Raw genomic sequence first — 72,089 nt, forward strand, 5'->3', positions numbered from 1 at the left:
GCAATATCTTCCTAATGCAATGTGTATTTTGATTCCTTGACTGTTACTTCCATGAGCATTGATCGTTGATTCACGCAAGATAAAATCCTGGACGTCCAGCTTTTCACCATTTATCAAGATACTAGCTATGGGTCCAGTTGTGAGGATTTTGGTCTTCTGTACATTGAGTTGTAATCCATCCTGAAGGCTGCATTCCTCCTGAAGGCTCCAGTCCTCCTCATGTTCAGCAAGCAAGGTGGTGTCATCTGCGTACCGCATGTTGTGAACAAGCCTCCTCCAAAGCTGATGCCTCACTCTTCTTCATATGATCCAGAGTCTTCGATGATTTGTACAGGATAGAGATTGAACAAGTATGGTGACAGGATACAACTCTTGATACGTTTCTTTCTTGATTTTAAACCATGTTCTATTCCTTTGCTCTGTTAATAAAACTGCCTCTCGATCCATGTTTTAGTTCCTCATGAGCACAATAGAATTCACATTTTTCTCATGCTTATCCACAGTTTATCATGGTGCACACAGTAAAATGCCTTTGTATAGTCAGCGAAACACAAGTAAACATCTTTCTGGTTTTCTCTGCTTTGAGCCAAGATCCATGTGATCTCAGCAATCACATCCCCTCTCTCAGGCTTTACAGCAGTCCTGTCACCATGATGACTCCTCTCCAAGAAATCATCACATTTCTAGTGCCCTCCGACCTGAGTAGCCCACCTGTTGGCAGTATCTCCGACAATGGACAATATTGTGCCTCCTTCGTTTAGGCTTTCCGTAGTTGAAAATGCCTTGAAGCTCTGCATAGGGTTTCCAGTGGCTTCTTTCTCTGAAGTGGGCAGCCCACTCCTTCCTGATTGTCTGTTGGGCCCGCTGAAACCTATTAACTTTGCACGCCCCTGCTGGCATCCAATATGCCAGTGACATAGCTTCTGACATTGACGCAACACACTAGCCACCACAGCATGAGAAGCTGACAGGCAGGTAGTGGGTTCGCACTCATAGCTCCCCTCTCTGTTGTGTTTCCGAGGCTGCAAATCGCTGGGCGAGCATAGAGCCTCATCTTGCTCCTGGGGAGCAGTTGGTTGGTTTGACTTGCCATACTTGTCAGTGCTCTCCGGATAGCACCACTAGAGACTTGTATTCCATTACGATCTTTTTATTTCCATTTGCTCAGTTGGGATGCCATCTATTTATTTTCTTATTTCTGCTATTTGCATTTTCTCCTTTTTGTTTATTAGATTGGATAGTGATTTGTCAATTTTATTAATTCTTATAAAAGAACCAGTTTCTTATTTTGTTATGTGTTCTATTGTTTTCTGTTTCATTTATTTATGCTTGACTCTTAATTATTTTCTTCTGGAGGATATAAATTCATTTTGGTTTTTCTAATTATTTGAGATGTTCAGTTAAATTGTGATTTAGGTCTTTCTTCTTGATGTATGTGTGTTTGCTATAAATTGCCATTTATAGCAAAAATTCAAAATGGCTGCACTGCATGAGGTCACTTGTTCCTTGTTAGTTTTTCCACTGTTTTCAACTAGTAACTTCTCCTAGTCCGTATGTGATTCACTTCTTTGCAGTTTATTTGGAAGCTTAAGTTTCCATCTGTACCTCTTTCCTTTGAATTCTCATTCGCCCTCTTGCCTGAAGTCCAAAATTTGATATTTTGAAGTGTGAGAGGAGGCAGAGAGGAGTGTAGATGAAGAGGTTCACATTGATGTTGTCTGTTCTTTTGATGTGATGCAGATGCCATCTCCGTATTGCCAGCCCTCTCTACCCCCACCGGCCCTAACAGAATATCAAGACACCACTTGCTCTTTGACACATGCTCCTTGCAGTTCCCTTTCCATGTGCTCCGATCTGCAGATTGCAGGTAAAGGAAATAGAAAAAAATAAATATGTTGGTAGGGTTACAGTCATTCCTCCTTTGGAGGCATGGTGGTAAAAGAGGAGAGTGTGAGGGTGGGAAACTATGTAAGAAGAGAGAGAGATTCAGTGTACTGTTAGAACACAGCAAGCACATCATCCATACCTTAACCACAGAGGCCGAGGACAAGAAGAAGCTAAGACACCTGAGGTTACACGTGACCAGATATAGTAGCCTCAGGCAGAGGGCAAATAAACAGCGTGTCAATGCAATTCATTTTCAAGATAATGTATTGGTTTTATGATTCATAAGTGCATAACTGGCATAATAAGCAAGATTAACACTAAATATATTAATTTTAGGTATTTAAATTAGAAAACAAGATGAGGAGAAATAGAATAAAAAATAGCAGTGGTAAGGAAAGAACAAACAGGAGGAATTTAGAAAGCATATTGTACTCCAAGTTACTTGGGGTTCAATTCTGGGTTAACAAAGTCCCAGAAGACAAGGTGGTGATAGAGAAGGAATACAACCTCTGAGGTCCTGCGTAGACACAAACAGAAGTCAACAACCTTATATTCCTACACTAGGGAGCAGGAAACTATGCCAGCCATTCTGTAGACTGTGGAAGTCCATAGAAGTTGTCAGAGTCCCTGGTGGGGCTTGATCACGTGCAATGTAGCCGAGAGGAATTACTGAAGCCTAAATGAATTTCAAACATGATAGACGAGGAAAGAACTAGGAGGCAAAGGACATTTATAGAGGTGTAAATACAGGCATGCACATATGTAAATATATTTATATACAACAATAGGGAAATGGATCTGTGTACATATATTTATGTGTTAAGTATTAAGGTGGCAGACGGACATTGGGCCCCTACTCAAGTACTTCCTCAACACAAGAACATTTTATTCTGATGACCTGGTGTTCTGTGATGCTCACCTTCCTGACACGATCACTGAAGACAAAATGAGTGCATAAGCAAATGTGGTGAAGAAAGCTATGGTGCCCGACTATCACAAGATATAGCATCTGGGGTCTTAAAGGCTTGACGATAAGTAAACGGCCATCTAGCTCAGAAGAAACAAAGCCCACATGGAAAAAGTACACCAGCCTGTGTGATTATGAGGTTTCAATGGGATCAGGCATCAGGCATCAGGCATCAAAGACCTAGAACAAAAAATCATATTGATGTGAATGAGGGGAAGGGCAGAGTGGAGACCCAAAGCCCATCTGTACACAACTGGACATACCCGCCCCACCCTCACAAATGGGTAACAAGGAAAAGACAAACCAGTCAGGGTGCAGTACAGCACTGATGAAATATACAACTTTCCTTTAGTTCTCTAATGCTTCCCTCCCCCTCCCCACTATCATGACCCCAATTCTACCTTACAAATCTGGCTAGATCAGAAGATGTACACTGGTACAGAAAAGAGCTCACAACACAGGGAATCCAGGACAGATAAACCCCTTAGGACCAATAATGAGAGCAGCAGTACTAGGAGGGTAAAGGGAAAGTGGGGAGAGAAAGGGAACACCGATCACAATAATCCACTTATAAGCCCCTCTGTCAACAGAAACGTGGGTGAAGGGAGACAGCAGTCAGTGTGAGACATGAAAAAAAATTATAAATGATCAAGGGATCATGAGGGAGGGAGGGCTGGGGGATAAGCTGATGTCACGGGCTCAAGTAGAAAGAAAATGTTTTAAGAATGATGATGGCAACAACTGTACAAATGTACTTGACACAATGGGTGTATCTATGTATTGTGATAAGGACTATATGAGCTCCCAATTAAATGATTAAAAAAAACAAAAAAAAAGTTGGCAGATTTCAAGCAGGGTTTTTGTTTGTGCTGATTTGTGGTGTAATGTAACTTTGAAAATCAAATCATAGCCGCTGAGTCAATTCTCAGACATACTGAGCACCTGTGGGCTTCTGAGACTAACTGTTGCTGGGGGTAGAAAGCCCAGTCTTTGCATGCGGAGCTGCTGCTGGTGGTTCGAATGGATGATTATTCAGACCACAGCCCAGAGCCTAATTACTGTAGCACCACAATCTCTAAAATACTGTCAACACTTTGAAAGGACAGGCCGTGCCTCACTTTGCTGCTTATTAATCACGTTTTACTATCCTTCAAAACCTAATTTTAACCTGTATAGAGTTACATTTATGGAATAATTTTCATTGTTAATAGAATGAAAACATGAATAAAAGAAAAAATGGGCAGACATAAAATATGGAAAAAGAAATAATATGTTTGCTGAGGAAGAATAGAAAGGGCTTCCTTTCGAGGGACTGACCCCAATCCCAACTACTATGTGGACACCTGCTCCTCCCATCAGAAGAAGTTATTTCAAAGGACGGCATTGAATCTGCAGCTCCAGGAGAGGGACATATCTGATGGGAGCACATGGAAGCAGATGAAGGGGGAGGAGGAGAGAGTGGAGCACATTCTGGCCCACCAGGCCCTGAAGCCAATGTTCCTGATTAAAGCAGCCAGTCCACAGAGAAGACCACATGGCCGGCCCCACTATGAGACATGATGCCCCTCACTGGCCCATAGCCCTACAGGGGACAACACCAGAGACACAGTGTAGGAAATGCATCCGATATGATCCCTCCACACCGAGGGAAAACACTAAGGGGGTGCAACAGAACAGCAAGGGAATGGAGCAGTGAGGTCCCCAGGGAATGCTGAAGGTGGACTTTGGGGCCAGGGGGTGGTACCCCAGCAGCCTGGGCTGGAAAACACTCCTAAAGGTCAGCAAACAGTCATTGAACTAACTACAAGCTTTTCTTTCTTGTTGTGTGTTTTTTTGTCATTGGTTTGTTTTGTTGTATATTGTTGCTGGGTTTGCTCTGTCTTGTTTTTGTGCATGTTATTACCTCCCCAGGTCTGTCTAAATAAGATAGGCTGGATGAACAATCTGGAGGAGAAAACAAAGGGACCGACAGTTCTGGGGGAACGTGGGAGAGGGAGAGGTGGGGGCAAGGTAGTGGTGCTAACAAACCCAGAGAAGAGGGAACAAGACATGATCCAAATCCATGGTGAGGAGAGTGTAGGAGGCCTGGTAGGGAGTGATCAAGGGCTATGTAACCAAGAGGAATTACTGAGACCCAAAGGAAGACTGAGCATGATAGTGGGACAAGAGGAAAGTAAAAGGAAATAGAGAAAAGAGCTAGGCATGTACATATGTAAATATATTTATATATGAGGATGGGGAAATAGATTTATGTGCATATATTTATAGGATTAGTATTAAGGTAGCAGAAGGACATTGGGCCTCCACTCAAGTACTCCTTCAATGCAAGAATGCAATAAATTGGCATTCTATGATGCTCACCTTCCTGAAACAACCACTGAAGACAAAGCAGGTGAATAAACAAATGTGATGAAGAAAGCTGTTGGTGCCCGGCTATCAAAAGATACAGCATCTGGGGTCTTAAAGGCTTGAAGGTAAACAAGTGATCATCTAGCTCAGAGGCAACAAAGCCCATATGGAAGAAGCACACCAACCTGCGTGATCACGAGGTGCTGAAGGGATCAGGTATCAGGCATCATCAGAACAAAATATCATATCATAGTGAATGAAGGGGGAATGCAGAGAGGAGATCCAAAGTCCATTTGTAGGCCACTGGACATCCCCTTACAGAAGGGTCTTAGGGAGGAGGGAGCCAATCAGGGTGCAGTGTAGCAATGATGAAACATACAACTTTCCTCTAGTTCCTAAATGCTACCTCCTCCCCCACTCTCATGATCCCAATTCTACCTTACAAATCTTGGTAGACCAGAGGATGTACACTGGTACAGATAGAAACTGGAAACACAGGGAATCCAGGACAGATGATCCCTTAAGGACAGTGGTGTGAGTGAAGATACTGGGAGAGTGGAGGGAGGGTGGGTGGGAAAGGGGGGACCAATTACAAGGATCTACATGTGACTTCCTCCCTGGGGGATGGACAACAGGAAGTGAGTGAAGGGAGACATCGGACAGTGCAAGATATGACAAAATAATAATTTATAAATTATCAAGGGTTCATGAGGGAAGGGGGAGTGGGAAGGGAGGGGAAAATGAGGAGCTTATGCCAGGGGCTTACCATATATACTCATGTATAAGCCGAGTTTTTCAGCACAAAAAATGTCCTGAAAAAATTGGGGTCAGTGGTACCCCAGCGAGGGGTAACATAAAGCGGGTGATTGTGTTTCTCTGCTGTTCATTCAAAGTCCCGCTGACACTGCAGGGCTTTAAATGATTGTTTACTCACATCTAACCACTCAGAGCTGTCCTATGACGTGGGTAGCTCCAATTCGCAGAAGCACCCGTAGTTATTCACTTACGCCGGCAGCTGAACTGGCAAGGATGTGTCTGTGGCTGCGCTCCGTCTCTCCCCTCTGGTCTCTGTGTTAATTCACATCCTGCATTTCCCACCCTAGGCTTATACTCGAGTCAATCATTTTTCTGGTTTCCCAGGTAATAATTAGGTACCTCAGCTTATACTTGGGTCAGTTTATATTCGAGTATATACGGTAGGTGGAGGGAAAATGTTTTGCGAATGATGAGGGCAATGAATGCACAAATGTGCTTTATACAATTGATGTATGTATGGATTGTGATAAGACTTGTATGTGCCCCTAATAAAACGATTAGCAAAAGAAGCAGAAAAGGCTTCCATTCTGCTGCATGACCCGTGAGATTGATGGAAGGATGTGTGTGCTAGTGAGGACTCGCTTTCCATTTGTCTGCATGATGGCAAAAGGTGGGTCACCTGGAACACTGACGGCTGTGATCCATCAGGCAAGCGGGTACACTGCCATTGCATGATTATTGCTCAATCCTCACTTGCAGAGATACGGAGAACCCCACACACCTGCATCTATATAGAAAGAATGCAAGAAATACAAAGCAAAGGGATTTTTTTCAGCATCTGACTTAAACAGAGAGAAGTCCCAGGGGGAAAGGAACTAGTTGTAAAGAGACTATTTTACCAAACATAACGCTTTTTCCTTACTCCTGTGTTCAGACAAAGTTCTTCCATAAATGATGATAGGATCTCTCACTGAGTGTGCCCCCTTTTCTCTGCAAAAGTGGTGCCTTGACTAGCAGAGAGAGCAATGGCTGAAAATGTATAAGAAATACAAAGTAAAGATATGACAAAATAACAATCTGTGGATTATCAAGGGCTCATGAGGGAGGGGACAGCGGGGAGGGAGGGGGAAAAAAAAGAGGACCTGATGCAGAGGGCTTAAGTGGAGAGCAAATGCTTTGAGAGTGATTAGGGCAAAGAATGTACGGATGTGCTTTATACAATTGATGTATGTATATGTATGGATTGTGATAAGAGTTGTATGAGTCCCTAATAAAATGTAAAAAAAGAAAAGAAAAAAAAGAAAACGATTAGGGAAAAGAATGTACAGATGTGCTTTATAAAATTGATGTATGCATATGCATGGATTGTGATAAGAGTTGTATGAGCCCCTAATAAAATGTTCTTTTTAAAAAAAACACCTGAGAAAAAGTGTTAAAAATGATAAGACTTTGGCAATTAAAGGGATCAGGTATTCAGTAAGAGGAAGGTTTACAAAAGGGCATCATCCCCAGAGAATCTGCTACAGATAACATGAACTATTTTTTGGCTTTTATATGATTTACAATCTTCGAAGAAAGCAAGAATGCACAGCTGATTAATGGAAGGTTCTACATCTCCTCTCCTTGAGTCTATTTTTGAGTTGTAAAAATCTGGAAGGTCCCAAAGGCTGTAGCTCTTTCGTGAGCAGCATAACCTCATCTTTCTCCTGAAGAGAGACTGGAGGGTTCAAATTGCTGAGCTTCAAGTTACAAGTTCAACGACTACTCAACAATGCCATCAGGGCTCCTTTGAGGTTGTGTCGTCATTCGAACAACAAGTCACATGGGGCATGCGTGTGAATATTAGAGAAACAGGTTTGGGGAAAAGTAACTTTTAAGCTACACATCGGTCTATTCATTCAAAGTGAGCAAAGCCTTTAAGAAAATGACATTTTGGGAGGTTAATGGGGTAGCATTAGTTTGTAGGGTACATTCAGTGCTAAAATGCCCTGAAAAGTGATCCAGGGTTTTTTGGAAATTGTTTCATTTTGACACCACTGAATCAGATACTCTGAGGATTGTCCCAGCAAGCTGCAGCTCAGATGATGATGACTGATGTGCCTGAAGTTTGAGAACCATCAATATCCTATGATACCAAAGAAATTGATTCAGCCTGTTCCCCCAAGTCCTTAGTTTACTGAAAAATGTTGTCTGATGATTTTTGACAGTTACTTCAGAAAAAATGGAGCCAATTCAAATAACTCTTAAAGAATAATTAAAAGCAAATAAAATAAGAAACACGACAGGTATGTAAATATAGCATTAGCACATATTCAAGATTTTATACCACTAGTAAGATGGTAGGGTTGAAGAACTGCCGATTTAAGTGCAATGACAAATCCAAGAGTGCTCCTCAGGGAGCACTCACGGGCTCAGCTCCTAACTGGAAGACCATTCTGAGGTGAATTGGATACGACTGCTGATAACGTCCTCAAACTCGACCACGGGAAAACCTATGGAGCACAGTTCTATTGAGACACACATGGTATCACCAGGAGTCACAGTCAACTCAGTAACGACCAGCTGGTTATCACTAAAATGGACAAGTTACAGTAAGATCACGATGCCCTACAAACCCATCGCACTAACTTCCCAAGAGCCCCATTTCCCTAAGAACTTGGTGCACATTAAAGCAATTAATATTGATGGTCAGCCAATAAGTTGCTTTTTCCCAAGACCTATATCTCTAAGATTTTATTGCTGTTGCCCTATAGCAATTTTACTGCCTTGTAGCAATAAAAAAAGCAACTCTGGGAATTATTTTTCCTGTGGTGCATAAGTCATTTGCATTTCTACCAGATACCAATCTACAAATTAACAATTTTCACAGTCCGGTCCCTTAATGAAAAGCACATGTAAAAAGTTAAATCAGGCAAAAAGCTGTATGCTTGACATGTTTACAAAAATCACACACACACACACACACACAGTGGCAGTTGAGGCTGTGTGCGAATAACTGCAAACCTCCTTGGTTGGGAGCTTTGGTGTTCTAGTTTAATGGGAGATCCATTTGATTGTTCTAGCACTGTGTTTAGGGCTTCTAGTCTACCTCATACCTCATGTCATAGTGCACAGGGTTTTACAATCTTGCACGCAGCCAGCAAAGCATGACAATGGTGTCTACTGGCCTGGAACAAGAAGAATTAGAAATAGTAATAGGCTATAAAACTTGTGGCTAAAAGCTTCCATGAAAAAGTGCCTTCTTTGTCATGAGACCAGAAACCTGGATGATGCTCAGCTCCCATTACTGAATATTTTGGTCCTAATGAATTCACTTCCTGGGTGCTCTTTGTTAAATAAAATGCATGTAACACTTTCGCCTGAAAATGATCACTTCCTTGTGTTAGATTGACCTCCATAGAACAAATTTATGTTTCATGTGTTGTTTCTGATAGATCCCTCTTCACTTTAGATTGTGTGTATGGTTACATAGTTTCATGTCACCTTGAAGATATGTAAAAGTGTTGGGGTGGTCCGCCTGTCAGTCAGGTCACAGTCTGATTGAGTCCCCTTATGAGCATAGCCTTCTCACAAAGAGGACCTTGGGAACCTCCCCTTCACTCTGCCTTCACCTTCATGGTGGCTGACCCTGCGATGCTACATCATCATGGGACCCACACGACTGCACCCACCAGCCTGTGATCTTCCTTCACTCCGCTTCATCGCATGTGGCCCTATTAGTCTGAAGACAGACTTGTGCACTAGTGTTGGACTTATGAAGTTGAGGTGGGTTGGGCTGGCAAGTTTTCTTGATATATAATTACTTCTTAATGTGAATTTTTTTTTACGTATATATGAGTGTCATTGGATTTGTTTCTCTAGTAAACCTGACCTAACATAGTGGACATCCGGCTTTCTCCTCTGTGTTACCCATCAGTCTGAAATATTCCCCTTGCCCTGGTACTGATACGGTTCTTCCTGCTCCTGAGCCCATTTGAATGGGGCCTCAGTGAGGTCCAGTAGCCCTTTATAGCAGCACTGTCATCTTCCATAACTCCCTCCCAATTACATGGCCTGAAACTACTCATGGCCAAGCTACATCACCTTAGAAAAAATTGGATTACTATTTCCACAGGCTAATTGCTTTTCCATGATCCCTATTTGGGAGTATTGATCAGTTCTGTCCCCAAATGGCTGCAAGAAGCATGTGTTCCTAATATGAACTAGCAAGCTCTTCTAAGTTCAGTGTTGTACCTTGCTCCTCTCATGCCCTGATTCTAGATTCTTCTCCAATTGTCCAATATCTCAGCTGCCGTCTAGTGTTCTAAAATTTCAGGCTGTTCTGTTTTTAATCTATGGGTTAGTTGATGGATAGTAAATGAGAGTGTCTGCTCACTTTATCATCATGTCCTGCATTCTCCTATAGAGTTTTCTTGGTTTTAATTTTTACAGAAGAAGATAGTAAGTCCTATCTTTTATGGCACTTTTAGTGGACTGAAACCTCCAACCCTTAGGCTAATGGCTGAGTGCTAACCATTTGTACCATCCAAGTACATTGTCATTTTTTGTCCTTGTTCGTAAGGTACGTTAATGAGACTTTCATGGTTGCTGAGACATTTTGCTCAAGATGCCTATCATGTCTCAGGTAAATCTATGGATGTGTGTGTTTAAATAAGAGTTATGTTTAAACATCAGAACCGAAGAGACACAGTGTGATCATGTGATTGGGATTCTAATGAGATAGATGGTGGGTAGCAGCTGTCAAAGCGAAGTAGGGCCTAAAATAAACAGGATACCTGCTGAACACTAACTTGATTTCACTCGGCAAAGGCACTGACAGACACCCAGAGCTGCCTATCACCTTCAGCCTACACCCTGTCCATGACTGCTCCATTGCAGAGCTTTCTAATACAGAGACCATGAACTCCAGAACAGACCTGTGGATGGAATCCAGGCTTCCATGAGCTTGGATGGGGAAAGTAAAGTATTTATTTTCACTAATATCTGCAATTTAACTTTTTTTTAAGCAACTGGACAACAGACTGAACTAGTACTAGTATTGCTTGTGGTTCTGGCATAAATAGTCTCACATCACATTATGGTAGATTAAGGTAGTTAGTTTATGGTGCCAACCTGGCCGATAAACACATGTGGAGTTAATTGAAGGGTGAAGAGATAAATGGCTCAGTGAGCCTTACCTTTTTTGAGTTCTCGTGTCTCTTGCTTTGTGTTGGTCAGACCAGGGTGTGGTTCCCTGCTTCAGCTGGCAAAGCTCACTTCCTGCAAGACATCCCTGAGGAGAAGCCGCATGGACCTATCCCGATGCAGCCCTGGATTCTGGAGCAGCTGTCAGCGCTGAGATGCTTACACATTCACTGATTCAGCTTTCTTCCTGCAGTCGGCATCATTGCGTGTGTTTTGTGAGATGGAGGACTTTGTGGATTGGTGTCGGACATATGGGCTAATGTTAGACTTGTGGGCTTGGGAAGCACTGGGTTGGGATGTTTTCTTGATGTGTACTTACCCTTTATATAAAACTCTCTCTTAAACATGAGTTTCTGTGGATTTGTTTCTCTACAGTAGCCAGACTAACACGTTGATGTAAGTATAACATCATATGCTTTATGCCAATCACTGGCATCAGAAGTTACAACAGCAACAGAGCCAGACCAAGACCAGGGGTGGCAGCAAGGAGACCTTGAGACAGATCAGAGGAGTAGAACCAAGATTATGAGATTTTGAGTCAGATCGTGTGCACTCTTTCTGGCCCATGAAGGTGGATGTCTGTGGCCCATGTGGTTAACAAGCTGAGGACCAGGAGAGAGTAGTCTGTTGACTGAGGGGAGGCACTGCTGTGAACCAATAAGTTTACCCTGTTTACGAAGACTGACTTGTGGTAACCGTTTAACTCCCCTAATAACTCCCCCTATAACTGTAAGTATTGTATATGAGTTCTGTGTGGTCAAAACAAAAAATTATCGAAATCACCAGAGACGTAGAGTGTCGTGGGAGGAACAGCCGGTGTCAGAATAGGTGAGGAAGAATGGAGGAAGGAGGCATGTCTGATCTGTGCCTTGAGGCAATAATTCTTGCACTGGTGAGGAATTGAATTCTCCTCCTTCCTTCTGTTGCCACAGAAGGACAAAGTGGCTCCTGCACCATTTCCACAGTTATCCTCATTTCTATAAGGTTTTGATTTTTAAAGATATAATAGGAAAAAAGAAATAATAGAGTATTTTTAGTTAATATATGAGGTTAAAACTATTCTGAATATTTCAGGAAACCTCAACATGAAATTAAACAACTAATATCTATTAATGCAGTGTATAGTCCATTTGACTTAGCTCTTAGTCTTTTTGACTTAGCTGAATCTTTTCTAGAAATGAGAACTGCTTAATTTAATGCAAATCCCAGATGGAAAGTTCATCACAACAATAACCTTAACCTCCCAGTTATGCTGTTCCACATCATGGCATACAAACAGAATAGAGGATAATGAAAGGAGTATGATTTTAGCTCATGTCTAGACTGGATTTATTATTAGTATGTTAGATTGAGAAACAAAACCAGGAGATATATAGATTTTATATATATGACATGTGTATCAAGAAAAAAATTTATATCAAGGAAGCAGTACTACTCAGTCCAACCCAAGTCCATAAGTCAGTTGAAAGTTAGAATCCCCTCTAGACTCATGTAGCTGTTGGCCAATGAAGCAAGGCAAAACAAGAATCAGGGAGAGCGCAGGCTGGTGTATACAGAGTTGTGTGTATCCAAGGCCATCAGGAACATGGCAGGGCAGCAACTGCACACACAGATGGCAGTTCACGTGGGTCACTGAGTCCTGGAGGCAGAAGCAGAATCCAAGCAAGCAGGAAGGCCATGAGGGGGTGAGAGAGAGGGCAGTTTTCCTCAGTGTCTCAGATTGACAGGTTGGACTTCACTTTGATATCTACATAGATGCAGCAAGTCCCAATAATCACAAATTGTCTTCAGGATCTCCTAACTGGGCGAGAGAGATATTTTCCTAATGCTAATTTTTCAAATTTGGCTAAAGCATTAAAATTTTCAATAATCTACTTTAAGATTTAGGTTTGCTGTTGATGTTAAGTGCCATTGGGTTGGTTCCAACCTATAGCAATCCTATGCACAAGCAAACAAGACACTGTCTGGTCCTGTGCCATCCTCACAATTGTTCCTATGGCTAAGTCCACTGTTGCGTCCACTGTGTCCATCCATGCATTGAGGGCCTTTACTGAGCATGATGTCCTTATCGAGGGACCAGTCTCTCCTAAAAATATGTGCAAAATGTTTGACATCTTTGCCTCTAAGGAGCCCCCTGGTTGTACTTCTTCCAAGACAGACCAGTTTGTCCTTTTAGCAGTCCATGGTATATTCAATATTCTCTGTCAGCACCACCATGCAAAGGCATCAATTCTTCTTCTGTATTCATTCAATGGCCCAACTCTCACATGGAAGTGAGTCAAGTGAAAATACTGTGTCTTTTATGAGAGAGGATGAATTCAGGATAAATGTCCTGACTATCTGTGAATAAACTATATATTCCAGTATACCTCAGGGACTCATATGACTACTTTTATTTGAAAGCTAGAATAAGATTCCAGGTCAAAGTTTGTGTACTGCATCTACCTGGGGGTAGTGGGTCAAGGAGAAGAGAGCTTGGAGTCTGTCTCACAACCCACAGCTGTCTCTGTTGTCTTGGAGACAGCTAGCATTAGCCATTGTTGAGAGTCCTGTTTTCTCAAAAGGCTTTGTGGGATGCAGGCAGAAGTATCACCATGCCAAGCAGGTACGTGTGATTGAGAGAGGGCGATGAGTTATACTAATATTTATGCATGGAAAATAACACGACTCAAGAATTACCTGTATGTAAGTGAAAGGTGAGGAATCATTGATGGTTCTTGGAGAAGGAATCTCAGGAAAGGGTGTCCGAAGGATTTGCATCTAAGAGTGACTGCACCACAGAGGGTAATACCCGCAACTTTTTTTTTCATGTTTTTTTTTCCTTTTTTAAACATTTTATTAGGGGCTCATACAACTCTTATCACAGTCCATGCATATACATACATCAATTGTATAAAGCACATCTGTACATTCTTTGCCCTAATCATTTTTTTTCTTTTCTCTTTCTACATTTTATTAGGGGCTCATATAACTCTTATGACAGTCCACACATATACATACATCCGGATAGGGCAAGATATGACAAAATAACAATCTGTGGATTATCAAGGGCTCATGAGGGAGGGGTTAGCGGGGAGGGAGGGGAATAAAAAAGAGGACCTGATGCAGAGGGCTTAAGTGGAGAGCAAATGCTTTGAGAGTGATTAGGGCAAAGAATGTGCGGATGTGCTTTATACCTTCAACTTTAAATGTACTTGATTATACAGGTGGGAGGAAGGAGCCCTAAGAATTTGAGTTACTGCTCTTTATGCCACAGTTACTGGTGTTTATTTTGCCAACCTGGCCGATAAACACATGTGGGGTTAATTGAAGGGCAGAGAGATAAATGGCTCGGTGAGTCTTGCCTTTCGAGTTCTCGGGTCTCTTGCTTTGTGTTGGTCAGAACAAGGTGCAGCTGCCTTAGCCAATTCCCTGCTTCAGCTGGCAAGGCTCACTTCTTGCAAGACAACCCCAATGAGAAGCCTCATGGACCTACCCCAGTGCAGCGCTGGGTGTTGGAGAAGCCTTTTGGAGACCATTGCCAGTGCTGAGATGCTTACTCATTCACTGACTCGGCGTTCCTCCTGCAGTCGGCAGCATTGCCTGTGTTTTGTGAGATAGAGGAGGACTTTGTGGGTTGGTGTTGGAAATATGGGTTAATGTTGGACTTGAGGGCTTGAGCAGCACTAAGTTGGGATGTTTTCTGGACATGCACTTACCCTTTATATAAAACTCTCTCTTATACATGGGTTTCTGTGGATTTGTTTCTCTAAAGTACCCAGACTAACACAGTTACAGACTGGAAGGAGATGGGGGAATTTGGATTATATGAAGATAAATAAGTGGTATATTTTGTAAGCTATAAACCTTATAAAATGGAGAATTTGTGGATTTACTTCCAACAATGCTCACCTAGTGAGCAGTATATAAATGTCTGTTAGTGTCCAAAGATGTCGACCAAGCTAATTTATTTACAATGCCCATTTGACTAACCTCTGTAGAGAAAATAATGTTTTCTGTGTTTAAAAGCATCTACCCATGTGTCTTTTATAAACCTTTGTAAAGGAAACTACCACAGAGAGAGAGAAAGTGCAAACACCTGGAACAGTCTGAGGAAAATACTCATTTTCTCCTTGTCTTTGAAAATCACAACAATGCAATCTGACCCTTGCATTTTCACAATCTCTTCCCAATTACATATTGTTACTGCATAAGACCTTTCACTGAATTAATATTCATATATTTTCATAATCATTTGGAAGACAAGAAGGTAAAATTAAATATGTGTGCCTCCAGCGGCAGCCCCATGTGGGCCACTGGCTCTGGGAGCCAATCTGGGAGTTATTAGAGTCCTGCCATCCTTCCATTGACCTTGGATCCACAAGATGCTACACCCACTGGCTTACGTTTTCCTGCATCCTGCTTCAATTTTCTGTGTCATTGACCTGCAGCTATGCGAGTCTGAAGAGGTTTCCAGCTAGCATCAGACTCGTGGACTTCTGTTGGACTGGGCTGGAATTCCCTCTTGATAGGAAGTTCTTTCTCACACATATATAAATGTCACTAGTTTGTTTCTCTAGACAACCTAGCTTAACACAGGGAAGCAGACCCTTCCAGGTGAAGAGATGCTTGGCATGAAGATATTTTTTTCTAGGCAGCCTGTAAGTCCTCCACAGGCGTAGCTCAGTTTATAATCTTTGGTCTGAAGTTCAGAGGTGGAGTTGAAACGCATGGGCTTCAGAAGAAAGGCCCTTCTTTAACCGGCATCTGCTCTGTCGTCTGGATCTCCTCTGGGTCAACTAAGGCTGTTGTTTCCGAAAATCTTTCAACACTCACTTGATCTCGGGGAGATTCTCAGTTATAATCATTAGACAAAAGAGGGGTGGCTAACAGATTGATCCCTTGTGTATGCTATGTTTGACCAAGAATCATACAAGGTTAATAACACTTATTATTGAACCTGATTTTTTTTTTCTCCAAAGATTCCGAAATTCAGTTCTGTGATAGTAACAGGAAGGGGTGGTTAATCTCACTGTGATGATAGGACAGATAATGTTAACCCCTGAATCCCCGAATATCCTAGTTCTGAGAAGGACATTTTTAGGCCAAGCTACATAATTCTTTTGTGTATGTGTGTGCGTGGGTGTATGAGTGTGGGCTTTTCTGCCTGCCTTAATTAATTTACCCCATCTCTATCTTTTTATAAGCATATTCTCCCTGCCTTCCTAGGCTATGTGCTAGTTATCTTTGTAGTTCAGCAGTTATAAGTATATGTGTGGAATACTCAAGACAGCTTTTGGAATGATTGAAGGCATGGGATGGTAACATAGTTCTCTGTTTTCAGGCTGTAGATCTCTGCACAACAAAATGCCTCTTGGTTTCTGGCACTGATGCATTTCCACTTCTGGTTTAGAGGTCGAGGGTAGCACGCTCATGATCAACTATGCTTAGCTGGGCTCTGAGATGGTGGCTGAAGAAGGTTCCTTGACCCTATGGTGCTCGTTTGCCACCAGATACCATCTGGTTCTCCACCAGGGCTTAGATACAAGCAAGGTCTCCATCAACTATCTTTCAGTGTTTTTCAGAGCCTATCTACATCACCTTGGCACAAGCTGAGGTTTTTTGTTTGTTTGTTTGTTTTTTTGCTCCCTTTACCACATATGAGGCCGTAAGGACAAACCAGTTTAATTATACATACTAAACTATGAACAGAACGCAAGTTAAAGTTCTTACCATCCCCTGTAAAGCTGCCCTCGCTCACGTGCCTATTCCAGGTAGCAGCCACGCAAACAGTTCCGATATTGGTAAGGGTGTTACAGCGCATAGCCGTGTGGCCCATTGTCTAATACCTCATATTTCATGTTCTACTTGCTCTGTGTTACTTGCTCATATGCAGCGAGAAGTGCCCATTACCACAAGGACTCCATTTTTCCTGGGCCAGTAAAACGTCCAAAGACACTCTGTGGTCTGGTGACACTGTGGCCAACGAGTGCAAGGATCACTGTTTCACGCCCATCTCCTCAGTAACTTTGTCTGTGTTTGTTACTTGGTGATTGATCAATTTCAAAAAAAGGACTTCTAATTCAACTGTACTATAGCTAGAGATTAAAGCTCTCAAAAATGATCAATCCCTGCCTCGGTGTTAGATTGAGGGGTTTCCTCCTGACTTACAACATGCAATCTTTTGACATCAATCTTCCAGTTTTTCCTGGCATCTTTACTCTGAATATGTAAAGGTTATCTCAGAGATCCCCAAGATACACTGTGCATGCATTCACCACAAATCTAAACAGGCGATTTCCCATGTAAATCTGCTGCAATAGAAGTGGGATCACTTATACTGGTGAAATTGGATCCACTACACAGGAATACATTCCCATAATGCTCACATAGAACTTGTCCCAAAAAACATAGTATTGAAAAATGTACATGAGACAGACTAGTTTCCATTAGGGAATTATCACACAGGCTTAGTATCTCCAATTGTAATTCTACACAGTTATCTCAGCATATATCAACATGAGTTGGGAGGTAACAGGTTACAGGCTTCAGCTTTATAACAGTCTCTAGACTACCCCTCTAAATTTCAAGGATGAGCTTGATGTATTACTACAAACTATCTACTACCAAGGCCAGTGAGGATATATATGTACAGCGGTTCAAGAAGGAGCTGGATTTCCAGAGGTAGTTCGTTACTAATGAGGAATCCACAATTTAACTATAATTGTATGAGGTAAAATCTTGCTAAAGTTTAAAGTGGGAGATAAATATTTGTTTAACATGGCATATTCAAAAGGGTCAGAATTTTCCCTAACAGAAAGGGATTCGGTTTTTGTTTGTTCTTTTTGTTTTTTAAATCATTATATTGGGGGCTCATGCATCTCTTAGGACAACCCATACATACATTCATTGTGTCAAGCACACTTATACATTTGTTGCCATCATCATTCTCAAAACATTTCATTTTTCCCCTCCCTCCCTTCCCCACTGATAAGTTATAAATCATCATATTTCCATGTCTTACACTGACTGATGTCTCCCCTCGCCCACTTTTCTGTTGACCATTCCCCAATGAGGGAGTGATATACTGTAGCTCCTTGTAATCAGTTCCCCCTGTCTATCCCACCTTCCCTCTACCCTCCAGGTATCACCACTCTCACCACTGATCCTGAAGGAATCATCTGTCCAGGATTCCCTGTGTTTCCAGTTCCTATCTGTACCAGTGTACATCATCTGGTCTAGCCAGATTTGTAAGGTAGAATTGGGATCATGATAGGGGTGGGTGGAGGAAGCATTTAAGAACTAGAGGAAAGTTGTGTGTTTCATTTTTGCTACACTTCACCCTGACTGGCTTGTCTCTTCCCTGAGACCCTTCTGTAAGGGGATGTCCAGTTGCCTACAGATGAGTTTGGGTCCCCAATCTGCATGCCCCCTCATTCACACTGATATGATTTTTTTGTTCTTGATGGGTGACACCTGATCCTTTCGACGCCTAATGATCACATGGGCTGGTGTGCTTCTTCCATGTTGGCTTTGTTGCTTCTGAGCTAGATGGTCACTTATGTACCTTCAATCCTTTAAGACCGCAGGCACTATATCTTTTCATAACCGAGTACCAGATGCTTTCTTCACCACATTTGCTTAGGCACACATTTGTCTTCAGCGATCGTGTCGGGAAGGTGAGCATCATGGAATGCCAGTTTAATAGAACAAAGTGTTCTTGCATTGAGAGATTACTTGAGTGGAGGCCAAATGTCCATCTGCTATCTTAATAGTAAACCTATATTTGTTCAGTTTTGTAATCATTTTATTAGAGGTTCCTACAGATATTTTAACAATACATAAATCAATTACCGTATATCAAGAGAATTTGTACAGATGTTGCTGTCATCATTTTGAAAACATTTTTTTTTACTTGAGCCCTTTGATATCAGCTCCTCCTTATTCCCTCCCTCCCCCACCTACCACCCTCATGAACCCTTAATAAATTATATTATTATTTCATATCTTTTATTGCCCAAAGTATCCCTTCACCTACATTCAGAACAGGGATTCTTTTAGCTAATCTAACACTGTGTTAGTTTACCAACACTTGCTATGGATTATGATAATCTAACAAAGCATTCTTATTCCAAGGATCTATCTCCCCTATAGGCAAGAGTAACTAAATAGGCAATTGACATAATTTTAGATTACACCCTAACAACACAGATTAACAACTGTGATGTAACAACTAGCATATATGGGAATGAAGAAAATGTACTTGCAGGTGACTGAGTCTTCAGAGCAAGGTTAGTTGATTTAACAGGGAGTTTGCATTTCAATCCTTTATCTGTTTTGGCCACCCAATTAGGAATTTTGGTTTCCTTAAGAAAGGTGGATGCAGGATTTTATGTCCTGTAATTTTGCCACACATTATCCTTTTTCCTACGCATTCACTAAGGCTCATCATAATGTGCAGGGCCTTGGAAAGGAGATGATAAGCACAGATTATAACAATAGATGTGAATTACTGGCAACTTTGGAATCGATAGAGATCCAAATGAAGCCCAGCGGCTTCAGTGCCAGGACCTCGGATAGGCTTCTTTGCCTCTGCCTGCACTAGGCATCCCACTCTCATTGCAAGGGGGATTTTAGCTCCATACATCTGCAAGGAGAGCATATCACACTAAAGCGGCAGAATTCTATTGAACTTCTTCCCTGCAGGCAAACTTCTCCTCAATTTCTCAGAATTTCCTTAACGTTTATAATTTCTTTCTGATGTCTGGCGAAGATTGAGTTATAAATTGATTTTTTAATCCTCCTTTTCTCCATTGTTTAATGATTTTGCTCAGCCATCTGTAACCTCCACCCCTCAATTTACCTTTAATGCTCCTTGCGTTCTGTCTGTTGAATAGGGCTTGGACACTGATTAATGTGATGGGCCCTGTGATTTCATGTAGTGGAAGAGTTTGAGTACACCTGGCCTTAGGTGGTGGTCTGGTCTCCCTCTGCCTCTCCACCTCATTCTCACTGGGCATGAAGAGCTCTGAAGAGGAAGGTGCCAGGCTGAAGGAACCATTGGCTCCTGGGGTCCCCTGTATGGAGATTGGAAGCCGGCTTCTGTTCTCAAGTCCTGGATTATCCTTTCTCACGATTACCAAGAAGGAAGTTCCAATCTTACAATTCCTGTAAAATTGAGGAACATTCTTGCAGTGCCATGAAGTCTTAAAGATTCTTCCCAGAGGCGTGTCCAATAGAATTAGATTTGGGATACCCATGAGGAAAGTGGAAGGCATTATGGAAAAAAGCTTGGACGTCTCCTACTCTGCTCTTCATGTTACAGCCTTTCCAGAGAGGGTAGTCCCTTGCAACTGGGTTTTTAGAATTAACTAGTCTTTACTGGGTAACCCATACCCAGCTTGAACTTTTCAGGTGAGGTTTAAATGTCTCTGTCCTGGGGAAAATCTTTCCTTCTGTGCCTCCCTTGTACTCTTTTTAGGTGGGCTGGTCCCTCCCCGGGTACATGTAAGAGAGGCTGGTGTTTAGCTCTGATTGCCCCAATCCGTGAGTATAGCAATAGGAGTGGCAGCCATCTTCTGGAATGAATAAATTCCTTGTGCTTCTTATGTGGCTCCTAGGATTTATTTATTTTTAATTGCTAAACTAGTGAAGATGATTATTTGAGGGTCAGAAAATGATCATATAAGACCCACAAAGTAAACGGCCTTTGTTCCATTTGTCCTAAAGATAAAACAAAACAAAAAACTCAATGCTATCGAGTCAATGCTGACCCATGGCAGCCCTGTAGGACAGGGTAGAGCTGCCCTCGTGAGTTTCTGAGACAGTGTTTCTGGTGGGAGAAGAAAGTCCCGTTTTTCTCCTGTGGAACAGCTGGTGGTTTCGAATTGCTTACCGTGCAGTTCACCACCAGAGCTCCTCATCCCGAAGATGGTGGGGGGAGACCCTCCAATTTAAAGGAATGAGGCATGATGTCCAAAGCAGCCTGAGATATTGCCCCAGATCTTGTCATGACGCTTCTGGCTTGTGTCTCTGCCAGTGCTTAAAGCAAGAAGCTCCCTAAGTGCACAGTACGTGTGGTGTTCGGGGGATAATGTCTTTCATTGGGCCTGAATTTAGATAAAATTGTAGCACACCTTTTCAAACTAATTTTAATATTATCAGATTATTTAGAGATCTCGATTTTAAAGTTGACATATATAATTTCATTGTTCCTTATTATATTAGAAGAGTTTAATACATAAGCATATACATGTTATAAGATCAAAGTTGAGCACCTAAAGCGAAAAGCTTATGTATATATATTTCATCGAATTGATGTCCCCTGAAGTTAGAACTTATGTGTAAAGCCCAGTTCACTTAGTGGGGTTTCCAAATGGAGTCCTCCTGGTGTGGCCGATGAAGGATATAGTGAGCCTAGAAAAAACAGAATCTGAAGTCCCAAGTAGTCTATATCACATGGCTTGGGTTACCAGGAGCTGGACAGAAGCTAGATCAAAGTGGTTGATTAGGAACACAGTGCCAGGCATATTCTGCCCCCTGGGTTCTACATAAGTATTGTGAATGCATTTTCCCACCAGGGAGCTTGGGGTTCCCCATTTCCTGTATGTAGAAATGCATTTGCCTTCTCTCCGACATGCATGCCTGCTCCCCACAACTTGAATCTCCAGTCAGGTTCTCTTCTCACTGTGGTAGGAGTGTCTGTTTATTTGGGGTGACCTTAGCTCAATTTTTTACAGTATCAACTAACCTCATCCTCTCTCCTGATCTTGAATAATTGACCCCAGTTCAAGTGAGGTCTCCTGCTAAAGTGGATTTTAAGATATAGATGTAGAAAGGGTGTTGTATGCTTCCTGGGTGCAAGGCTGACTCAGTGTTTCTTGGCAGACTGGTTTAGTGAATTATGTGACCAGGGAGCAGACCTGCCTTCACCTTGGTGTTTATCCTAATACTAGTGGACTCATATAATCTCCTTTTAAGATTGAGCCACCTCACTCGGCATAATGGTTTCCAGATCCATCCATGTCATGAGGTGTTGTATGGATTCATCACTGTTTGTTCAGGGATATGTAATATTCTATTGTATATAGGTGCCAGCGTTTTTTATTCATTCTTCTATTAATGGGGATTTGGGCTGATGCCAGCTTCTTGCTACTGGTAACTATGCTTCAATGAGCATGGGTGAGCTTTCATCTGTTTGTGTTCTGCCTCTTATTTCTTTGGGGTGTGTGCGCAGCAGAGGTATTGCTGGGCCACATGGTGGACTGCCAGTCGTTTAAATGTCACCATGTCACTTTTCACAGTGTCTGTGCATATTTACAAGCCCACTAGCCGTGCACAAGAGTTCCAATACTCTGCGGCATTTGTTGTTCTCTCTCTCTCTCACTCCCTCGCTTTTAGTAGGGATATGGTTGTAGATGTAAGATGACATCTCATTTTGTTTTGATTTGCATTTCCTGTATGGCTCATAGTGAACATATGAGCATTTTCCCATATGTTATTGTCATCCACTGGGAATTGTCTATTTATATCCTTTGCTCACCTTTTAAGTAGTTGTTTTGGTTGTTGATTTTTTCCTTGTTGATGTATTGCAAAACTTTATAGATTTTATTAATACTTCCTTTGTCTCATGTCATTTCCCCACCAATTCATGGACTCTTGATTACTCTCTTGATGGAATTTTTTGATTCATATAAGTCCGGGGCATCAAACTGGCGGCTGATGGGCCACATGCAGCCCCCAAGGTAATTTTTTTTTGTGGCCCACAATGCTCTGAAATAAAATCAAAGTAGGAAAAATTGTTATGAAGAAAATAGTGCTTAGGCGAGATTGTGGCAATACTGTACACACAATTCCCTTGTTAACCCTTTAACTACTGAAGATGATTATGCACGTGGCCCAGTGTCTTTCCTGGGGGTCTGTGGAAGTGTATAACCGTGCTGACTCAGTTCCAGAGATGTTTGGAAGCGATATGTCTGCCGCTCTCAGTGGCACATAATGTAAATAGATCCCAATAGCGTAAAGGTTAAAGAGAGCACTCTGAGTGGTGCTGTTATGAGTCATACCTCACGGCAGTGCTAGTTCACATTTTTAGAAGGAACCCATTACAATTGTGCATCATGTTTGTTAACTGTCCAACATTTTGTGTTTTTTATTAGTTTCTTTTTTATATTTTCCAGTCACAACATAAGAGGTGAGTGAAAACTAGTAAGAGGAAAGTGCTGGCAAGTTTCAGGTAAAAAATAATAATTTTTGTTTTATAAATACATTAAATAAAATAAATGTTTAAATAAAAGCAATTGTATAGTGTTTTAATTATCCTATCCATATTCCTGAATCTTCACATCAGAATATAAATTTAACAAAATTTGTAAATATGATGTGGCCCATGTGAATCTTGCTTGTTGCACCAAATAGCCCGAGTTTTGAGTTTGTCACCCCTGATAAAAGTGTTCTATTTTTAATATTCTCAGGCACTATTTTGTCTTCCACTGTGTGCGCTTCCTCTATTGTATCTAGTAGTGCCCTTAAGTTTATACCAATTTGCGCATTGATGGTCTTTATAACTTTGTGGTTGCATTTAGATTTCTGATAGATCCTGAGTTCATTTGTGAGCATGGGCTGTGGTACAGGTCCTGTTTCATTCTTCGGTAGATGGCTATCCAATTTTTCCAGCTCCATTTGTTGAAGAGGGTGCCTATTTTTAATGTTTCTTGGTCCTGTGTGGAAAACTAGTTGTCTGTAGGTGGATGCTTTATTTATTTAATCTATTTCTGGGTTTTATATCCTGTTCCATTGGTCTATGGACCTCAGACTCACCCAAACTACACAGTTTAAGAAGCAGATTAGAGGAATTTGGGAGATTATACTCCACAAGGCAGCACAAGAGGCAATAGTTGTGAAAAATTGCTGAAAACTTTTTATTAAAAGAGAGGAGGCCTGTTTTTAGGAGTTTGACAATTTTAATGAGTCAGCTGCTAGCTGCAAGGTCAACAGTTCAAAACCACCAGCCATTCTGAGGGAGAAAGACTGGGCTTGCTACTCTCTTTAATAGTTACAATCTCAGAAACTCACAGGAGTATTTCACCCTGTCATATAGACCCACTATGAGATGGTATTGACTTGAGGGTCGTGAGTCTGGGTTTTGCTTTTCCTGCTGAGTGTTGCAAGGAAAGCATTCTTGCTTCTGTGTCTGGTCTAGCAGTCTCTCCTTCTGTCCCCTTGGCCAGTCTCGGGGGAATACGTGATTTTACTTTGTGGACATGGTGATTAATGACAAAAAACAAAGTATACAGAAATTGCTTGCTGAATGGAAAATTTATTTCTCTGTGAATCAACATCTAATACACAATTTAATGTGTATTAGAATTTAAAACAATTCATAAACAAATACATATTCAGGGAAGCTAAATAATTTTCGTAAAGTTAGGCCATTTCTAGAGATGAGACAATATTGGGGACCAAAATTAAATTTTACACTACTACATTTTTCCTATCAAATTCTTCCTTGAAAGGAGAATGAGAAAAGTTTTGAAATTTAAGGTGAATTATGCTCTTAATTATTTTCGGAGTGAAAGACTTTGTGATACAAAATATCTGACTTTTATAGGATCAATCATGACCCCCGTTGGAAGTGTCAGAGAAACCAAGCAATTTCGATGTAATTATTTTTTGGAGTTGCTATTATTATAGCTATAAGCTAAAGAACATAATTTAAAACTTATCTCATGCTATAATATCAATTATATCTCTTATATGATTTAATTGTTTATATAATATCTATATAAATATATATAGAATAAAATAGATAATATATTTATATCATATAAATTTATATTTATAAATATAATTACAAAATAATACATATTATATAATAAAATGCTATAATATATGATATGATTTAATTGTTTATAAATTAAAAACCCACTTATTTTTAGCATTGAGTCATGGTGTTCTTTCATCTTTGGAAGCATGAGGATGGTTTCCTGTAAGCCATCACCTCAAAAAGACTTAGAATTCAAGGTTTCCATCCCCGTTTCATTGTGCTCTATCATCGATTTCTTGCCCCCCTTGTCTGAATGCCCTGAGTGCATTCTAATCTGTGCCCGATACAGTATTTAAATTATGACCTTGGACAGATCATGTATCCTCTCAAAATCACAGTACTCTAAGAAGCCAAGTATTATAGGGATACTGTAAGGATTATGTGGCGTATATAAGAGGGAATACCACAAAACAACTGGATTTTTTTCAAAGCTATGTATTTATCTATTTATTTATTTATTTATTTATTTATTTGTTTGTTTTACAGAACAACCTTATCACCTTCAGAGTACTCTCAATCACAATACTTTTGTCAAATCTGAAATTCCATTTTTGGAAATATTTTTCAAACTCAGCTGTTTGGATGGCTGACAGCACCTTTCTCGTTTTTTTGTCACCTCTTCTATGTCATGAAATCACTGTCCTTTCATGTCCCTCTTCATTCTAGGGAACAAAAGGAAGTTTCACAGAGCCAAGATGAGGTGAGTAAGGTGCATGAAGCAAGAGAGGTATCCTGTATTTTGCCAAAAACTGTCATACTGAGATGGCTGCCTGAGCAGACACAGTGTCATGGTGGCAAAACCAGTCTCCCTTCTGCCAAAAAATTCAGCCTTTTTGTTGCACACTGTTATGGAATCTTTTCAGAACCTCTCAATAGAAAACTTGATTAATAGTCTGACCTGGTAGAATGAACTCCAAATGCACTACGAGTCATCATTTTTATCTGTGGGAAGTTGACATATAACCCGAATGACATTTGTCACCAATCAACATTTTATATTGTTGGAAATGAGCAAACTACTCGTGTCAAAACAATGTGTGTTTTCTAAACACACTTGAGTTTTTCCCATAATGCTGTCCTTGTAAGCTGTGTTCAACATCACAATAATTTCTGCAAAATTATTCCCTAGCAAGAAACAAAATTTCACAGCTGCACACTGTTCTCTTAAATCAGCCATTAAAAAAAAAAAGAAAGAGGTTTAGGTGAAACTACTTTTTAAAAAAATTCACTGTGACCAGAGAGAACTTTCCCAGTTCATGCCACTGGGTGCACTAATTCAGAGGAATTTTCTCAATGCTCACCTAGAAGGAAAAATACATACTATGGAAGCTCCACCCAGTGGAGCTTTTTCCCTATTTTGGGCAGGAGGGGGTACAGATATATATAATATTTCCCATGAAGAATAGGTTTCTAATAAATGTTAATTGAATCAGTCTATTTGAAAATTAACATTAGGCTATGTGAATACTTTTTTCCCCCTAACTCATTAGGAAAATCCCTCTGCTTTCCTTCACTTAGCAACAAGATTACACTAGTTAAAAAATACAACTGCCGTATATTTAAGAAAAGGGAAAAAATCTGCATGCATATGTGACAACCCTCTTCTTCGAGGGAAGATGTAAAACTGTCAAACACTGAAAAATAATATTACAACGAAACCAGACTTATATATCCTTACAGAAATTCCTGTTCCCAGCCAGTTTTGTCAAGACTAATCACTAGCTTTCAAGTTTTATAAGGCTACTCTGGTGGTTTACTTTAACCTTACCAGACACAAAAATGTTTGAATTGCTACCTACTGATAAGGAAAACTATTAGCATTCATTAAATATAGCCATAAATCTCTCTCCTCTTTGGAAGAAAATAAGGCAGCCTTCCAAAGTCATAATGAATGCAGTGCTTAATCTCTTCTTGTGAGAGTGTCCTAGCTTCAACCTCTACTGTAGTCAGACCCCTTAGGGAGAGTGTGACATTCTGGGAATGAGTCTGATGACAAAGGTGTATTCTTGACTGAATTTAGGCCCACAGAATCTCCAAGTTATAATTAAAGCAGAAGGATTGCTTTGTAAAAGTAGTGAGTTCTTCAGGAAGGCGTACAGTTAAATTTATTGAGTACCTACTACATATAATATGAACTATTGAAAATATATTTTTTACCTGCATGGCTCATTTTCTCCTCATAATTAACCTACAAGTTACTGTTCCTCCAATGGTCCATAGGGAAAAAAGAGTACTTCAGAGAGATTGAATTACCAACCCAAGATCACACAACTAGAATTTGTCAAAAATCATGCAGTGACTTGAGTTTGATTGTCCTTTCTTCTATAGCCCATAGTGTTTCATATTATGATATGTTATTATTTTTTAAAACCAGAATTTCTAAGCTAGGAGAAGATTAACTCCATCATATGGTGCACGCAGTACCTATACCTGTACCAAGAGGCAGTTGTTAGAACAGAACAAGGGAATGATGTATGGTTTAAACTCAGAAAAGGTCTGCATTAGGTTGTATTCTTTTACCGTACTTGTTCAATCTATATGCTGAGCAACTAAATACTAGAGAGTATGAAGCATAAGGACTGGAGAAAGGCATATTAACAATATTTGAAACATAGAGGCCCCAGCCTAACTTGCGGAAAGAGGGAAAAACTTGAAGCATTTGTTGGTGAGAATGAAGGACTGCAGCCTTCGGTATGAACTGCAACTCATTGTCAAGAAAACCTAACAAAATGAAATTTAGGAAATCCTCACAACTGTAACCTTAGACAGAATCGTGATAAAGAGAGAAAAGTTGCCAAGGATTTCATTTTACTTGGATCCATAATCAATGAGCATGGAAGCAGCACTCAGGAAATCAAAGGAAAATCAGCTACGCAAGACCTCGTTCAAGTGTGGATGAGTAAAGATGGCACTTTGAGGTCAAAGATCTACCTCCCTGAATTAAGTCATGGCTTTGTTTATTTCCACATTCTATATTTTTAATTAGCTTATTTCTTAACAACTCCACTGATATACAATTCCCATCTCATGTACTTCAGTAGTTCAGTCAGATTCAGAGAGATTTTGGAACCATTGCTGCAATCAATTCCAGGCCCTTTCTTCTTCGCTGTACTCATTGTTAGTCCTCCACTTCCTGCCAGCCTCCCCTGTCATGGACTTTGAAGTTATTGATCCTATTGTTGTCTCTGTATATTTCCCTAATCTCTGTTTTATACACAGAAAACCATACACACATACAACCTAATAGCCCAACAACAATGACCCAATGAAACAAAAAAACACATCAATTGATAACAAAGCAGAAAGTATTAAAAACTAGAGCAATTCTTCATTGGCTCAAGAGGGAAATTAATGATAAGGTGTCATATTTTGACCTAACTGCAAATTCAGTAATCCACCCATTATACAATGGTAGCAAGAACTTTCCCATCACTTAGTTGAGTACTCAGATGGGATTCAACAGAGACTTAATCTGCTTGGGGAATCCTGCAAATGGGTGTTGAAGCCATGGTATTTTCAATTGCTCATATACATAAGAAGTTCACTATTGAATAAGGAAGACTGCAGGAGAATTGATTCATTTGCATTATGGCATTAGTGAAGGATACCTAAAGTACAGTGATCTGGCAGGAGAACAAACAGACAGCTTTTGAAAAAAGGCTAGTCAGCATGCTGCTTAGAAGTACAGATGGGGAAGCTTCCTGTCTCGTGTACCTTGGCCATGTTGCAGGAGAGACCAAAGATCTGGAGAAGGACATTATGCTTGGTGAAGTAGAGTATTAGGGACAAAGAGGAAGATCCCTGATTGAATGGACTGATACAGTAGCTGCGATATTGAGTTAAAACATAACCATTTTAAGGACAGCACAGTACTTGACTATGTTGTAAATAGGGTTGCTATGGGTTGGTGCTACTGGTCGATACCTAACAACAACACATCATTGCCAAATTGGAAAAAATTTTCAGAAATGAAGAAGGAAAATGATCTGGCTTGTTGCAAAACACATTATATCCAGGGGTCAGTATTTGGCACGCACTGACAGTCTCCTGCTGGGGGCAGCTACTTCTGTCAGGAGGCTTTACATAAGCAAACAGAACATGGATGCCAGAAGAAGGGGAAGAGAGCAAAGGAAATTTGGGGGAAGAGAAATGGAGGGAGGGTGCTTACCTGTGCCTACACAGTGTCCTTCAACATCAAAATAGATCATTTCTTTCTCAGGGAGCTTTGGAAGGGCAGTAGCAGCTTGAAGTCTTTGTAGCTACCGAGTATATCTTAGCTTTGGCTAACCGATGTCAGGCAGAGTTCCACACGGTTTGAAAAATCTTTAGGGTAAGGTTCTAAATGGTAAAAAAAAATCAACTCAATTTATTTCTAAAACAAGTGAATGAGAAGAAAAAATGTTTGAAGTCAGCAGGCTTTGTGGACTAAGAGGCCCACCTATTAAGAAGAAACTGGCATGCATCCTGATAGGAATGCCATCATCCTTCTTCAAAGAATTGGAAAACAGATTACCAACTACATAGGGAGAGGGAAGAAGCCCAGAATTAACAGAGAACTCCTCAAGAAGAAGGACAAAGTCTGCCTGACTTTAGTACCTATTGTACAGCCACAGTGGTCAAAACAGTGGGGTACTGGTAGAATGACAGATACTCAGACCAATGGAAAAGAGCTGAAGACCCAGAAATAAAACATCAGCATGCGGGCAACTGATCTTTGATTAGTTCCCCCAAAATATCCAATGGGAAGTGGATACACTCTTCAATAAGTGGTGCTGGAACAAATGGATATCTACCTAAATAAAAATGAAGCAAGACCCTTTCCTCACTCCATGCATAAGAATAAACTCAAGGTGGATCACAGACCTTGAGGTAAACCTGAAAACTATTAGGTTTTAGGTGTCGTCCAGTAGCACCAACTCATAGAAACCCATAGGGCCATTAATGGGGGAATTGGGACAAATCTGAGAACCTTGGCACAGGGAATAGATAGGCTGTTGGAAATAGGGAAGGATACAAATACAGAGGAGTCACGAATTGACAAGTGGGGTATGCTGAAGCTAAAACACCTTGTACATCGAAAGACTTCACCAAGAGAGTAATAAGAGAGCCCATAAATTGGGAAATCATCTTTAGCAATGACACTTCAAACAAAGGCCTCATTACTAAAGTCTACAATACTTTCTAAGCTTACACTAAGGAAAAAACTAAACTGCCCACTAACGGGGTGGGCAAAGGACCTGAACAGAAGTTTCACAAGATGACATAGTTAGTTTATTTTGTAAACTTGGCTGATAAACACATGTGAGATTAATTGAAGGATGGTGAGCCTCTCCTTTCAAGTTCTCGGTCTCTTGCTTTGTGATGGTCAGACCAGGGTACAGCTGCCTTAGCCAGTTCCCTGCTTCAGCTGCCAAGGCTCACTTCCTATAAGACATTCCCAAGGAGAAGCCCCATGGACCTAGCCTGATGTAGGCCTGGGTGCTAGAGCAACCATGTGGAGACCCCTGCCAGCGCTCAGATGCTTACACCTTCTCTGATTCAGTTTTCCTTCTGCAGTCGGCATCACAGCGTGTGTTTTGTGAGATGGAGGAGGACTTTGTGGATTGGTGTCACATATGGGTTAATGTTGGACTTGTGCGCTTTGGCATCACTGGGTTGGGATGTTTTCTTGATGTGCACTCACCCTTCATATAAAATTCTCTCTCATACATATGGGTCTCTGTTTCTCTAATGTACCCAGACTAACATACAAGGCCAGAAATCCAAATGGCCAATAAATATATGAGAAAAAGTTCCTAATCATTAGCCATAAGAGATGCAAATTAAAACAACTATGAGATACCACCTGACACCCTCAAAGATAGCCTAATTTAAAAATTTCAGAAAGTAACAAATTTTGGAGGGGGTGTGGGGAGTTAGGAATTCTCCTCCACTGCGGGTGGACCTGTAGATATGTACAGCCATTATGGGCATTGATTTAGTGATATCTAAAACAGATGGAAATTGAACTACCATATGAACCAGCAATCCCCCTACTGGGCATATACCCAGAAGAGGCAAGAAACAAACCAGGGCCAGACATCTGTGTCCCAATGTTCATCGAGGCACAATTCACAATTGCAAGGAGTTGGAATCAACCCAAATTTCCATCAACAGATGAAAAAACAAACAAACAAACAAACAAACAGTGGTACATACATACAATGTAGTACTACGTGTCCCTAAGAGGCAGTGAGGAATGCATGAGGCACATAGCCACATGGGAAGCACTGGAGGAAACCATGCTAAGGGAAGTACACCAAGCACAAGAGGACAGGTATAACATGAGTCCACTGAGGTACGCTTAAAAATGGGGCCTAGGGGAACAGCCACTATAGACATACATTCCTGGGGTGGGGCCAAACCCAATTCAAGGATATATACTGTAGCCAAATAAATAGGAGGGAGAATGAAAGACAGAAAGAAAAACAAAGCAAAAATGATATGGGTATGGGGAGAGCAGGGCAATAACCCACCCGAGGGGAGGGTATTGTTTACATCTCCACAGGAGAGGGAGAGAGAGACCAGGCTTCACCCTGATGCACCAAGACATGAATACAACATACCAGCATGTACCAGGGAACCAATAAAGAGGTCTGCGGGGCTGTCCCCAATCCCCACAATGTGGACATCCCCTTGCCCCATCAGAAGAATGCACTTGACAGAACAGCACTGAAGCTACAACTTGGGGAGAGTGGTACATCCGATTAGAGCACATAGGAGAAATGAAGAGGGGTAGAAAGGAAGGGGAAAACATCCTGGCCCACCAAGCCCCGGGGATGATATTCCTGCAGAGCAGACAATGGACAGAGGGGACTATAGGGATGGCCCCACCACAGACATGCAGTCCCTCACTGAACCGTAGCACTATGGGGTACAAGACTGGAGACACAGTGCAGGAATTGTGCCCAGCCTGATTCCATCACACTGGAGCAAAACATGAAGGGTATGAAACAGAGCAGCAAGGGAGTAAAGTGATGAAATCCCCGGGGAATACCACAAATAGACTTCGGAGAGACTGTGGCACCCCATCAGACTCAACTGGGAAACACTCATAAAGGCCAACACACCAACCTTGGACTATTTATAGGCTTTTTCATTTTTGTCAGTGGCTTTCTTTTTGTTGTTATTTTCTTTTTGTTTTGTTGTTGCTATTGTTTTGTTGGTTTGACTTCCTTTGTTGTTTTGTTTGGCTTTGCCTGTTTTTCACACTTACTAATGTCTCTGCATGTCTATCTAGAGAAGACAGGTGGGATAAACAATTCGGAGATGAAGAGAATGGGACTGATGGTTCTGGGGGTGGCGTGATACAGGAGACGGGGAGGGTGGAGAAAGGAAGGGGGAGAAACCAACCCAGGGACAAGAGAACTATAAGTGAATTAAAATCAGTGGAGAGAAGGGCGTAAGATGCTCAGTGGGGCTTAATCAAGGGCAATGTGGCAGTGAGGAAGTACTAAACTCGAACGAAGCCCAAACATGATGGTGGGACAAGAAGAAAGTAAAAGGAAATAGAGGAAAGACCAGGAGGCAAAAGACATTTATAGAGGTGTAAATACAGGCATGTACATATGTAAAAATATTTATATATAATGAGAGAGGAATAGATCTATGTACTTATGTCTGTATGTTAAGACTTAAGGTTTGAGATGGACATTGGGCCTCGACTCAAGTCCTCCCTCAACAAAATAACACTTTGTTCTTATAATCTGACACGCTGTGATGCTCACCTTCCCTACAGGTTTGCTGAAGATAAAATGGGTGCATAAGGAAATGTGGTGAAGAAAGCTGATGGTGCCCAGCTATCAAAGATATAGCATCTGGGGGTCTGCAAGGCTTGAAGGTAAACAAGTGGCCATCTGGCTGAGAAGCAGCTTGGCCCACATGGAAGAAACACACCAGCCTATGTGGTCATGAGGTGTCGATGGGATCAGGTATTAGGCATTAAGGCCCAGAAAAAAAATCATACCCAATGTGAATGAGGAGGGGGGCATGAATGGGGAGTGGAGACTCAAAGCCCACCTGTAGACCATTGGACATCCCTTCACAGAAGGCTCACAAGGAAGAGATGAGCCAGTCAGGGTGCAGTATAGCATCGTTGGAACACACAACTTTCCTCTAGTTCTTTGGTGCTTCCTTCCCTCCCCACTATCATGACCTCAATTCTACCTTACAAATCAGATTAGACCAGAACTTGTACACTGCTACAGATAAGAACCGCAACACAAGGAATCCAGGATAAACGCCTCAGGGCCAACAACGAGAATAGAGATTCCAGGAGGATAAGGGTGGAGAAAAGGAGAAATGACCATAAGGATCAATATGTAACCCCTCTCAGAGAGACAAACAACAGAAAAGTGGTTGAAGGGTGACAGAGGATGATGTAAGATATGAAAATAATCATCTATAACTTAGCAAGGGTTTAGAAGGGAGAGGGGGGTGAATGAGGAGCTTATTTAAAGGGCTCAAGTAGAAAGAAAATGCTTCAAAATTGATGATGGCAGCATATGTTCAAATGTGCTTGACACATGGATGAATGTATGGATTGTGATGGTTGATGTAAGAACCCCCAATAAAGGTATTTAATTTAAAAAAGAAGAAGAACTCAGCATGCTTTGGCCAGTGCATAAAGACCATACTGGGTTCACTTGCATATACGACTCCATATGGGAACCCCACTGGGTGAACTGAACTCTACCTCAGACACACTTGTAACCTGAGGACTTAAGCTGGAAAACGCAAGCTAGCTGATGAAGCAGAAGATAGCTGTACTGAGTGGCGTACGGCTGGGGGGCAGAAAAGCATGCTTTGCGACATCAACACCCTGTACGCAGTATTAAGACACACTCAATTGCCGCAATCCTGTGGTGGACATTCTGTTATATTTTACTTATGCTTGTGTATGCTAGTGTGTATCTCAGAAGTGCGCAGTCATTGGGGGTCACCCTCTTGAAGCTGTGTTACTTGTTTCTGTTTATCAGAAAATGGAATCCAAGGGTGTTGAGTCTTTAGGAAAAGCACACATAGCAAGAGCGTGGTGGGGAGGGCCAATACAGAGGAGTGGGAGACATAAATGGAAATGATGTCATGAAGTCCAGGAAGGAAAAGTATGCCTGGCAATTGACTATGGAAGGAATTTTACAATTATGTTTGACATGATTGAACTATGAAATGATGTGACCTATGTATTAATTACCAAGCTACAGCTAATTAAAAAAAACAAACATAGATCCAGGAAAGAGTTCTGGGCTCACACTAATTAAAGAACCGTTAGTTCTTACATCATGGCCCCACCGGATACTCAACTTCACAAAGGGCACTTCAGCAAAGTGTGGTGAAGAAACAGATGATGCCTAGCTATCCATTGAAATAGTGTCTGGGGTCTTAAAGGCTTGTATTCAAAGAAGCAGTCATCTAAGTGAGGAGCCAGGTAAGTCCACACAGAAGAAGCATACCAGATTGTGTGATCCAGAAATGACAATTGCAAAATTAAAATATGGTGAAGAAAAAGCATCAGAGCTGAAATTATGAACACCCAATTTGGAGAAGGCTATGGAGGACAGTGGGAGCCAAAATCCATCTAGCCAAAGGCAAAAGTTTCCAGCAGCCTTACTGTCAGGCAAAAGCTATTGTAAACCGGACCATGAGGGGGTAACTTGGTACCAGGCCAGTTGTCCTCCTTGTAGACAGGACTTGAATCAGGACTGGGTGCAAGTATCTCTTAGATGTCCATGACAGAAATTTCAAGCTGTCCTCTTTGTAGACAGGACTTGAATCAGGGCTGGGTGCAAGTATCTCTTAGATGTCCATGACAGAAATGTCTTCCCTGGCTCTTTGGACATTAGTGGAGGTGTTCTCCCTCTTATGCATCATTTGTATTTTTGCCTTTTTACAGATATGGTCTTACCTTTACCAACCTAGTGCAATTTGTCTTGCACTGCTTTCTATTGGGTTTCCCAGCTGTGAAGCATAGGAGGAATGGATGTAGAATGATAACAGCTGATGCAAGATGTTGTAGGGATTGCAATGGTGGGGGAAGGGAATGGGGAGGGAAGTGGGATTTCTGGAATAAACAGTGAGGCCTGGAGTGGGGAGATAGCTCTAAAACTGAGGGTGATTGCATACCTTAATTTGAAGGCAATGTGACCAGGCTGGCATGAGGGAAACTCTTAAGATAGATGTGGTAGTGATTGTACAAGGCCCCTTGGTGTGATTGAATGATTGAACTGTTCAAATGTATGACATGTGAGTTATGTACCGATAAAACTGTTGGGGGGACAAATCTCCAACATTTCTCTGTTAGGTAACATTTATAGCATATACTGTGAAAGTTCTCCGACTCCCTTTGCTGACACAATGTTCCAAGACTCTTTTTCTGTTTTGATTTTAAGAATAACATCCCTGGGTTGTATTATTCTTAAATGCACTTTACCTGTGAGCTCTGCCTTCTACTATCACATTCCCCGAGTGGGAAACTTCTAGTATTCCATGTGTTTTGACATGGCTGCACAGTTGAGTTAGAGAACTGGAGAAGGAATAACCCAGGACAAGAACTTTTTTCTTTCTTTATAGATCAGTAACAAAGCCACCATTTGATTCTGTGCTGTTATTAGCTGCTGGGATAAGGTCTATATACAGTTAAATGGCTTGTACATACTTCCTCCATAATTTTCTTCCATAAGAACCCAGAATTCAAGTCTATTATAACTTCTGAATTTTTTGAACAGTTGGTAACAAGTGAACTTAATTTTCAAGGTCCAGAAAGAAAAGAAAAACCAAGTTAAGTCGGAGAACACAGCCTTCCCATAGGTGTTGCCACACAGTGATCATCAGTATGATGACTTCACAAGGATGTTTTCCCAGCTGGAAGAAGTGTAGAGATGATTACACTGGGGTTCTGGAGCATCATTGAGTATTTCGTTGATTATCTCATCTGGAAAAGTGGAAAGCACCTTAAATATGAACTTCAGAGTATAAATAATAGAATGGAAAATAGTTGAAATTTGATCAAAAGCAAAGGAAATAAATATTGAAATGTTTCAGACATACATACTGAAATCTGTGCTCCATAAAGTTGCTCACCAGTCGCATGAGGAGACGGAGGCCATCTTTAAAGGAAAAGGGCCGGAACAGGACGGCGGTGGTGTCTTCCAAGATGATGATAGAAAGGCAAAATCTATCAGCTTAGTTTCGTTTGGCATCAAGTTCATATCTGATTGAGTCAATTCATCAATATTATGCTGAAATATCAGTTTTCAGCAAGTTTTATATTTGATTATTAGGGTTAGTTTAATGCATTGCATGTTTAGCTTGCTTGAATAAACTTACACAGGCCTTCTATTCTGCAAGGAATAGAAAAGGCAAAGGGAAATCTTGTTTTAAAAGACTAGTTCTTCATAATTAGTACATTATGAAATTTTAATCTGTAACCAGGTAATATAGTTGTATTAGCTCAGCTCCTTCAAGAATGAAAAAATAGGAATATGTGTGCATTATAAAAAGAAAATGAATTTTAAATGAATTTAAAATAAAACCTGTGATCTTATGCTTATTAAACAATAGAAGTGGTATTTAAGTCTCTGTAGGATTTAGCCTTTTTCACATTTTTGATTTCCTTAAGCACTTCAAAAATAATACTGAAGGAAGAAGAGGATTAGTTTACTTCCTGAAGAGAGCTGGATTGATCCCGCTGACAGTATGAACGGACTCTGAAAGGTAATGAGCAGAAAGGGGTCAGGAGCAAGTTGGGGTCTTGTGTTCCTTTTCAGGCTCGGCTCCTGGTTTAGGGAAGTCTTTTCTAGCTTGTGGCTGGGATTCCTGCTTCTCTATTGATACAAGCACAGGGAACAGAAAGACGTGCGTTCAGTCGCTGTGCCCGTGGCAAAGTGAGCATTCTTCACCTTCAAAATGATCACAGTGTCAAGATTGAACAAAGACAATCTCTTCATGTATTCTCCTAAGTCCCTTTGAGATTTTGTTGTGACTTTTAATCAAAGGAAAAGAAAACTGTGGTAATACTCAGCAGGAGTCAAACATCTTCCAATAGAATGAATCAGCAAAATAGATATATTTACAAGGATCACAGCAGTAAGCCTCCAGGGATTCTGGAAATTGTTCTGCTGAGTAGAATTGGTTTATATTTATCAGATGCCACTAACCATTTGGATCTTTGGTTCAAAGGCTTCAAAATGTGTTCAGTTTATTGCACGATAGCCTAATCAGGAAACAGATCAACAGAAGAGTGGATAAACAAAACCTGATACATCAATAGAATTAAATATTACTCAGCTAGTAGGGGAAATGAAATCCTGGATACTTGCTACAGAATGGCTAGAGTTTAAAATTTTTCTTCTTTTTTTTTTGAGAGGAATTTCTTTGTCACTAAAGGACCCAAGTCCATTTCAATTTTACGTTGGAAGATATGATGTTGAGTAAAATAAGTTAACAAATTTTATGTGACCACACTTAGATAAAAAGATAAGCTAAATATAAAGAGAACAAAGTTCATTAGTCATTACCACCTGTGGGAGGGAAGAGGAAACTCGGCAAATGTGATGGAAAAATTATATTGCTTAAGGGTATGTATTATGGATGTGTTTATGTCTAATTGCTATCAATAAATTGTATACCTGTCAGAAACTGAATTGGCTAATATTGTGTGATAGATGTATTTACAACAATGACAAAAACAATAAGTAGCTACCGGGGATGCTTATAAACAATCGCATACCTCATGGAATTTGTGCCTCGGTTTGAAATTTGGGGATCATAGTTTTCTGGGACATCCCAGTTCATCAGTCTGATGGCATATTTAGTGTTTGTATAAACCTTTAGCTTGTTGAGTAGTTCTGGGGCACTTAATAGCTCCTAAGAGGCGACCCAAGGGACATAATTGGTCTCTATTCAGTTAGCACAGCAGAGGGAAAGGGAGAGTTAGGAATAGCAGGAGGGATAAGAAGAAGAGGCCTTCAATTAATTGGATTGACACAGAAGCTGGAATAATGGATTCAAACCAAAAGAAAAGTTGGGAGGCTGGTACAGGACCATTCTGTTTTGTTCTGTTGAACCCAGTTGGTTCACTATGAGCCAGAATCAACTCATCAACATGTAACAGCAGCAACAACGTTTAACCTGTGGCCAGTAGCTTCCACGAACAGCTGTTTCATTTACAAGAAGTCTAGAAGAACTAGGCAAGGCCTCGCTGCCATTGCTGAACCTGTTGATCAACAATTCTGTAGAGAATCTTATATAAAGGCTAAGAATGAAGAAGAGAATTTCAATTTATCATGCAGTCTAGACTTTCCAGAGTTAGGAGGATGGATGAACTGGGAATTTTTACCCTCAGATAAAACTTACACCAAAAATCATCCCCTTGAAGTCTTAAAACTTAAAAGAAAATGTTTAGCCTTATAGTAAAGACAGTGGCCTTGGATTTATTCTCTGGTAAGAACGTCCTACGTGGAATCAAACTGACAACAGCCAACTGGAAAGATTAAATAGGAATTTAGGGGACAGTGAGTTTATGCTAACGAAGGAGGAAACCTCAGAAAGGAGAGAAGGAGTGGTTATATAACTTGACAATGTAATCCTCTAAATTGTACATGCAAGATCTATTGTGTGCAATTTGCTGTGTGTATCCCCAGCAATAACAAAATTAATAATATTTAAAGGAAAAATCTCGTTTGAATTTTTACCTTATTTTGTAAGTTTGATTAGATAGTTTATGGAAAATGTGTAAAGGAAATTATCATTGATTTGATTTGGGTTATTCAATATAGCATCTACATTTATCCGTATGATATTCCCAACTTTACAGACTAACTTTTCTCAATTTACATTGTTAAATATATTTGATGATGTATGCTATTGAAATTGAAGGAAAAACTATCCCCTTTGAGTAATTTCCCACATTTGCTGGTTATAGGGGTCCCGTATCCAGTCTGTGAGTCTATCTGGTGGGCTGATCATGGCAAGAAAACGGTAGGATTTTAAAAGTTACATTTTTTCAATTGACATTAAGAAAACTAGCTCCCTTTCCTATTTCCTACATCTTGTTTTTAAAATTAGATAAGCATAACTAAAAGAATTATTAAATAAGAGAATAGCATAAGTGAGAGGGTCTTAGCTTTTCTATCCATACCATTCATGGAATATTTACATTTTTGATCTTTTAAATATATTTATTTATCCATCTCCCTGCTCTTATTTATTTCATAGTTTTAATACTAATAATAATGGTATATAATTCTCAACATTGTTTTCTTAAAATTTCTCTTTTTAAACAATTTGTTCTGGTATAATTGATACATTTAAAAAGCACTAAAAATAAAATATAAGCCCCAAACAAAATAAAACAATAAATAAGCTTGTTACCACCAAGTTAATTCTGTCTCCCAGTGACCCTCTCAGATGCCCCTGTATGTTTTCCAGGGCTGTAATCTTTCTAGAAGCCAGCTGCCATCTCTTTCTCCTATAAGGTGGCTGATGGGTTAGCAGCCAAGTGATAAATCAGTTGGGACAAATAAATATTTGCCATCCATTTATCTTCTTTGGTCAGAGTTCTGTACTATCTTTTGCTATTTTTCACTGTTTTGTAAGGACCTTTACATAATCCAAATTCAAAGTATTTATCATTTAAAAGACAGGCACATATTTTCTCCTAATCTATAGTTTTAATTTTTATTCCTTTAATAGTGTGTTGAAAAGAAAAGGTATTAATTTTGATACAATCTAATTTATAAATATGACCCTATTAATTGTGCTTTTAATAATATATATAGAAAATTGTTTAGCCACCCCAAATTCATAAAGCCACCCTTCTCTATTTTTTCTAGATGTTTAGATTTTATATTTAGGAATGTGGTCAGTTTTCAATTAATTATATGAAATGGTATGAAATATGGATGAAATTTTGCCTATAGATATTGAATTTTCCAGAACCACTTTTGAAAAGGCTTTCGCTTATTAAATGGCTTGCATCTTGTCCAGTATTCATGATCCCTCAGTGTGGAGTCTTTCTGAGCTCTCCGTTGTGTACTGGTGTTGTTCTAATCCAAAGGCGGTCAGCTCGTAGCTCCCACACGTACAACAAAACAAATCCTGGCCAGGTCCTGAGTCGTGCACACAACTTTGTTTGAGCCATTGTTTCAGCCACTGTGTAATTTCATCTTATTCTGGGCCTTCTTGTTTGGGTGCTGCCCCTGCATCTTCCCAAACGCTAGGTTCTTCTCCAGGGACAGGTCTCTCCTGATAACATAGCTAAATATTGTGACACAAGCCTTGCCATCTTTGCCTCCAAGGAATATTCTGCCTGTACTTCTGCCAAAGCAGACCTATTTGTTCTCTTAGCCATCCACGGTACCTTCAATATGCTTTGCCAACACCGTAATTCAAAGGCAGGGTGTTTTCATCGGTCTTCCTTATTCGATGTCCAACTTTTCTGTGCCTATGTGGTGATAGAAGATGCATGGCTTGGGCCAGGTGAACCTTAGTGCTCAAAGCACCATCCTTGCTTTTTTGACACTTTACAGAGATCTTGTGAGCAGATTGACCTAATGCAATGTGTTGCTTGAACCTTTGACTGCTGCTTCCCTGAGCATTCATTGTAGGTCAGATAGCATAGATTATTGAATTAAGGAATGTAATTCTCTCAATTTTGTTATTTTTCAGTTATTTTACTATATTTGGTCTTTAAATTTTCATTCATCTTAAAATCATCTTCCAAGAAATTCTGTTGTTTGATGTTGGTTTGGTTACATAAGTCAATTTAGGAACAACTCATGGTTTAAATTATTGAGAGTTTATATCCATAAACTTCATATGTTATGTATTAGATAGCTCTCCATTTGGAAGATAGGATAACTCCATCTACCTGAGTTTTAAAAATTATTTTAAGCTGTTTCGTTTTTGTATGTGTGGGGGAGTGCAGTTTTAGTATTCAGTATACAAGCCTTGCTATCTCTTAATAAACTTATTGATAACTATTTGATATTTTTATTCTATTGTGAATGTTGTAAATTTCATTTTCAGATGGTTTATTGCTAGCTTATATAAATACAATGGATACGTTTTGTTTGCATTCAGTTAAAAGCATATTTCTAATCACCTTTTGATTTGTTTTCTTTGGAGAAATGTGTCGCTTAGGTTTCCAAATATGTGGAGTTTACCTGAAGATCTCCCTGCTCTTAAATTCCAGTTTCATGCCATTATGTTTAGAGAAGTTAAATTACATGGCAAGATAGTTGATATAATATGATATGATATTAACTTTTGAAAATATTATTGACTTTTAAAGTTCAGTCTTCTTTTGGGAGGAGTATGCCAATTAGATAAACTTGGCCAATGTTCCAGCATTCTGACTGAACACTGTATAAGTTGTGCTGGAAGTTACTGGTTTTAATTATTTAGGGAAGGATATGGCTTTGATATCTCTGGATGGGCGTGGCGGGTAGGATGATTTGGCTACATGGTCATTAGTTTTCTAGTCCTGGGTCACTCCCCACATTTCTCCATGTAACCACGAACTACTGGGAGCTGAGTGTGGGTTGCCCTTTGCTGTCCATCAAGAGCAGCTGCTGTCCATGGGAACAATCAGCGTCCACCGTTTGTTCTTGATCCCGTGGGACAGGACCAGTTGGTTGCACTTGCTTGTTGAGTGGAATAGTAGGCATTGGTACAGCAGGTGAATTTGATGAATCAGGAAAATGTCTGCCTTCGACCAGGTGAGAAACAGGGGGAAAGAATAGAATGGGGGGGGGATGATAATAATAAAGAAGAAGAAAAGAGAAAAAACTAGTGGAGGAAAGGAGGAGAAAAAGAAAAATAATAGAAAAAATTTTTAAAAAGAGATAAGAAGGGTTACACAGCGGCAGTTCTTCATGTTGCTAAGACAATGCACACATTGTATGATGGGATGGACTTCACTAGCTTCAGAGGCCCTATGAGGCTGCTGAGCTCTCTGCATGAGTGTGCACCCCTGTTGGCAGTATAATGGTGGTGTTACCTGTTGCACCCAGAGGCCACAGTCCATGGTAGTGATGGTTTACAGCTGGAGTCAGCATGTCCACGCCCCCCAGCAAGGAGCACATTGAGGGGAATGCTTCTGCATGTACCTCCAACACAATAGAACACAGTGACCTCTTGCATGAGCCACGCTTCTGCCTGCTTTAGCCACACAGGCAGCAGGCTTCTAGGGGTGCTCTGTACCTCAGATCCAGGGAGCTTCAGGTACTCAGTGTGTGCACTGTGTCCGTGTGTCTGCACTTGTGAGTAGAGGTCGTGGGCATGTGATCTGGGCCTGTGAAATCATTCCCCGTCACCCACATGGCCATCGATTGCACAGCACGGGGTGCACAGGAAGTTTTCATAGTTTGCCAGGGGTGAGGTGGTGGGTGACCGGTGGGTATGGAAAAGTTGTCAAAATGAACTTGGTAGGTGAGATGTGGTGGTGGAGTGGGGGTGGGAAATCACTGCCCATAGGCTGTTGGGCCAAGATGACAGCTCTCCTCTGTTTAGAGGGAAGGTATGAGTAGGAACGTGAGGGAGTATACGTTTGTGGTCACTGTTCACCGTGGGGTCCAGTGTACTTCGGTGACAGTGAAACCACCTTCCTGGTCCTGCAATGATCAAGGAGGGGGAGGGGTACCTACAACTCCGTGGTATCAGCTGCCATTTAATAGGCCTTCCCCTCGGTGTGGTCCCTGAACCCAAATAACTAGGCCCCACTAATAAAGAATGTTTTAATCTCCACTAACTGTCTTCCCGGAATTGTCACTAGAAATGTCACTAGAATTCTTATTGGTTGCTTCCCCATATTTTCCTTTCTTAGCGCTAGCTTTTATTCGTCTTTCTTTCCTTCACTCAGGCTGTGTTTAAACTTTGATTCTGTCCGTATGGTATGTCCATAAAATTGCTTTCTCCTTACTCATGCATGTTGCTTCTGTGTGTCTAAATGGTTACCCTCTCTCTCCTCAAATCACATTTAGTTTGCTATACACATATATATTGTTTTCACCTCTGTGCTAATCCAAGCTCAGAGTTCCAGAATTACCATCTAGATCTGTTTCACCTGGTTTCTTAGGTCTTTGTTGTTGAGGGAGTGAGCAGTGTGACACCAGGTTGTCACGTTGTCTCCTCCTGCCACAGGTGAATACATATACAGACAGATTGCCTCTGGAACGCGTACAAGCATTTGGTGAGGATCCAAACACCTTCCTATTATACAACTAGGGCCCCCCTCCCCTCATACAATGGAACCCAAGAATGTTAAAAGTTATACCCCAATTCAAATGACATTTTCTCTTTGTCTTTGCATTTCTTTCTTCCTTCAATAATCATTAAATAATTTTTACAACAATCCATTTTATGTGACTGCCTAAATCTAATATAGAGCAGCATTTGTATCCTTTGTGAACATGATTGAGATTAAAGGTACATTACCATATATAGGACATGAAACGATTAGAGATACAACCATAGTGGCCAGGGCTATGATTGGCTGAAATAATTCATTGTACTGGTGATATAATCAATGCTGTAGCTGCCTGTTGAGAGATTCAGGAGGGTCCAGATGGAGCAGTAAATCTTCTCATTGGGGAAGACTTCTACTGCTCAAGACAAAAGCATGAGTCAGCCTTGACTATATTTCTCAAGACTCAGAAATTGTCTTTGTATTTCTCAGTATTTAGTTCCCTCTCATTCTAATTCATCTGCAGAAATCTATGCTCATTCCCCCGTTGAAGCCCATTTCAGATCTGCCTGTGGTTATGTGATTATGTATTTAATGTTAGAACCCTTATATCATATTGTCCAGATGTGAGAATTAGGTTATATATTATACACCAGCAACAGTGCATCAAAAGATATTACTTGGAATCCTGAGTTGAGAAGCAAAGCCGTGTTCAACTTCAGCAGAAAAAGGAGGGAAGGATTTATAGCCAGAATATTGAAAGTTGGTTAAAAGTATGTGTATCAAATATTCACCATCGCAGATCTACCCAGTCTTCTTTTATCTGCATAAAATGGAGCCAACAAAGTCAAATAATTTCCTCACTTATGGTTATTATTGGTAGCCTTGAAACTCAAAGCCATGTCTTATTTTTTATTAGGTGTACATTCTTCTCTGTTTCATAACTTAATAATAAATTAAAAAATAAAGAGGTAAAAGTAAGAATGCATTGCCTCTAAAATCTCATTTATTCTTCTCTATATAAACTCGTGGATTTGAGATCCGGTGGAATTCCTTGCCTGGATTCTGGACCCAGATCTGGCTCTGGCAGTAACAATGATGCAGTGTTTAAACTTCGAATACTGTTTGACGGACGAGCAAAGCCTAAAGAACTTGGACCAGAACTTGCCGTGTACTAAGTGCTCAATAAATGTTCATCCATGTTTATTATTTTTTGGTTTTGATAATATATTTATTTGATGTGATACTTGACAAAGTGGGACTGAGTCTAAAATTTAGCTGCAAAAGCTTCTATGATTTTCCAATTAAGGTCACATAACTTAAGAATCTTTACTAAAAAACAACAAAAGACAGAGCAAAACAACCCAAAACCTTAATAATGTAATGGAAAATGATGACAAGCATAGCTCTCTAGGGCTACTTTATCAGGAGCACCACAAGTGTGTGGCTCTCACAGACCATCCAAATTTAAGGTGCTGTGTCGGGGAAAGACCTTTTCTCTTGGAGTCCACACCGTTTAGGAGGAAGTTTCATGTCTTTCAGCACCTGCCAGCCGGGCATTCCTTGCAGGTCTCCATGTGTCTCGGTCTCAATCATCTGTTGGTTTGAGGTTTCCTACCAGAGATACTGGATCCAAAGGACATGCTATGGTCTGGACTTTCCTTTCTTTGTATTTCTAGGCCCCTCTCTCTACTTGCTTTTCTCCTTTTATCTTGTATACAATAAAAGGTGATGCAGGCCACGCACAAGGGAAACTCCCTTAATATCGGCTCAAGGCTGTGATGTAAATATGAACGTCGCATCTCATCCGAATACCATCCCATCAGTTTAAGGCTAATCACTTCAGATTGCATCATGGGAGACAATTGCCTCATTTCAAAACTGACATTATGAAATCACATAACGGTTAAGCCATTGAGAATCAGGGCCCACCAAAGTTAACACATATTTTGGGGAAATAAAATTCAGTTTGTGACAGCATGCAAGCAAGAGAAAGGTCAAATATCTGCCTGAAATACATAGTTATGAAACTGTATATTTGTTTTAAATATATGTTCTCCCTCAGACTCTCTGTATATTTTACTTTTAAAGAAAAACATCCTTATTAACTAGACATCTTTAGCGATTTTAGTCTTTTAGAACTTGGTCTTATGCAATACGATAAAACTTTAACTTATTTTGTATACGTATATTAGTTATGACATGTGTGACTTATATACATGTATGTACACACATATCATATATATTGTCTCTATGAGTCAGAATGAACTCGATAACAGTAGGTTTGGGTTTTTTAGGTATTTATATACACTCATATATATGTACAACACTTTATATATGCACATAATATATACATAAATATAAGCATATACTCCAGACCAAACCCACTGACATTGAGTTGATTCCCACTGATAGAAACTCTTTATTGGGTTAATGAGGTGTAAAGAGAAATTGGGTAATACAGCCTCATTTTCCTCAGAGGAGCTGGCAGATTGGAAACGCCCTTGCAGTCAGCAAGCCAACACCTACCTGGTACCTCTACCAGTCCTCGCACACTCATATGCATGCACACGTAGGGACTTCAAAAGATTCATGGCAAATTTCATTAGTTTCCAATTCTATTTTCATGAACTTTTCAACCCTCGTCCTGTACTAGATATGCATATACATATGAGTAGATAAGGTATATCCTAACATATGCATTAATTATACGTGCTGGGGCATATAGCAGAATAGTGGAGTTTATTTTTAAGATAATCAAAGTATGCAGCTAGAAGAGGTAACTGATCATTTTAATTTTAAACCTTTCTTGTCTTAAAATCTTTTCTTCTTGCTTGAATTTATGTTTCTGGAAGATATTGCAAGGTAATCCTCGATCTCCCGGGCACTCACACCTGTGCCGAAGCCCTCCGTGATGTTCCTCATTTGTGACGGAGACTGTCCGGTAGAAAGAAGACCTGTGATAGAGACCAGGAGTGGGAGGTTGGAAGACATAGAAAAGTTCACCTGGAGACTACTTTTCTTTTATCTGTGTCTCAGTCCCAAGATTCTGAACACCATGGTGACCACAATAATTGGAACTCTGCCTGTGTGTTTCATACAGACATCCTCTTCTGAGCAGAAGCAAACTGCAGGGGATTTCCAGGGCCCCTGGATAAGAGATGGCTTGGTTATGTGTAACTAAGATACAAGAAGAGTCTCACCAGAGATTTCCATCTGATTTGAAAATTGTCGGGGGAAATGTTAAGTTTCTTGTTGATGATGATAAAGCCATGGATTTATATTTTATGTCTTCTGTATGAGAGGATTGAAATAAAAAGTAACTTTTAAAATCGTGATTTAGGTGGAGGTTTGCATTCTGATCATCAATTTTGTATTTAATACCTTAAGCTAATTAATAAAACCGCTAAGTCATTGCCCCACTCTCCAGCCCCACCTTGACTTCTCTCCTCCCTCTTGTGGGATTCTACCTTCCCCTTCCCCAAAGTTAGCGTCTGTGTACCTTCTAGCCTTGTTCTGCTTCTTCCCTCTCTCATTTTCCTCCTACTTATAACTATCAAAATCTGTTTCCCTTGGTATGAAAACTGTGTCTTGATTTTCTTGTTATCACAGAGGTGTCATATAATATTTATCCATTTGTGATTGATTAATTTCTGCCAGCATAATGTTCTCCATGTCCACTCATGTTACGAAATGTTTTGTGGTTTTATCATTCATTTTTAGCAATGCATAGCATCCCATTGGGTGTAACTGCCAAATTTCTTTATCCTTCTACTGATGGGCCTTTAGGTGGTTTCCATCTTCTTGTCATTTTAGCAAGTGCTACAACGGACATGGAGGTACACACGTCTGCTCCTCTTATGGCTCTTACTTCTTTCGGGGCATGCCCAGAAGAAGGAGCGCTAGTTTTGTGGAATTTCTATTCTCACTTGTTTGAGACGGTGCCCAATTGCTTTCCACAGTGATCACACTTTTTCCTCACCTTCTGTGGCATTTGTTATTTTGGTATTTTTAGAACCTTGCTTTCCATACAGGTGCACAATGTGATCTCATCATTGTTTTTTGCACTGGTGTGTGTCTCTTGGATTATGAGCACTGCTTCTTGTATTTGCTGGCCATCTATACGTCTTCTTTGATGGTCTGTTCCTGTCCTTTGTTAATTTTAAAATTAGATTAGTCATCTTTTTCTTGGTGTGGCAGTTTTCTACAGATTAGAGAGTAGCTTTGACTAATGTCTATTTGTAAAATTTCCCCCCTTCTGTTGGTTCTTTTTTTTAACGATTTTAATGAGATATTTTGCTGTGCATATGTGTCTTATTTTCACGTCCTAGTCGTCTGTTTTCTCTTCTGACGTGTGTGTGATTTTCACTATGCTTGACAGTGCTTTTGGGCCATATATGAGCACCCTTAAGTTTTCCCTTATTTTCTCATTGCTCTTCTTTATGGTGCTGGGATTTGCATTTAGGTATTTAGTCCATCTTGAGTTACTCTTTATGTATGCAATGAGGAGATCCAATTTCAATTTTGCCAGCATGGTTTGTTGATGACATGAACTCTTCCTCATTAAATAATTTTCAGCCCTTTGTTAAAGATGAGTTGTCTGTAAGGGAGTAGGGTTATTTCTGAGTACTTTCCATTAGTCTACTTCTCTGCCCTTGTACCATTTGACCAGGCTTTGTGGACTGTTGTGGCTGTGTACTCGATTTGGGGGTCAGGAAGGCCGAGGCTTCCTACTTTGTTGCTCTTCTTATGCTGTTCTTTGTATACATTGTGGGACTCTTTCTTCTCTATATACAGTTGGTGAATAGTTTTCCCATTTCTTTAAAAAATGAAGTTAGGATCTGGATTGTGTTATATTTATAGGTTGCTTTGGGGAGTATTGACCTTTTCACAATGTTGCACATACCTGGTTTGAACTTGATCACGAATTTTTTTATAAATATACCGGATAATTTTATAGGCCAAGATTTTGTGATTTTTTTTCATCCATGTTCCTAAGGGATGTTCTGTAATTTGGAACATCTTTCCTGATTTTGGTAACAAGCGTATGCTCACATCATAAGTGAATCCAGAAGTTTTCTGTCCTTCTCTGTCTTCTGTCATAGTTTGTTCAGAATTATCAACTCTTCTCTGAATGTGTGATAGAATTTCCACATGAAGCCATCTGGCCCTGGATTTTTTTGTTGCAAGTTTTTAATGGCCTGATGAATGTTTTCTTTTATTATGGGCCTGTTGAAGATTAACTACACCAAATATTTCAGAAAGGGGATAATAGAAACCACAGAAAAAAGGAAAAAGGGAAAAAAAGGAGAAAAGCAAAAACCAAAAATTCACTGTTTGTGCCGATTTTCTCATCAGTCCTGGAGAAGAGTAAGGGGTGTGCAGTAGGCATCCCCTTTGAGCACTGGACTCTCTCCTAATATGAGTTCACTTAAAGACCCCAACTTTATGCCTTAATGAATGTCATAAATCTTTATAGTTAGTGGATAAGGTACTGAAGTGTCACGTTTGACACTCATGTAGCCCCAGGCATAACATTTTATATTTTAAAAATTAAGCAATCCTTACATCCATCAAGAAAACTCCATTCTGCCTGTAAGCACCTGCGTCTATTCACAACTCTTTAGCTGTTCTTAAAATGTTTTATTGATAGCATGAAATGTGTATTAATTGTACAGTTGCACATCTAAAAGATTGTGTAATCTAAAAGTCATTCTACTTGTTTATTTCTAAAAGAGCTGAGATTTACAGTCCTGGATGTAGGATTTCACAAAATTAAGATCTTAGCTTATGCTAAGCCCTGAGCCGTGCCCCATTTCTAGAGGGGCTTACATCTAATTCATAACTAACTCAAGAACACTCTCTTGGAAGATCAGTCCTTCACCAAGTGACAGTGTCATTCTGAAGCCCCCAATAGGCTGCTCCATTACCTAGTCATCTTTTCAAAATGTTCATGTCACTTGTTCAATGAAGTTGAATGATTGAGATTACTTCTAGTACTTTTTCCTAACAAGGAAAATCTAAGGAAGCATTTGTTTTACTCTATGTACTATAAAATATCATCACAATTGTTAAAACTCATTAAAAGTTATTCTCAATTTTATTTAACAGGCAACTTTAAACCAGCATTTTGAGTAAGCTAATGAGCCACCCACAATAGTACCACATTGTAGGGCATTTTAATATATGATGATTGTTCTTATTATAACCAATTTATACCAAGATTAACCTCACTTTATAAAATGAAAGCATTTTGAACATTTGAATGCATTTTTACCATAAACTAAAATATATGTAAGTACATTGCAGTAAAATGCTAATGTAAATTATGATTGAAAACATTTGTAAAATTAAAATTGAATAATACTTGAACTATGATTATATCTCCCATATTTATCAAGTATATATATATTTTCTATTATTTGGGGCTTTCTGAAATTTGAAGTATAATTTAATTTTGATAGGTTGTCCATGTGTGAGGGATAATGTTCAAACTGGAGATAATCCGTAGATACTGGCTCTAAAGTGACAGATTTTCTAGAGGAAATTGGAAGGAATCATTACTAAAAGAGAAATATCAACAAATCTTTAAGATAATTATGTCACCTTCTAAAAATCTCCCGGAGCTGCACAGTAGATGTGTTAGGCCAGGTTGTCTAGAGAAAGTGAATCTGGCGACACACACACGCGTGTGAAAAGAGCTTTATAAAAAAAATGATTACATGACAATAAAGCATCCCAGCCCATCCATGAGTCCAACACCAGCCCATAAATTCCTATTCAGACTCTCATAGCCACATGCAATGACGCAGAGTGCAGAAAAATCACGGGCCAGTGGTGGAGACTTCAAAGTCAGAGGAAACATCCAGGGCACCAGAGCTCTCAGGGTCAGTGGTAGAGACCCAGCATAAAGGGAGGTAAATGGGCAGAAAGATGGGGAGGTTCCCAGGCTCCTCTTTATGAGAAAGCCACACCCCCTCAAGGAGGCATCATCAGGCTGTCACCTAATTGACAGGTTGGAGTCCACCCCTACACATTCATACTTCTTCCAGTGGACACAAAATCATTTAACGACCATAATACATATTTGAAGTATTTATTAATGAGCATGTTTTTAGTGTCCTCTAGTATAGATATTAAACCCTGTATTCTTCAGAGTTCTTTACATATCTAACAATGACAGTTTTTTTTCACTCAACAATGACATTTCCATCTTGGAAATGTATTGTTTTTAACAGGAAACTGGCTACAAGGCACAACATCATATTCAGAACACGCATTCAAATATGTTAGGGTAAATAAATTACATATTGTTTAAACATATTGCTTAAAAACAAAACCAAAATTGATTAAAATGTCCTATTTTAGTTTTGCTAGCTACAGTAAGACCCAGTAGAGTGCTAAACCGATTAGTTACTTCTTAAATAATCACAGAGGTGGCAGATCTTTAAAACATGCAATTAGCCTAACAGAGTTCCAAGGAAAAATGGAAAACCTTAAGCACAGTTTGGACGGATAACACAGCAGGGAACCATCTGCAAAAGGTGGAAACGAAAAAGACCCTTGCTGAGATTACTCTTTGCCAAATTTTCCATTCTCATGGGCCTTGAAGAATTATTTGCCCAGTTCCAATTCCTATGACCTTCTTCACTGGACAAATTTAACCTCTTGATCTGATATGGTCTGAGGAAACTCAAGAAGTCTCAGATCACTAAACCTGGTCAAATAAGCGAATGAATTAATCAATGCTTGTCCACCTGACATAGTCGTGGCTACCGAGAAACTTGTGATATGCTAAATATTGCCAGCATATGTAGGCATCATCAAACTGTATCGTTACCCTGTTTGTACAAATAAGTAACATGAAACTTTAAGTAGAAGAGACCATGGTCCTACTTAAGTCATGCGTTGGTGTAGTTTTGTTGGCCCTGTCAAGTCAGTATTGCCTTATAGCAGCCCCATATATGACACAACAAAACCTCGCTCGGTCTCGTGTCATACTCATAGTTGCTATTATGTTTGAGCTCATTGTTGCAACCTCTGCTTAAATCCATCTTGATGAGGGCCTTCCTCTTTTGCATTGCCCTTACATGTTATCAAGCATGATATTCTTCTCCAGGGACTGGTCTCTTCTGACAACATATCCAAAGTAAATAAGAAAAATTCTCAACATCCTTGCTTCTAAGGAACATTCTGACTGTTTTTCAACCTTTTAATCTGGTTGTTCTTTTGGAAGTTCTGGGTAACTTTAATATTCTTCACCGCTAGCATAGTTTAATTGCATTGATTTATCTTCAGTTTTCCTTATTGAATGTCTAACTTTCAAATACATAGGAGGCAATTGAAAATACCATGGCTTCGGTTATGCATACCGTAGTCCTTAAAGTAACATTCTTGCTTTTCAACACTTTAAAGAGCAGCAGATTTACCTAAGTCACTTGATTTCTTAACTGCTGCTTCCATGAACAAAGACGTGGGTTCAAGCCAGATGGACTCTTTGACCCTTAAACCTTTTCTCTATTTAGCATGATGTTATCTATAGGTTTTGATTACTTTGTTTTTCTTTACATTGAGTTGTAATCCAATCTAAAGGCTATGATCCTTGATTTCACCCACAACGGCTTCATGTCCTCCCCACCTTCAGCAAGCAAGATTGTGTTATCTGCATGTTGTAGTTTAAGAGGCTTTCTCTCTATCTTGATGCTGCATTCTTCTTTGTATGTATAATCCAGCTTCTCTGATTATTTTCTCAGCGTACACATTGAATAAATATGGCCAAAAGATGCTCCTTTACCAATTTAAGCTATGCAGGATTCCCTATTTATGTTCATACAACTCTGCGCCCTCATACATGTATAAGTTCTGCAGGAGCACAAAGGAGTGTTCTGGAATTCCCCTACTTTTCAAGACTATCGATTGTCTGTGATGCCCCACGCAGTCTAATGCCTCTGTATACTCAATGGAACACAAGTACATACTTTTCTGCTATCTTCTGATTTTAGCCAAGATTCAACTGACATTAACAATAATATCCCTTGTTTCATGGCCTCTGCTAAATCTGGACTGAACCTCTGGCAGTTCCCTGTCAACATACTGCTTCAACTGATGTTGGATGATCCTCAGAAAAATTTTATTTGCATGTAATATCAATGATATTGTTCTATAATTTGAACATTCTATTGGGTCAACTTTTTTGGAGTGGGTACAAATATTGATCTCTTCATGTCAGTTGACCAAGTAGTTGTCTTCCAAGTTACCTGGCACAGCTATGTTGGCACTTCCAGAGCTTCAGCAGCTTGTTCAAATATTTTAATTGGTATTTCATCAGTCCAGGAGTCTTGTTTTTACCTAATTCTTTTTTTTTTACCTAATTCTTTCATTGCAACTTGAACTTCTTTCTTCAGTACCATTGATTCTTGCTCATGTGCTACCTCTTGAAATGGTTGCAAGATAATTGTTTTTTAATACAGTGACTCTGTGTATTTCTCTATCTTCCTTTGATGCTTCTTGCATGGATCAATATTTTGTCTATCGATTACTTCAATATTGCAACTGAGACAGAAAGATATGTTAACCATGTTCTTTCTTTTTGTTTTTCTAATTCTAGGTCTTTGGACACATCATTGCAATATTTGACTTGCCACAAGTTGTGCCTTGAAATTTTCTGTCCGAAGTGTTTGCTTCATCATTTCTTCCATGTGCCCTAGCTTCTCTATGATTTATACATATGTTCCACAAGACGTTTTTAAAATGTTGAAAAAACAATGAGGTTATTTTGTGGACTATGGTGCATCTGATCTACTCCATGGTATCTTCACTCACATCATATGTATGTGAAAGTTGGACATCGAATAAAGGTAGATCAAATAAGAATTGATGCATTTGAATTACGGTACTGATGAAGAGTATTGACAGTACCATTGAATTCCCAAAGAACAAACCAATCATTTTTTGGAGGAAGTACAGGCAGAATGCTCCTTAGAGGCAAGGATAATGAGATTTCATCTCACATCCTTTGGGCATGTTGTCAGGAAAGACTAATCCCTGGAGAAGGAAATTGTGCTTGGTAAAGTCAAGGGGCAAAGAAAAAGAGGAAACCCCTCACTAAGATAGATTAACACGTAGGTTGCATCATAGGCTTAATCCTAAAAGCAATTTAGAGGATGGTGCAGGACTCGGTGATATGTTGTTCTGTTGTACATAGGGTCACTTTGAGTTTGAATTTACTGGATGGCACCTAAAAATAACAACTCTCTCAAAGCAAGTTTCACATTCTCTACAGAGATCCACTTTGATCTTTTCTTTCTTGTCTTTTTAATGACTTTTGCATTCTTCACATATGATGTTGTTCATGCCATCGATAGCTCATCAGGTCTGTCAGAGACATCACACTTGTCTTTGAGGCAAACATAATTGTGGACATATTTAACTCTTATGGACTTGCTTTTATTTTCTTTAACTTTGCCATGAATTAACCTCTAGCCCAGTTTTAGCTGCTGATATTGAGTTTCTTCATCATTTCTTTCCACTGATATAGTCAGTTTGATTGGTGTGAATTCTATCTGGATAAGTCCATGTGTTTAGTTACCCTTTGTCTTGTTGAGGAAAGCTTTTTGCTACGAAGAAGGTGTTGGTCTTGATAAACTCTCATGTGATCTAGAGCTTGGTTTCTATCACTGAAACCATATTTTCCAGCTACTGTTCTTTCTTTTTTGTTGCCAAGTTTTGCATTCTAAATCCAAATAATTATTAATGCACCTTGATTGCTTGTTTCGTAAGTTTGATAATCAAAGACTTTGGTAGAATTCTTCAATTTCTTCATCACTAGCTTTAGTGGTTGGTGCACATACTTGGGTAATAGCTGTACTTAATGGTTTTCCTTGTATGCAGATAATATTATCCTATCTCAGATAGCACTGTACTCCAAGATAGATCTTGAAATGCCATTTTTGATGATCAATGTCATGCCTTTCCTCTTGATTGTGTCATCCCAGGCATATTAAATTATATGGTTTTCTGATTAAAAATGGCCAATACCAGTCCATTTCAGCTAACTAATAATGCCTCCAACATTTATCTTTATAAATTCCATTTCATTTTTCATAATCCAATTATCTTAATTTCATTCTTCATATATTCCAAATTCAAGATATTAATTGATAATTTCAGATGTATCTTTCCATATTGAGCAGTGCCCCATCAGCAAATGAAGGTCTTAAAGGCTTTATTCCTATAAGCTTTACTTCATCTGTGCCATTACGGTGGACTCTACTTTGAGAAGGCTGCACTTCCTCAGTGATATTTTGAGTGCTTTCTAAGCTATGGGCTAGCTGGCACTGTCTCTGATAATGCTCTGCTTCTGTTCATTAGGTTTTCAGGAACTGACAATGTTCCTATTTTAGCTATCTGTTTTCCCCTAACTGTCTAATTCCTCTGAAATGAACAACTTATTCTTTATTCATAGTCTGTTCTTAATCTAGAAGCTCTGCTGAAACCTATTCTGTTTGGTTAACCCTGCTAATATTTTAAATATCATGACATAACTCCCAGCATCACAGCAAAAACATGCCACCATGGTATGACAAATTGACAAACAATTGGTGGTCCCAAACACGTCAACATTATTAATCAATCATTAACAATTTTATATCATTGGAATAGTATTTTCCAAAAGTTTGATAGTATGGGATAAGGATCTATGCAGCTGTCTTCTCATATGAGATGAGGGGTCATACATGTGTGAATTCTGACTATAAACTCTGAATATTGATATCCAATGTTAAAAGGTAATTATTAAAGAGGAAATGTATATACACTCTAAAGTACAGCTCCATCAATCTTGTCGGTAAATACATAATGAATGCTTAGCACCTCTTAGCTTATTTATAGTTTACTTTTGAATATGACAAAGAATTTCTAAATGTCTGCTAATATCCAGTTAAGTCCGATGAAGCAAACAAAGAAGAAAACCAGCAGTAAGTGCATTACATGGAGAGTTTCAAGTCCATTATTTCTCTCTGTGATGGTAATCCCTCTAAGAGGATATACCATTAAATAAAGAATCTATCGCAGGACTTGTACACTCCTTGAAAGAGGTTGGATGATTCTTCAAAGCTTTTTAATTATTGAAGTTGTTCATCATGGCTGTAAGTTTGGGGATTAAGGCTATCCATATCTCAAATCGCCTGATATTCAAGCTCTCCTTCCAAACTAAATGGCATGACCTTGGGTGGATCTGCTTTTGAATATGCTTGATATCCATCTGTTATCAGGATGAATTAGTTATTGAAATGGCAATAAGTTCCCCTGGTTTAGCCAGAGCTCATCCATTCCTCTTAAGGCCTACTAAGCTAGGGGTGAACTTCCAAGTTAGTGCACCATGCAGTCACTACCACGTTGGAGAGGCCAGACACTTAAATATTTTGTTGTCACTAACAAAAAACACTTTTTTTCGAAAACAGGAGGATTAAGAAGAAGGGGAAAGGAGGAGTGAAAGGGTAAGAGTCAACAAAGACCTAGAGATTCAATTAAGTTTTTAGGTACCAGCCAGCTTTTATTAGTTCCCACTTTGACTTACAATGTTAGGTCAGCAAATGGTCAGTGCAGAAGCATGATTCAGGGCAGGTGAAATTGCTTCAGAATCATGGCAAGAGAGAGCATGACATCTCTTAAATGGGTAAGAAGAGATAATTGCCCCAAATGACAGAGAAAACAATTTATTTGTGGGAAAATATAAATATCTCTGTGACACACTGCAGAAAATGAGGCAAACTCCTTAAGCTCACCCTTAAAACTTTGTATGTGACTATTTCTCCCCTCTTCACACACAAAAACTTTAGAAGGAAAAAACAAAATCTAGCTACATCTGACTTTAAATAAGACATAATCTGAAGTATTTGGAATTTATGTTTGGTAATAGTATGTAAAAATATAATTTTCTCTAAATGTAATCTTTTGGTAGGAATATGTTGTATATACATTCTTTATACCCAAGTATTTCTCATTTATAAATACATTTATTACATTACTTCATTTTTGCACTATACTGTATGTATTCATGAATATGTATATTCCTTAGGTAAACTGAAATATATACATATATATATTTCTTATATATGTAAACTGTTACGTCACATCCAAGACTTCAAACTATTCAGAAACTTCCAATCACTACTGAATCATTATTGTCAGGAAACATTTATCGAGCACCAAGTATATGTCAGGCAGGGTTCTAGATACAGGCATACACCAGAGCATAGAGTAGAGAGAAATTCCTGGCTTCATGGATATAAAGCTATACAAAGTTTTCTGTATCCTGCTTAATTTCCTTCTAATGCTTGAGTTGGATGGCATAACATGTTATTCGTTTGTTTCTGTGTCAAAATTTCTTACTGAAAAGATTCCTCTAGGTCACATTCTAAATAAGAGAGTTAAAGTGGACTTAGTTCCAATCAATTCTTTATTTTAACCACTTATTATGCTTTAGTGTCTAGATCAAACACTGGATGTGCACATGTAAAACAACTATGAATTACAGAGAACATAAAGAAACAATATGGATTTTGAAACATCTTGAAGATGAAGTGCATATATTAACATACCAAATCTTGAAACACCACTGTTACAGATTAAATTACCCTAAAATTATGTTTTGAATTTCCAAGCACCCGTTTAATCATATGTGAAAATATATTTTTCTTTTACTGTGATATTGAAGTCATAACAGTATTGATCGTATATGAATCTAAACACTTCTAAATTATAAAAATGTAAGAAGTGACAGATGGACACATGTTGGTGTGAGATAAAAGTGGAGGATTTTCATTTACATGTCAAGAAATACCTAGAAATCAGAGAACTCATGGGGTCAAGAATTACTAGCAGCTAATAGATACTCAAATAGATATGAAAGACCTTCTCCACAGAGGTGGAATATGTCCACCCTCAAGGCCTTACAAGGCCTATTAGATCTTTAATAAAAGCTAACATCATGTATCTCAATACAGAGAAGCAGTTTTAGCAATCACGTATATAATAAACAAAAAATCAACACTGCCTCACAGTCATCGAGTTGATGCCAACTCATAGCCACCATATGTGACAGGGTAGACTTTCTGTGAGTTTCTAAGCATGTGACTCTTCACCGAAATAGAAATCTCCATCTTTCTTCCATAGAGCAGCTGGTGGTTTGGAAGTGCAGACCTTGTGGTTACCAGCCCAGAGTATAACCTCTAAGCCACCAGAGTTTCTGCCATCATGTATGGGATCAGTTAGTTAAATGTTGGACCAAATATTACAGGCTGATTTTTAAGTTTATAATTTTGTATAGCCAGCATGATGTTATGGTCCTTGGCACAAGAAAGGTTCCCAACCCCTGCCCTAGAGTGACACACTGAATTTAGATGTCCAGCTTCCTGAACTATGAGAAAATAGATTGCTCTTCTTTCAAGCCACCCACGTCCAGGATTCATGTTATTGTATCTACCAGCAGCCCTGTGGGAGAAGAAGGGAATTTCTACTCCTGTAAAGAGCTGCAGTCTTGGAAACTCATATGGGCAGTTCTACCCGGTCCCATAAGGACATTATGAGTCAGCGTTGACGCGGTGGCAGGGAGTTTGTGATTCGGGTCGCACAGGGGCATCTTACCTTATATGGCCACTATGAATCTGCATCAACTGGATGAAAGGGAGGTTTTTACAATTTTTCATAGTTGCACACAGATGTGATCATGGAAATCATGGTTCAAACTCACCCAGTGACTCCTATGGGAGAAAGATCTGGTTGGATGATGACAGTACGTAGGCCTATTGGTTTTTCAGAATCCTGGAAAGGCACAAACATTGACAAATCCTCCAAAGTCAAGGATTGTAAGTAGAAGAAAACCAAGCTGTCAGGAGAGGCCACTCTCGGGATAAAGGCGGTGTGCTTGGTAAATGTGAGGGTCAGTGAAAAAGAGGAAGACTTTCAGCAAGGTGCACTGACACCGAAGCTTCAACAAGTGTGAGGACAGTGGAGGACCAGGAAGTGTTTTGTTATGTTGTACATGGAGTCACTGTGAGTAGGAACTGATTCAGTAGCACATAGCAACATAGGTGGGAGGATTGGTTGAAATTCTGTATACAAATAATTTCACAGCAAAATCTCATCCCTTACAGAGTAAAATATGCCTTCCTGACCCCTGTAGACTTCTTTGAGGTGGGCCAGTTGAATTAGAGAGAGATTTGCTTTGAGGACACTGTGGATATAGTTAAGCATGAAGACCCATCCTGAAATCACATCAATTAAGTAAGTGTCTACCTGTATCTTTCTCCCCAGCTCCATTATTTTATTACAGTTTGTAGTAGGCAATGTCATACAATGATCAACCACCCTCCAGCTTCTCATGTTTAGGCTAAGGTAATCCTTTACCTTGTTTGCTGTCTGGCTCTAGTGAATTGACTTCCATCTAAGGAACACAATCAGGAAAAGTGATGGGATGTCACCTTGGTGATTTAGGTATGCAAGATTGTGCTTCAATTTATCTCGTACTGGGGCTCTCTTCCTGTCATTTTCTTACTCATGATTGTTCTGATAAATAAATTCTATGGAGAGCCCCACAAGGAAAGAAGCTCATGAGGAATTGAATCATCTATCCAGAGCCTGGGTGGAACTGAATCTGCCAACAATAACCATCTTCCCAATTTAACCATCAGGCAAGGCAGACTTCCAAGGGGATAACATACTTTGTGTTGTTCAGAACTGAGGGATTTCCTGAGACACAGCACTTTGAGGACAAAAAGAATAGGTAACTTGGAAAATTGGGAAGATTTTACTCTGCTTCTGATGGACAGGAGTCAGGCAGACAATTCAGTAAATCTGCCAACATACTTCCAAGCGCAAAAATGTGTGGTAATAACTGCTGTTTCCATCCCCTGAGTTTTGAGGTAACTAGTTTTGTAGAAATAAGTCACTAATACAGAATCCTGAAATACTGGGAGACATAATTTCACTTCCAAGGCAGGAAACTTGAGTACCTCTTTATGCATAAAATTGTAAGCATCAGATAATAACCTATAGTTATTAGCAGTCTGGCAGCTTCCTAACAAAATAATAAGGACTTCCCCAATAAAGTTCCACAATGACATTTACCTCTTGTCAAGACTTGCCTATGCACTCTGAACTTCCTAAATGATATTTGTTTCACTGTTAAATAAATTAAAATTAAATCAAAATTAAAATGGAATTTTTCAAAAAAGTGTGTAATATAAATGTGAGGAAATGGTCAGAAAAAATAGAGTAAAGAGAATATACAGAACAAAATAATTTTCAGAAATTTCTAGTATGCCCACGACTAAATTTTGAAATGTAAAATAAATAACATGCCTATAAAATGAGATTAGTAGAACAAATATACATGGAAATTGAGAATATCATGAAAGATAAGAAATATTCATAGAAGTGTTAGAAGATGCTGACAACTTTCTAAGAAAACAGAAAAAGAGAAGGCATAGAGTTGAGGTTATAAAAGAGGGAAACAAATTAGAGCATGGATCTAACAGGAATTCTAGGAAACCAGAGGACTCAAAAGCAAACTGAAGGAAATTACCAACGAGTTTCTGAAAATCTAACTTGAAAAGGGCCGCAATAAGTAAAAACAAAATAAAACATTAAAAAGCACATCACAAAAAACATTTTCCCCAAGATTTTAGACCATGAGAAATAAAAAGTATAACATAAATGCAAAAATATTGGTACCAGATTTCTCAACAGCATCCATGAGACTTTAAAACATATTGCCGCAATACTTTCACCATTTTCAAACTCAACGATCGTCCACTAGAATCCTGTACACAAGTGAAGGTAGATATTATGGCAAAATGAAAACGACTCTTTCCAGAGATTTGACGGTTGGATAAGACCTCGGGATGTTGATAGGTGTGTCTGTGGTATTTAGTAGTTTCCATCAATATTTTTGAGAATGTCTCTATTTCTAGGCCCTTTCAAGTCCCCCAAATTTAGAGATTGCCATATGACTTCCTAGGTCATAGAATAGAATAAGAGGCAGCATACAGATGACAAGTGGTCCGAAGCAGTTAGAATTCTGTACAGTTCTTCATACGTAGACTGCAGCTGTAAGCCCTGGAAATCTGTAATGAAATGGTGGCATAAGATGGTGGGGAAGAGTCTGTGGTCCTTGGTCCTTAATGGACTGGGATGCGACTTTAAAGGACAGCTCTGTGGCTTCTTAAAATGACATATGAGTAGGAAATTAATAGGGCTGCTCTCCCCATTAATATTTTCAGCTATTTCAAAGAATTGCTACCTTGATGATTATACTTCATTGTTTGTGTGTTTGCTCAATTTGGGAGATACCATTATATTTTATATGATAAATAAAAGCAACTAAGAGTGGAACATAGAAGTAAATGGACAGATATTAAGTATGGAGAAGAGAGAATAGGGGACTGAAGCAACACAAGTGAATTAACCTTCACACTAAGAGGACCACCTCATCCTCTGGGATAGAGGAAATGAGTTACGTACAAAACAGAATATAAATGCAGATATCATCATCAGTTTGAAGTCAGGGATGGGAGAAACCTTGTCCAAGCCATCTCTTATTTTTTACTTTCTAAAAGTGGGAATTGAAATCATTCATTTTGCACAACTGAAATTATGAGAGGAAATAGTGAGATAGGAAGAGATTCAGTCAGGAAAACAGCAGTCACTTAACTCATGTCCAAAGTGAAATATGGTCATTTGAGAATTCTCTCTGGACCTGTATATTGGAGATAATGAGGGATGAAGGTCAGTTTGTCAGCATGAAAAACACCAGCCACACAGAACACTGTAAAGAGGTAGCTTGTAAACTGCTAAAGATATCAAAAGCTGAAATCTGACCAAATATCTTGGAATGCATCACCGAATAGAGTGGTTCTAGAACTGCTGGGAATCCCTTGTTGTCTTTTCATCATCTAGTAAATTCCATCTGATGGCCTCTCGTTGGAAGATATAAAAGATAACCATGATTTTATGGGAAAAGTCATTTCCATATGGGAATTCAGAAGGAATCCATGGAGATGGCTGTGTTGATGAACCACCTAAAGCACGAAGAGCAATTTTAACATCTGTCATTTGTCGCAGACTTTGAATATTGGGGTGAAATTATGATAGCCTCTCCTAATGCAAATCCGACTTTACCTATGTAGTACTCACAGTGAAGCTTGATCTTCCATATTGTTAGGGAGTACACAGGTTTAGTTTTTTTAGTACACATGATATGAAAAACTGATTTTCATGAGAGTTACATGGGGAAAGAAGCAGAACAAAGAGCAGTATCTGTTTTGTCTACATAAATTACAGCAGAAACGACTCAGTTTTAAGCTCCATTGAAGTTGTCCTTTTCTAAATAAAAGATGCACTGATCATAGCAGAAGGAAGATGCAGCAGTTCTTTGGAAGACCAAGGCTATGGTATGACTTTGGAGTTTTTACTGGAGTCTTAGCCCTGAGTTTGTACTTCAGCCTTCCCCCAAATTATAAATAGAGCCTTTTAAACTTCAATCAGGTATCGTTTCTCCAACTATGAACACAAATCAATGCTATGTGCTTACGAAGAGTGTATAGGATTGAAAATGTAACCATGGAGATGAGAGAAGATAATTTAGGCTATTTCTGGAGGCATCCAGCTTTGGGAATTCTTGAAATACCAATGGAAATCTTTCAAAAAATGGATGTAATGGTACAGGTGTTCTTTTTTTTTTTTGGCAAGAAATTTAAAAGACAGCTACCTGGTCATCTGACCGGAAGACAGCCACATTTTTGCTCATTCTAAAGAAAGGTGACCCCACAGATTTAACAATATCATTAATGTTACATGTAAGTAAATTTTTATAGAAGATAATATTAAATGAGTCCATCAATAAATTGACAAGTAGCTGCCAGAAATTCAAGCCAGACACAAAAGAGAACTAGGGAAGTCATTGTTGGTAGCAGGTAGATCTTGACTGAAAGCAGATAATGCCAGAAAACTGTTTATTTGTGTTTCAATGAGTTTACAAAGGCATTCATCAATGTAGACATAACAAGGCATGGAATAACATTATGAATAAAGGGAATTCCAGAACACTTAATAGAGCTTATGTGGTGCCTGTACAAAATATAGTCTTTTGAAGGACAGAACCCCCTGCCATTGAGTCAGTGCTGTTTCATAGCGAGTCTCTGTGGGTTTCTGAGACTGAAACTTTACAGGAGTAGAAAGCCCCATCTTTCTCCTGAAGAGCTGCTGGTGGTTCGAACTGCCAACCATGTGGCTCACAGTCAACTCGGAACCACTAACTGCACCACAAGGGGTTACAAATGATTTAAAATCAGAAAAAGTGTGTATTACAGTGTATCCTTTAACCAGACTTCGTTTGTAGGCTGAGAAAATAATTCGAGGTGCGAGGTTATTTGAAAAAGAATGTGGGATCAGGATTGAAAGAAGGCTAATTAAAGCAATGACATAATATTGGAAGTGAAGCTTACTGCGGATCAGAGGTCTTCAGTACAAAACCACTAGCCAGTGTGCAAGAGAAAGACAGAACTTTATATTCCCACAAGGAGTGGCAGTCTCGGAAAGTCATATGTTAGCACCGGCTCCTCGGCAGTGAGTTGGAGCTTTCTGTTTATGTTTGTCTTGTTTTGTTTCAAGATGATGTGTAAGTAAAGCCAAGCATAACAGAAAAGGTCACTGTCTCTAGTGGGCTTTTGCACTTCTGTGGAAGAATCTACTTAATAAATTTCTAAACACATGCAGTATCACAGATCGCTGTGGAGGCACTGAAGGAAAAAGAAATAGAACACAAGAGCGCGTAAGGGGCGTCACACATCAGAGTTTGGAATTTTTCATTGTTTTTATGGAACCACTGTAGCTTAAATAAGATCTGAATAGGGGTAGGCGTTAGAAAGACTGTCAATTCATTCTAGATAGAATACAGTGCCACGTGCAAAGGTCCTGAGGCAAGAAATAGTAGTAAAATGCCAGTCTCTGTAGAGAAAAATAAGTCAAGATATATTTTGTAAGATATGCAGAGTCTTGACATGATTGGAAGATGCGCCCCCTAGTGCATGCACATGCACAAATGCTGTGCTTGTCAGGTTAGGGAGTCCAGACCCCTCTTGGACTGCTTTGTTTGGGTAGCTGAATTCCTAAATGTATGTTTCAGGTGTGAAAATAAATACTTTTAGGACTTTAACCAATTAAACCTAGAGAGTATATGCTGAGTTTTGGGATATGAATGGATTGGACTTGCCATGGCCATTTAGTTTGAATATGTTGTTTTCTGCACATGGCCACCTGGTGGTTAAGCCTACATGGTTCTGTCATCTTGATATAAATAATTGGTATGCTTTTTTTCACTTCATTTTAAACCTCACTGGCCCTGGGTTAACTTTCTTTCCTCAGCCTCAGAGTTTCTAGACAATGTTACCACAAATGATTAAAAAAGGAGTTTGGATCTCTGTTGGTCTTCTTTTTATAAAGGACATTCTCAGTACACTTCAAATCTGCAACTGTGAAGCCATTTGTCAGGGAAATCATATTCAGCTTTCAGAGTATATACGGTGAAGATAAAAGACTCAAATAGGACACTGAAAGAAGGTGAAGGCTGAAGAAGCCATTATCAAATTAGCAGTGCCTGTCTAAACAAACAAGGCAGGCCGTGGCATTTGCCAGTGAATTATAATTGGTGATAAGAGAAAATAAAATCATTGTCCAGTGCTATTTTCCATGTAGTTCTGACATGAGAAGAGCAGTGGAGTATAGAAGATAAGAGCTGTAAATTAACCGCACCCACCACAGAGAATAATGTAGTAGTGAGCTAGGCATTTTATTTATGCCTTTGAAGACAGGTAGCTGAAATGCTAATTTTGCCATTTTAAAATTTCATTAAAGTGGAAATCAAAGCAGCAAAAGCAAAACCCAACAAGCATACCCTCGGCTTATGGTTGGACGGCACCCATGGTGTGGGTCTCAAATCATGCATCTCATTTCACTCATCTTCTCTTACAGCCCGCCAAGAATTTTCAGGAGCGGGGATGGAAGTTTCCCTTGAAGTGTACTGAAAAATTGGAATATGGTATTTGGGGTTGCTCAGAGTAATATAGAAACTTCTCACTCAAAAGAAGCTCAAACCTTCTTTAAATCACAAATGTTCTGTAAAGTCCTTTTTAAAAAAAAATCATTTTATTGGGGGCTTATACACCTCTTACCATAATCCATACATACATCCATTGTGTCAAGCACATTTGTACATTTGTTGCCATCATCATTCTCAAAACATTTTCTTTCTACTTGAGACCCTGGTATCAGCTCCTCATTTTTTTCCACTCCCTCCCCAACCCACCCCACATCCACATGAACCCTTGATAATTTATAAATTATTATTTTGTCATATCTCACACTGTATGACATATCCCTTCACCCACTTTTCTGTTGTCCATCCCCAGGGAGGAGGACACATGTAGATCCTTGTAATTGGTTCTTCCTTTCCAACCAACCCTCCCTCTACCCTCCTAGTATCACTACTCACACCACTGCTCCTGAAGGGATCATCTGCCCTGGATTCCCTGTGTTTCCAGTTCCTATCTGTACCAGTGTACATCCTCTGGTCTCCTCAGACTTGCAAGGTAGAATTGGGACCATGATAGTGGGGGGAGGGGAGAGGAAGCATTTAGGAACTAGAGGAAAATTGTATTTTTCATTGTTGCTACATTGCACCCTGACTGGCTCATCTCCGCCACATGACCCTTCTGTAAGGGGATGTTTAGTTGCCTACAGATGGGCTTTGGGTATCCACTCCACACACCCCCTCATTCCTACTGATATGATTTTTTGTTCTTTGATGCTTGATAGCTGATCCTATGGACACCTCATGATCACACAGGCGGGTATGCTTCCTCTATGTGGGTTTTGTTGCTTCTCAACTAGATGGCCACTTGTTTATCATCAAACCTTGAAGACCCCAGATGCTATATCTTTTGATAGCTCGGCACCATCATGTTTATTTACCACATCTGCTTATGCACCTGCTTTGTCTTCAGCAATCATGTCGGGAAGGTGAGCATCATGGAATGCCTGTTCAATATAACAAAGTGTTCTTGTGTTTAGGAAGTACTTGAGTGGAGGCCCACTGTCCATCTGCTACCTTAATACCAAACCTATAAATGTATACACATAGATCTATTTCCCCATCATCATATATAAATATATTCACATATGTACATACCTGGATTTAGACCTCTATAAATGTCCCTTGCCTCCTAGCTCTTTCCTCTATTTCCTTTGACTTTCCTCTTGTCCCACTAGCATGTCAGCCTTCAGATCCCTCATGCCCCTCAGACGTCTCTCCTGGTTCCCTGCTTCATGCTGGCATGTTGCATTCACATTTTGGAGCACTGGATTGAAGTCTGGTCCCTCTTTCCCTGTGGAGATATAAACAGTACTCTCTTCTGGGGTGGGTCAGCATCCTGTTCCCCCACTACCCACTTATTTTTTCCTCTTTTCCTCCTCCTTTTTAGTTGGCTACCATATGTACCCCTGGATTTGGTCTGGCCCCTGCCATATTTCCTGGACCTCACCCCTGGAACGTTTGTATACAGTAGCTTTTCCCTATGCCCCGTTTGCATTTTTTAAAGCTTACCTCACTGGACTCATGCTGGCCTTGTCCTTTTGTGCTTGGCTTACTTCGCTTAGCATAATTTTCCCCAGTTCTTTCCTTGTGATGATGTGCTTCATGTGTTTATCACTGCTTTTTATCAATGCATAGTACTATTGTAATCCATTCCTCTGATGATGGAAATTTGGGTTATTGGAAACAATTGTGAACTGTGCCACGATGAGCATTGAAGTACAGAAGTCTGGCCGTGGTTTGTTTCTTGCCCTTCTGGGTATGTGGCCAGTAGAGGGATTGCTGGGTTGTATGGTAGCTCAATTTCCATCTGCTTTAGAAATCACCAGATCAATTTCCATAGAGGTTACACATACCTACAGGTCCACCAGTAGTGGATGAAAGTTCCTATCTCACCACAGCCCCTCCAACACTTGCTGCTTTCTGAGTTTTTGAACTGGGCTGTCTTTGAGGGTGCTAGGTGGTATCTTATAGTTGTTTTAATTTTCATTTCTTTTATGGCTAATGATCGGGAAATTTTTCTCATATGTTTATTGGCCATTTGGATTTCTGCCCTTGTGAAACTTCTGTTTAGGTCCTTTGCCTACCTCCTCAGTGAGCAGTTAGTTTTTGTTTTTTTTTTGGAAGCTAGAGAAGTATTGTAGATGTTACTAATAAAGCCTTTGTCTGATGTGTCCTTGATAAAAATATTTCCCCCGTCGGTGGGCTCTCTTATTACTGTCAGTGAATTCTTTCAATGTACACAGGTGTTTATCATCAGTATATTCCAGTTGTCAATTTATGATTACTCTGTATTTGTGTCTTTCCCTATTTCTGATAGCCTATGCATTCCATGCACAAAAGTTTCAGGTTGGTCCCAATTCCCTCATTGATGGTCCTAACAGTTTGGGATTTTACCTCGATGTCTGTGATCCACCTTGTGTTTATTCTTGTGTATGGAGTGAGACAAGGGTCTTGCTTCATTTATCTGCAGGTAGATATCCATTTTTCCAGCACCACTTGTTGAAGAGAGTGTCTGATTCCCATTGAATATTTTTGAACCCCTTATCAAAGATCAGTTATTTGTATGCTGATGATTTTATTCCTGGGTTTTTAGTTCTTTTCTATTGGTCTGAGTATCTGTTATTATACCAATATCATGCAATTTTGACCACTGTGGATGTATAATATGTTGTGGATGTATAATATGTTCTAAAGTCAGGTAAAGCAAGCCCTCCCACTTTGTCCTTCTTCTTGAGGAGTTCTCTGCTAATTCTGGGCTTCTTACCTCTCCATCAGTTTTTTCCCATTTCTTTGAAGAAAAATGAGGGTAATTGTATCAGGATTCCATTAGACTTATATAGTGCCTGAGGCAGAACTGACATCTTTGCTATATTGAGTCTTCCAATCCATGAGCATGGGATATTCTTATATTTGTTGAGATCATTTTTGGTTTCTTGTAATAGTGTTCTGTAGTTTTTCTCATATAAATCTTTTGTTCTTTTAGTCAGGTATAGCCCTACATATTTCATTTTGTGCTTGGCTATTGTGAAGGTTACCACCTTTTTGATCCTCTCTTCTGTGGTCTAATCCGATGTGTACAGCAGTCCATAGAGTCCTTTTTTAAATCCAGAATTATATCCATGCATATATGTTTTATCATGTTGTTCACAGAGACAGGAAGAAATAATTTCCTAGATATGACAATGGTGGGTAAAGCCATAGATACCTAAAAACCTTAGAAGCACTGTAAAAGAGAAATAGTGTATACAATAAAAATAAATTAATGTATTAAAATGTATTTACTATAATACAAATTAACATTTTAAATATTTGTGATAACACTGTACATGCTATAATATTTCAATGATCACATATATAACATTAATGCCTTCTAATGTCGTTATTTGTGAATATTTAAATTTTAATGTCATTACGTTTCTTGCTTCTAAATGTAGAACCTCCCTGAGAGCAGTAGCTCCAAGTACAGAGTACAGCAATGTTATAGGTGCTTCAATTATTTGAAACTGTGTTACTGACAGCCATATATTGTTAAAAATAGCAAGTCATTTTCTGATACTTCTACATAAAACTAAGGACAATGTTTTCTTGCTTTGCATGATAGTTACAGTCTAGTAAAAATAGTCTAGTATATCAAAATTGTGCAGGAAATAATTTTGTGCCCACATGCGCATATGTAAAATTGAGTTGAAGTCAAAGCCAAAACAAAACAATTCAACTCACTGCCCAAGAGTTCGTTCCAGCTGCGCTGGTCCTATTGGACTGAGTAACTGCTGCAAAGTTTTAGGGGAGCAGAAAGTTTCCTCTTTCCCCTGTTGAGCAGCTAGTGGTTTCCAATTGCTGATCTTGTGATTAATACCCCACACCTACAGATGGACTATGCGACTCTAAACTCAGAAGCACTTAGTGTCTCTGAGTAGACTAAGCTGAAAGTGCAGCCTAAACTCCATTCTGAATTCGTGAGTCTGGAATCCATGTTGACTTTTAAAACCGCTGTTTCTGTGACAGGAGAGCCTCTACCCTTTGTGTTGCCCTAAACCCTAGGTCCTGAAGGAGACGTGTGCCTTTTCTGTACTCTGGCAGATGCATGATGCCATGCATTATTTCTTTGTTGTTGTTGAGATGTTCTCTTTTTTCTTTATCCATATGCTATTTCTCGAGAGACTGCTCCAAGTTCAACTCACGCAGGGTGTGACAAATAGCCTATGCAGGCAGGCTCTTGATGTCAAGCATTATTGACAAGATTTGTATACAATAGACTCCTGGGTACAAACATGCTTGGGAGCGCAATTTTAATAAGAGATTCCCAGGAAAACCTGTCCTGCCTTTGTCTTGTGACCAAGCCCTCTTGGCACACGTTGGATAGTAGCATGCGCTACCCACTCTGACTGACCCACTCTGACTGACCCACTCTGACTGACCCACTCTGCCCAGATATCTGCATGGCGCTTTCTCGTTCGCCGGCTTGATTTTGCTGCTCAGTTGATAGTTCTTACTTTGTCTTGCAGAACTGTGGAGGGAGGGAATGGCAGTCATTAAAGGTAACCTAAAAACTTTGGGAATGTCATTGAATGATGAGGAATAAAATTCGATGAGGGTTAAGAATACAACTCCCACTATCATGATCCCAATTCTACTTTACAAATCTGGCTAGACCAGAGGGCGTACACTGGTACAGATAGGAACTGGCAGCAGAGGGAATCCAGGTCAGATGACCCCTTCAGGACCAGTGCTGAGAGTGGCGATACCGGGAGGGTGGGGTAGAGAGTGGGAACTGATTTCAAGGATCTACATCTAACCTCCTCCCTGGGAGACTGACAACAGAAAAGTGGGTGAAGGGAAACATTGGACAGTGTAAAATATGACAAAATAATGATTTATAAATTATCAAGGGTTCATAAGGGAGGGAGGAGTGGGAAAATGAGGAAATGATGCCAGGGGTTTATGTGGAGAGCAAATGTTTTGAGAATTATGAGGGTAATTAATGTACAAATGTGCTTTATACAATTGATGTGATAAGAGTTGTATGAGCCCCCAATAACATTATTTTTTACAAAGAGAATACAACTCGAATAATACTAGAGATTTTACTGTTAGATTTCATTAATGCTTACTGCTATGCTAATAATTTGCACTCCCACCCTATAGTTAATGAGCAATAGGTGTAGTAATTCTTTCCTTCACAGTATATAGATTTACATTTTGTTACATTATATTTTATAGTAACAACCTTCCCCCATCACACAATATACCTTTCCTTTGCTTCGTTTCATTGTATTTGTTGTACATAAAAATAGTATGTAGCTGAAGTTGGCTCACTTTGTCTGTGGTTACATAATAAGTATTTGAAACTTTTCTCTGTTACAGCTACTCAACTGTGCCATCTGAACATGAAACAGCCATAAGCAATAAGTAAATACGTGATATGTATGTTCTGGAAAAATTTTATTTATAAAAAACAGGTAAAATATTGGGTTGTTGCAGTATTCTCACCTCTTCTATATATGATAATTTGCTTTCTGTTTCTTTCTATAGGGTTTCCCTCTCCCTGTAACATGTAAGCTTCAGGAGGACAGCTATTTTTGTCTGTTTTATTCACTATTGCCAACAGCCCTGGTACATTCATTACATAAGGTATATGACCAAATGATGAGAGTCATATGAAATTAGGTAGGATAAAAAGATGAACTGTCACTCCACTCTTTTCCTATACAAGGTTGATAATTATAAACATATACTATAATAAACATGCACAACTTTCCTTCACAGAATAAATATCAGCCCTCCATTTCTGATTGGTTAAATTTAAATATGATCTGCTGCATCAACAGTTGTTTTGAAGAAGACACACTTGAACAGGTGTAGAGTAGCTTGTATCTAAGACCATCATGTCTTCATATGAACTAGGATTTCCCAAAGTGGGCACAATGCTTCCTTAGTGGTTCTGAAAAGATCAGGGGTAGGGGTACCAGCAAAAGCAGATACCTACACTGTATCCTGGATTTGGGATACAGAGAGAGAAAAGTTTTCATTGCCAGGAGGACACTGAGTAGTTCTGTGTTTGCTTTTTTCTTTAAAGGGGGCAGATGGCCGAATGAATGGGGGAAACTTTTAATTTTATATTGAATGATGCATGAAATTTCACTGGCAAAACAGGGGACTGGGTTTGCCACAACGACAATGCACCTACTCATGCAGCCATCTCAGTGCATCGGTTTTTGTAAAAAAAAAACAAACCTGCATTCCTTTCTTACCCTATCCACCAGACTCACTTGACCTCACTCCATGCAACTTCTTATTGTTTCTGTGACTGCAGAGGGACATGAAAGAAAAGCGATTTGGTGATGCAGAAGAGGTGAAGAAAGAACAAGTAAGATATTGTCAGTCATCCAATCAGATGGGTTTGAAAAATGTTTCCAAGAATGGAATCACAGATTAAGTGTAATGGAGAGTATTTTGAAGGTGATAAGTTTGCTATACTTAAAAAAAATTAAATACATAACTTTTGGGGGAAAATTCTGTGTTTTATGGGGTCCCCCTTCATATGCCAATAAAATTGCTTTTAAAAGAATGGTGTGCTAATTCACAATCACAAAGACTTGGAAACAGCCTAAGTTTCCATCGGAGTACTATGCAGCACTGAAAAGCACGGATGAGCACATGAAACACGCTATTTCGTGTGAAGAACTGGAAGGAATTATGTTAAGCAAGGTAAGGCAGACTCAAAAGGACAGGTATAACATCAGTCCCCTGAGGTAAGTACAATCAGCATGCCAGGAATAGAAGAATAAACATCTATCTCGCAATAAACGGGTGGAAGCACAGATAGTTGGAGGGAGGGCAGGCCACACCTAAGGAGGTACATAAAAGCCCAGCATAAAGAAGGGGAAGTGGGGCAGGGGGAGGGAGAAGCAGGGTGGGGAGAAACTGAGTGGATGGCATGGGGGGAACAGGGCACTAACCCACCGGGGGGGGGAGAGTATTGGTGTGTCCCCACAGAACTGGAACATGCATACGGACCCCTCCGTGACATGCCAAACCAGGAGGGAAACATAAAGTACGGAGGATTACACAAAGAGACTGGACAATACCCTGGCCCAAACCAGAATTAGCCTGGCCCCCACAATCAAAGGGAGTACCACAGAAAATGAAAATAGATCATGTGGTGTGGAAAGGAACTGACCCACCACAGCCAGAAGGAAGATGAAGCCAAGGAAGGAGGAAGAACAGAGCAGAGCATACCTGGGCCCACCAAGCTCAGAGGATGATAGCCTGGATTGAAGGGCCCATTGTACAGAGAGGACCATACAGCCAGCCCCAGGGCGAGATGTGACATCCTGCACTGACCCTACATGGGACAGCACCTGAGACACAGTGGGGGATGTGCGACTGAGCTGACCCCACCACACTGAGGCAAAACACTGGGGTGTGCAATGGAGCGGCAGGGAAAGCAGAGCAAAGAGGTCCTGAGGGAGTATAAAGGATGGACTTTGGGGCCAGGATGTGGCACCCCATGAGGCTCATCCGGAAAACACTCCTAAAGGCCAACAAACAGACCTCGAACTACTAGCACATTTTTTTTTTGCTGTCTTTTTGTTTTGTTTTTTCTTTTTTTTTCTCTTCTTTTAAATTTTGTATTTCAGTGCCTTTTTTGTCTGTCAGCTTGTCAGTGTTGCTGCTGTCGATGCCATGTTCTTATGTGCCACTTTGGTGCTGTCAAACCATCTGCATTTGTATGCATATATTACTCTATCTGCAGGTCCAACTAGAT

The 72,089-nt window shown here is 39.7% G+C and overlaps 1 pseudogene; it reads right to left on the reverse strand.

Annotated features, from left to right (window-relative positions):
• The window catches only part of LOC142422696 (neuroepithelial cell-transforming gene 1 protein pseudogene), a 20,785-nt pseudogene extending 19,855 nt beyond the window's left edge, over nt 1–930 (reverse strand).
• Between the last annotated feature and the right edge of the window lie 71,159 nt (nt 931–72,089).

The sequence above is a fragment of the Tenrec ecaudatus genome, chromosome 12, assembly GCF_050624435.1.
Source record: "Tenrec ecaudatus isolate mTenEca1 chromosome 12, mTenEca1.hap1, whole genome shotgun sequence".
NCBI classification, from domain to species: domain Eukaryota; kingdom Metazoa; phylum Chordata; class Mammalia; order Afrosoricida; family Tenrecidae; genus Tenrec; species Tenrec ecaudatus.